This window comes from Bactrocera neohumeralis, unplaced genomic scaffold, assembly GCF_024586455.1.
Source record: "Bactrocera neohumeralis isolate Rockhampton unplaced genomic scaffold, APGP_CSIRO_Bneo_wtdbg2-racon-allhic-juicebox.fasta_v2 ctg695, whole genome shotgun sequence".
NCBI classification, from domain to species: Eukaryota; Metazoa; Arthropoda; class Insecta; order Diptera; family Tephritidae; genus Bactrocera; species Bactrocera neohumeralis.
In genome coordinates this window covers 7,177-77,249 of record NW_026093763.1, presented here as the reverse complement: position 1 = coordinate 77,249, position 70,073 = coordinate 7,177, and the positions used below count along the sequence as shown (strand labels likewise).

The following is a 70,073-nucleotide window of genomic DNA, read 5'->3' as shown; positions in this document are numbered from 1 at the left end:
ACAACTAATTTAATAAAATTTGGGGAAAACAAATATATTTTTCAATTAAGTAAAACATATACGTTTTTTATTAGTTTAATTTACTTTTTTTTTATTTTAAATTTTAAAAAAAAAGGAAAAGGGGTTTAATTTGTCCCCGCTTTTATACTTGTGAAAAGGATAACAAATTTCATTATCTTTCATTTAATATTTTTCAAATAGTTTTTGGAAGTTTTATTCCGTTAATATTGGTTCCAATGTATATTATACAGAAAGGCATCGAGGGAAATTTAAAAAAATTGGGTTTATTTAAAAGGGGGGTTTTCCCCCATATTTTGTCGTCACGTTTGGTATTAATCCGAATTTCAATTAAATCTATAGTATTCCTGAGATATGTTTTTTTAAAATGGGGACGCCACGCCCTTTTTAAATTTTTCCGGGGCAGCTTCCTTCCCACTTCATCCAAAAATTTAGGTTTTTGACGTTTTGTTATGGTTAAGACAAGTGTTTTTTCAACAAACCCCGAGGAGGGGGGGTTATTACCCCGATTTCTTCCTTTTTTGAACTGTTTTGGAAATGTCTGAAGGAAACTTAGGTCTTTGCATAGCAAATAGTTTCCCCAGATATGTAAAAAAAACTTAGAGGGGGGCCAAACTTTTTCCAAAAAAATTACGCCCAAATAGCCCTTCAATGCGACCCTTTTGGGCCCAAAATTTTCCCATTTTAATATCTTTTTTATGGCATTAATAATTTAAAGGTTTTTTTTTTCCCCCATTTTTGGGTGGCAGGGGTTTTTCCCATTCCGAAAACCTTTCTTATAGACCAAAACTGCCCTTTTCATCATGATATTAAATTTTTTCCCGGACATTTTAGGACGGAGGAGGCCCGACAGACGGGACGGACGGACGACAGACATCCGGATTTAATTTTCCTGTCCCCCTTACTTGGGTATCCAACCCCCATATCTGACTTTTTATTTTGGGGACTTTAAAACCCCCCAAAGAAAAAACATAATATTCCTTAGAACTTTTTGAAGTATAAAAATTCAATTTCATTTTGTTAGTGAAAAGAAACTCTTTTCAAAAAAGATGAAAGGGCTTTATTAAACTAGCCCCAACCCTTGCCTGGTAAAATTATGGTTTAAAAAAAAAAAAGTTAAAATTATATTCTTAAAAATGATTTTTTTAGTTTTTTCACATTTTTTTGTAGGAACAAAAAATTTTATTTTTCTTTTCGTAAATAAAAGAGAAGAGGGGTTTCAATCAAAAACCAATATATCGGGCCGTGTAAAAATACTTTTCCCCGATTTTGTGCCCCCGTTGATTGTCAAAAAGGGAACCCCCCTAAATTTGAATATTTGAACTGAAATTGTCCTTTTTTCGATAACTCGCTTTCTTTTGGGTTTCCCATTAAAGTTTCGGGAAAAATTTGAAAATAATGAAAATCCCAACTTAAGACGCAAATGAGGGGGGGGGCATTGGATGGAAAAAATTCCCCTGGAAAATTTTTTTCGTTTTTTTCAAACGACGATGATTTTTTGGGGCAAACCTCCGGAACTTGACTTTGAATTTTCCCGTAAATCACTAAATGGGTTTTTTTCAGCAAAATTGTGGGCACTGTATCGATTTCGTAACGGTGTTCCGGATAAACAGGGTTGATTCATCTTCCGGAAGTGAATTGAAAAAGCATAAAGTTGAATCAAACCACAAATACAAGAATTTCCCATTTAATTTTTGCAAATAAATGTAAAAAGCCGGCTGTCTTTTTTTCGACCCCTAATCAAACCCAATTTTTAAAAGGGCGATTTCAAAAGATCTTGGGAAAAAGATAAAAATGGGGCCCGGTTACGCATTGCCCTTTCGCCTGTTTCAGTGATTATCACTTTCCCAAAATGCTCCCGCTGGCACCCTTAAAAAATGTTGCCCCACTGTCCATTCAAAACGCGATGACAAATAAGGAACCCCGGGCGCCAGTGGGGAAAAATTTTTGAAAGAAAAAATAAAAACTAAAGGCTTTTTGAGTTCCCTATCGACCCCCTTTTATACCTTGATCCCACGTTCGGGCCCAAAAACCCATTTTTCCCGGACGTATTCAAACGTATTTGATCGATTAAACCCAAATTGCAATATTCAACTTTCATGGTTTTTTGTTTAAAAAAAAAAAATATGGTAGCCCATGTGTTTCAACTTGATGTGTTGTTAAGTCGATATTCACGCCTCTAAAAGCAAAAGTTTTGATTGTCTTGGGTGAGTGACCGAAAAGAAATCCCCTTTCCCCCCCCGTTTCGGGGCACATTAGTAGGTTTTGATTTTTTGTCAAACAACAAACCAAAGTGGGGTTTAAGGTTCCCAAATCCATGAATCATATTGGCACACTTGAAACTGGACTATTCTAATAGGGAAATTTTCCAGAAATATTTTATCAATTTGATGGGGTAATACCATCCCAAAACCAAAAAAAAAAAGTGGGGGGGAAAAAACCCCTTTTTTCCTAACAGAACACATTCGCTCTCGATCATATAACATAGTTGCTTTCAAAAAAGACCCAAACATGGCATTTTTTAAAAATGTGCGGGTATCGAGATCGTAGCTGATTAACCGCGATCCAAATTCCCCCGTATGTCATCGCATTTTTGGGGGGCTTGCCTTTTTTTCCCTGTGATGGCAAAAAAGCCACCAATATTAGCGCCACCTCTTCGTGGCTTCGTAACAAATTTCAATCTGTAATTGATCACATCGTCTCAAATATACATAAAGTTTTCACTGAATAATTTTCAATAATTTTTCCTTTGGATAGCCGGAATAAAAAAGTAAGCGACCGCAATTGAATGATTCAAATAATTTACAAATCAAAATATTGCAAAACAAAACAAACAAAAATTGAAAAAATGTGTATGGAAAATGTTACTTTTTGGAATTGTCCAATTTTCCGACTTCTCCTCATGAAAAGTATAAGGTATTTTGTTTCTAAACCTTTCCCGATCCACAACAAACAACCTTTAAAAATTTCATTAAGATTGGTTCAACCGTTCTCTTAGTGTTACTAACAAACAAACATTCATATTTATTGTAACGTTTGTATGGGGAAAGAAAAGGGCTGTTTTTAGGGTTTTCCGCGAAACTATTCGAATTTTCTCGCCGTAAAAACCATCCTTGAACTTCAACAAACATTTAAGAAAAAGAATTGGCCAAATTGGTCCAGGCGTTATTGAGTTATGCGCGTACATACATTTTTGGTATTCATTTTTATTTATATAGATATCGCCACCTAAAATGCACATATAACCATCAAAAATTCAAAATTGAGGTTTTTTTATTGATTACGAATCATCACGTCAGATTACATAAGTATATGTCACAAATTTTAAGCTTCTGGGCTCAGAAATACCCAAGTTATTTTGAAAATTCCAAAAAACGTAGCATTAAGTACTTGATTTCGTTAAACAAAATAACGTATCATCACTCATGTAAAAATAACAGAGTTTTTTTTTTTAATCACGAAGTTATTCTTGATTTATTGTTTATACGAGGGTTGCTATATATATTTTGGCCTAGGGCAACACTAAGTGTTGCCAGGTGCAATCTGACATTTCCATTGGAAAGTTTGACATTTTTTAGCATAACATCACTCAGAACGTTTTGTCATTTAATCGTGAATTGTTTTATTTACAGGGAATTAAAAAATTCATCTCGGCCAAAAAATGGAATTAACTCGTGAACATTTTCGCGCACATGAGTTTTGAATGTGAATTAAACAAAAGGGGCGAATATGGTACGACCCATGTGTTGTCAACTTCGATGTGTTGTTAACGTCGATATTCACGCCTCTAAATGCTAAATGTTCTGCCATTGTCGTCTGGTGAGTGACGCCGATACAGTTAATATCCATCATTTCCCATTCCCGTTTCCGAAAGAAAAGCACATGAGTAGTGTTTCGTGCATTTATTGTCAAACATACAAACCAAAGTGGGATTGTAAGTTTCGCAAGGTCCATGAATCATATTGGTTTTCACCACTTCGTATAATTCTGGATCTATCTCTGAATCAGGAATTTCCGCAGAAATGATTTCATCAATTTGATCTGGTGTAATCACCATCCGCATCCAAAGAAGAATGTGTGCGTGCGGCAAACCTCTTTTGCTACTCAACAGAACACATTCAGCATCTAACAGCATCATATATACCATAGGTTGCTTCAAGATAAAGACCCTCAAACATCGCAGCTATTGTTTAAAAAGTCGTGCTGTGATATCGTTACGATCGCTAGCTGATTGACCGCGATCCATAATTCCGCACGTATGTCATCGCATTTTGGGAGTACTTCTTGCCTTTCTTTGGGCTTCCATACGTTGATGGCAAAAAGAACGCCGACCAATATTAGCGCCACCTCTTCGTGGCTTCGTAACAAATTTCAATCTGTAATTGATCACATCGTCTCAAACATACATAAAGTTTTAACTGAATAATTTTCAATAATTTTTCCTTTGGATAGCCGGAATAAAAAAGTAAGCGACCGCAATTGAGCGATTCAAATAATTTACAAATCAAAATATTGAAAAACAAAACAAACAAAAATTGAAAAAAATGTGTATGGAAAATGTTACTTTTTGGAATTGTCCAATTTTCCGACTTCTCCTCATGAAAAGTATAAGGTATTTTGTTTCTAAACCTTTCCCGATCCACAACAAACAACCTTTAAAAATTTCATTAAGATTGGTTCAACCGTTCTCTTAGTGTTACTAACAAACAAACATTGATATTTATTGTAACGTTTGTATGGGGAAAAGAAAAGGGCTGTTTTTAGGGGTTTTCCGGAAACTATTCGAATTTTTCTCGCCGTAAAAACCATCCTTGAACTTCAACAAACATTTAAGAAAAAGAATTGGCCAAATTGGTCCAGGCGTTATTGAGTTATGCGCGTACATACATTTTTGGTATTCATTTTTATTTATATAGATATCGCCACCTAAAATGCAACATAACCATCAAAAAATTCAAAATTGAGTTTTTTTTATTGATTACGAATCATCACGTCAGATTACATAAGTATATGTCACAAATTTTAAGCTTCTGGGCTCAGAAATACCCAAGTTATTTTGAAAATTCCAAAAAACGTATCATTAAGTACTTGATTTCGTTAAACAAAATAACGTATCATCACTCATGTAAAAATAACAGAGTTTTTTTTTTTAATCACGAAGTTATTCTTGATTTATTGTTTATACGAGGGTTGCTATATATATTTTGGCCTAGGGCAACACTAAGTGTTGCCAGGTGCAATCTGACATTTCCATTGGAAAGTTTGACATTTTTTAGCATAACATCACTCAGAACGTTTTGTCATTTAATCGTGAATTGTTTTATTTACAGGGAATTAAAAAATTCATCTCGGCCAAAAAATGGAATTAACTCGTGAACATTTTCGCGCACATGAGTTTTGAATGTGAATTAAACAAAAGGGGCGAATATGGTACGACCCATGTGTTGTCAACTTCGATGTGTTGTTAACGTCGATATTCACGCCTCTAAATGCTAAATGTTCTGCCATTGTCGTCTGGTGAGTGACGCCGATACAGTTAATATCCATCATTTCCCATTCCCGTTTCCGAAAGAAAAGCACATGAGTAGTGTTTCGTGCATTTATTGTCAAACATACAAACCAAAGTGGGATTGTAAGGTTCGCAAGGTCCATGAATCATATTGGTTTTCACCACTTCGTATAATTCTGGATCTATCTCTGAATCAGGAATTTCCGCAGAAATGATTTCATCAATTTGATCTGGTGTAATCACCATCCGCATCCAAAGAAGAATGTGTGCGTGCGGCAAACCTCTTTTGCTACTCAACAGAACACATTCAGCATCTAACAGCATCATATATACCATAGGTTGCTTCAAGATAAAGACCCTCAAACATCGCAGCTATTGTTTAAAAAGTCGTGCTGTGATATCGTTACGATCGCTAGCTGATTGACCGCGATCCATAATTCCGCACGTATGTCATCGCATTTTGGGAGTACTTCTTGCCTTTCTTTGGGCTTCCATACGTTGATGGCAAAAAGAACGCCGACCAATATTAGCGCCACCTCTTCGTGGCTTCGTAACAAATTTCAATCTGTAATTGATCACATCGTCTCAAACATACATAAAGTTTTAACTGAATAATTTTCAATAATTTTTCCTTTGGATAGCCGGAATAAAAAAGTAAGCGACCGCAATTGAGCGATTCAAATAATTTACAAATCAAAATATTGAAAAACAAAACAAACAAAAATTGAAAAAATGTGTATGGAAAATGTTACTTTTTGGAATTGTCCAATTTTCCGACTTCTCCTCATGAAAAGTATAAGGTATTTTGTTTCTAAACCTTTCCCGATCCACAACAAACAACCTTTAAAAATTTCATTAAGATTGGTTCAACCGTTCTCTTAGTGTTACTAACAAACAAACATTGATATTTATTGTAACGTTTGTATGGGGAAAAGAAAAGGGCTGTTTTTAGGGGTTTTCCGGAAACTATTCGAATTTTTCTCACCGTAAAAACCATCCTTGAACTTCAACAAACATTTAAGAAAAAGAATTGGCCAAATTGGTCCAGGCGTTATTGAGTTATGCGCGTACATACATTTTTGGTATTCATTTTTATTTATATAGATATCGTCACCTAAAATGCAACATAACCATCAAAAAATTCAAAATTGAGTTTTTTTTATTGATTACGAATCATCACGTCAGATTACATAAGTATGTGTCACAAATTTTAAGCTTCTGTGCTCAGAAATACCCAAGTTATTTTGAAAATTCAAAAAAACGTATCATTAAGTACTTGATTTCGTTAAACAAAATAACGTATCATCACTCATGTAAAAATAACAGAGTTTTTTTTTTTAATCACGAAGTTATTCTTGATTTATTGTTTATACGAGGGTTGCTATATATATTTTGGCCTAGGGCAACACTAAGTGTTGCCAGGTGCAATCTGACATTTCCATTGGAAAGTTTGACATTTTTATACTCTCGCAACAATGTTGCTAACGAGAGTATTATAGTTTTGTTCACATAACGGTTGTTTGTAAGTCCTAAAACTAAAAGAGTCAGATATAGGGTTATATATACCAAAGTGATCAGGGCGACGAGTAGAGTCGAAATCCGGATGTCTGTCTGTCCGTCCGTCTGTCCGTCTGTCCGTCCGTCCGTGCAAGCTGTAACTTGAGTAAAAATTGAGATATCATGATGAAACTTGGTACACGTATTCCTTGGCTCCATAAGAAGGTTAAGTTCGAAGATGGGCCAAATCGACCCACTGCCACGCCCACAAAATGGCGGAAACCGAAAACCTATAAAGTGTCATAACTAAGCCATAAATAAAGATATTAAAGTGAAATTTGGCACAAAGGATCGCATTAGGGAGGGGCATATTTGGACCCAATTGTTTTGGAAAAGTGGGCGTGGCCCCGCCCCCTACTAAGTTTTTTGTACATATCTCGGAAACTACTATAGCTATGTCAACCAAACTCTACAGAGCCGTTTTTTTAAGGCATTTCCATATACAGTTCAAAAATGGAAGAAATCGGATAATAACCACGCCCACCTCCCATACAAAGGTTATGTTGAAAATCACTAAAAGTGCGTTAACCGACTAACAAAAAACGTCAGAAACACTAAATTTTACGGAAGAAGTGGCAGAAGGAAGCTGCATCCAGGCTTTTTTAAAAATTGAAAATGGGCGTGGCGCCGCCCACTTATGGACCAAGAACCATATCTCAGGAACTACTAGACCGATTTCAATGAAATTCGGTATACAATGTTTTCTTAACACCCTGATGACATGTACGAAATATGGGTGAAATCGGTTCACAACCACACCTTCTTCTAATATAACGCTATTTTGAATTCCATCTGATGCCTTCTCTGTATAATACGAGTATAAACATTAGGAACCAATGATGATAGCGGAATAAAACTTTACAAAAATACGGTATTTGAAAAATATTTAAATGACGAATAATGAAATCTCGATTATCACTTTACCATGCGAGAGTATAAAATGTTCGGTGACACCCGAACTTAGCCCTTCCTTACTTGTTTAGCATAACATCACTCAGAACGTTTTGTCATTTAATCGTGAATTGTTTTATTTACAGGGAATTAAAAAAATCATCTCGGCCAAAAAATGGAATTAACTCGTGAACATTTTCGCGATAACTGGTACAACGAAGTCAATCGTGGCCGACGTTTGCTCAAAGACGAATTCCGTGAACGTCGTCCAAAAACAGCCGTTGTGCCAGAAAACATCGATGCCGTACGTGAACTGATAATGCAAGACCGTCATGTAACATACCTTCAGATAGAGGCATGCCTATGCATTTCTCCCATCAGCATACATTCGATATTGCATGAACACCTGGCCGTAAAAAAGGTTTGTTCTCGTTGGATCCCGCACAATTTGACAATCGCTCAAAAAAAGGCTCGTGTGGATTGGTGTAAAGAAATGCTGAAAAAATACGATCGCGGTGCTTCAAAAGACGTTTATAAGATCGTCACAGGTGATGAATCATGGATCTATGCGTATGAGCCCGAAACAAAACAGCAATCGACAAAAAAAAAAAAAAAAAATTAAAAAAAAACATTTTCGTTGATAAATATGCCTATTTACAATAGTAGGCCAGAAATATACATATATAGCAACCTACGTATTGCAGCGGGAGGGGATTACTTTGAAGGAGATGAAATGGACAAAATTTACTTTCAATTTGATGACTACTGCATTAATTTTTTACTTTTCATTTAATTTCTTTGTTTAATTTTAGTGTTTTTTTGTTTGTTTGTTTTTCAGTTTATAGTGTGATGATGCGATAAATTTATTTACTGACATACAGATGACGCTAAATCATAGTCGCACAGGTAGATTTCCAGCATATTAGCTTCGAATTTCTTCGGCGACGAGACCAACAAGTAAATTTTTTGTATAGCGAAAATTTTCTAAGCCTATTCGTAATAGATAAGTGAGATAATTTACTCAGCAGCCTAAATATCCTGATTAATTTTCGGGACATGGTTTAAGCTTCTATACCTTAACTTTTTGAAGCTACTATCACAAATCAAATAACTTTTTCGTTTTGGCTAATTTCTTGTTTTCAGTGTGGATTTCGCGAGGTGAAATTTACTTTAACAAACATGCTTGAATTTATGAATCAAGTATCAGTTTTATAGAAAATAAGCACAGCGGCGTTTTATACATTGGTTTTAGCAAAGCTTTCGATTAAAGGTGTCTGTTGCATACATATTAAAAAAAATTCATTAGTCGTGTGATAAAAATAATATGGCACTGAAACTAGTTCTAGTATATGTAGATATATGTGCACTAACATACATATGTAATAAAAAGCTTTTGTCTAAAATAAGTATTTAATTTTGTTTATTTTGGATTTACTGTGAGCCCTAATTTTAGTTTTATCATTCCTGTAAGCCCCATAGGTTTAGAACCTAAATGTGTCTTAGTTTTGTTAAACGTTAGCCTAAAGAGTTTAGATATCACTAATTAAGGGATCGTCTCTGTGTGAAATTAAAAAAAATAATCGATTTTTTTGTTATATTATCGGATAGTATACACTATAATAAATATTCTCTCAAATTTTTAAATCGAATTTCAAATTATAACGGTCGCTACAGCATTTCTTGTAGAAAGGGAACAGAGTGGAGAATGGAGTGTGACAATCTTTAAACGTGTTTTTCTCAGAATGGTGTTTCTCAAAACAGTTTCCACCCTCAAAGGAAGAATTTTGAATATATCTAGATCCAGTTTGGAGAGAACATTTTTAACGTCATTCTCTATGGCGCTATGGAAGCTTTTTTTTGAAATCTTTCAATTTTTTCTACGAAAACCTGTCGAAAAAGGGCCAAATTCGATATTGTTTGTTCAAATCGCCATCATTTTGTCAAATTTCAAATAAAAAACCTCTCCATAGCGCTATAGGGATTTTCTTACAGATTAATAATATTTTTGAAATTTTTGTTTTAGATCAAAATTGCGGCCTCAATCGTGGTCATCATACATGACCTTTTTTATATGTGTCATTTATAAGCAAAACCGGACCAATTACATTTGTGATGGGATTCTATGTTAACCCATTTACAACCAAGAAGTCAAAAAATAAGTTAATTTAAAATTTTCAGTTTTTTATTGATGTATACCATCGCAGAGATGAAAAAAAAAATTTTTTTTTGTTTTTTTTTTCTTACATATACGAAAATTTTGCTGTACCCACACGAATACAATGGTCAAAAGTGTATAAAATATTTATGAGTGGGCTATTTTAAAACAGTCGCGTTCCACGCACAAAGCAGTACCACATAGCTCGCAAATCCACCTGATTATTTTATAGCAGACTCTACATCTAAGAGGCTTGAGGATTCTCTTTGGAAAATGTGCTCCTCCAGCTGTAGAAAGCTGTCGTAGGTAGTATCGTGTAATGTCACGTTGAAACTCAAGCAAATCTTTGGTACTATTATTCACGTCTTTGTACAGCTTCCAAGCGTTTAGCGTTGTGGAGCACATCATCGAAGAAAACAGCGGCCACCACCATTTTTTGCCACGAATCCCAATTTTGTATACATTTGCGGCCTGAACATGTAGATCAACACCGCCCATACCGTGGTTGTAATTTGAAAGTAAATTTGGCTGAAGTATACTTATCTTTTTTGTTCCAGTTTTGACCAACGCTTTACGTATTTCAACGGTTCAACCGTATCAAAATTAGTTCCCATAGTTACGACATTATTGTCATTCCACTTGACAAACAATATTTTATTATTGTGATCGTATTTGATCTCGAAGTATCCACTTGCTTGTTTTTGGAAATATTTTTTTGGATTCAAAGGACATTTTTTAGTTCTTTTTTCTCTCGTTGTTCCTACGGCTTTGACGTTTTTCTCACGCAACATACGCAGAAGTTCATGACTTGTGAAAAAATTGTCAAAATAGATAATATGATCGCAGTAAGTATCAAATTGGTACAAGTACCCACAGCTACTTGTGAGCATCCAATTTTTAAATCCGAATCTTACGGGCTTTCCTTTGATGAATTGTTTCGCTGAATGATGGCCAAAATATTTTACCATTGCCTCGTCAATTGAAAGCTTTTCGTGCATAAAACCCCACCTTTGAAACTTTTCGCATAATAGATTCGACAGTGGTCCAAAAATCTGTTTTTATACTCTCGCAGCAAAGTTCCTAAGGAGAGTATTATAGTTTTGTTCACATAGCGGTTGTTTGTAAGTCCTAAAACTAAAAGAGTCAGATATAGGGTTATATATACCAAAGTGATCAGGGTGACGAGTAGAGTTGAAATCCGGATGTCTGTCTGTCCGTCCGTCTGTCCGTCCGTCCGTCCGTGCAAGCTGTAACTTGAGTAAAAATTGAGATATCATGATGAAACTTGGTACACGTATTTCTTGGCTCCACAAGAAGGTTAAGTTCAAAGATGGGCAAAATCGGCCAACTGCCACGCCCACAAAATGGCGAAAACCGAAAACCTTTAAAGTGTCATAACTAAGCCATAAATAAAGATATTAAAGTGAAATTTGGCACAAAGGATCGCATTGGGGAGGGGCATATTTGGACGTAATTTATTTGGAAATGTGGGAGTGGCCCCGCCCCCTACTAAGTTTTTTGTACATATCTCGGAAACTATTATAGCTATGTCAAAAAAACTCTATAGAGTCGTTTCCTTCAGACATTTCCATATACAGTTCAGAAATGGAAGAAATCGGATAATAGCAACGCCCACCTCCCATACAAAGGTTATGTTGAAAATCACTAAAAGTGCGTTAACCGACTAACAAAAAACGTCAGAAACACTAAATTTTACGGAAGAAGTAGCAGAATGAAGCTGCACCCAGGCTTTTTTTAAAAATTGAAAATGGGCGTGGCGTCGCCCACTTATGGACCAATAACCATATCTCAGGGACTGCTAATCTAATTAATTTTACAGCAAAATAAAAAATATGTAAATGACGGATAATGAAATCTCAATTATCACTTTATCATGCGAGAGTATAAAATGTTCGGTGACACTCGAAATTAGCCCTTCCTTACTTGTTTTTTATTGGTTATGTTCAATATGCCTTGGTTAGGTTAGGTTAAATGGCTGATGGCTGATGGCTGAACTCCTGTGTTCGAACCATAAATTAGCAAAACGTTTTATTTCCTTTTTCAATAGCTCGATGGGGTCTGAAGATATGCGCTCCCAATGTTTAAGTTTTGACCTCCCAAACGCGGAAAGTTAAGAAGGAAGTGTTGAGTTGTGTCGACCTCATATTCTCCTATTCAGCTTCTGTAGATAACGTCTGGTCGGACTTCCACCTTACTGCGGGAACGCCAATAGGGCAATGGTCTGTTAAAAGCCCCAAAAATAGGGAGGGGCTAGCTTTACTGAGGCAAAGAGGTCACCTTGCGATCGATCTTGGGCCAAAAGTCTTGTGCGATAGCGCATGTAAAAATAGTGGTCCAGCGCTGACCAAGCTTGCGCGAGGCCCAGCTATTTAGTAGCAGTATGAAGGAACACCGATCCGCTCCCATTCTACCTATGGCGGTTCTAGGGTGCCTTTTCTTGTGAGCCCATTAGCTTTATGGTTTACTGCGATTACGCTGTGGCCTGGCAATCATAGTTTTATCACACTCGATGCTATTGATAGCGAAGTTATTCACTCTTTGACTAGCCCTGAACGCACTGCTAATGAGTTCAAGGCTAGTACGCGGCTCTGCTATCTGACCATCTATCACTTCTCTGAAGGAGGCCGCACTCCGAAGTAGTAATTCCACAGCTACCTTAATGGCTACAACCTTGGCCTGGAAGACACTGCCATAGTCAGGAAGTCTGAAACTGGAGTTGATAGAGAGCTCCTGACAGTAGACCTCTCCACCAACCTTCCCCCGTCTGTGAAGTAGCTCACTGGTTTCTCCTCCAACGGCTTCATACCACCCATAACTCCTTCACCGGTATATTGGTAGAGAAGTAGCCACCAGAGTTCGGTTTAGCGACCCCACGATTCAAGTCATCCGATATGAGTGAGGATTTCCGAGTGTTTAGACCCGTGTTCTTTTAGGAATTCAGCAGTCTAATCTTTTTCACCCGCAAAGTTTAACGATAACCAAGAAGAAATGGCAACATCTGAATCTGCAGGACCTAAAAGCTTTTATTCCAGCAGACTTTCATTACTTTTATCATAATATATCTTTTGAATAATAATTTTTGTAATAAATAATAATTAAACATTATCTTCAATTTATGGATTGAAATAATTTAATTTTTTTTATACTTATGTACACATTAATAATAAAAATAACATCAAATATTAAAGACTTGCAACTGCTTTTATTTAAAAAAAAAATTTAGTATTAAAACTTTTAATTTTTATACAAATTTAAATTGATCATATGTTATTTTGTTTCAGAAATGAAAATTCAAAATAACGTAAGACAATTACTATAAAATTTTCTTATTTTTTATCTAAAATATACTTACTTATGTATGGTTTCATGTTGATTCAGATTTGTAAACTTTATTTTAATATCTCAAGTGGTTTTCTTTTTATACGGGTTTTTGTTTCTCCTGTAAACCTACGAAATGTGATGTTACGTTGTTTTGCATTTCAGGTGACGATATACAAGTACATACTAAATAATATTTTGGCTTTAATATACATACATACAATTAATATTACGTATGATAACCTTTAGCATTGATAACACATTGCAGTCTTTTTTTTTTAATGGAATGAATTAAATTTTCCATATCGTAGTTGCTGGGTATATTCTTGTAATATTATGCCACTCCTCCAGAAGTGCGGTGTAAGTGTTGTCATGTTCTTTGGTTGCCTTTTAACGACTTGTTTCTTCAAATACGCCCACAAGTTTTCTATGGAGTTTAAGTCCAGTCTCTGAACAGGTACTCTACCGTAGTTATATATTGTCAATATCTTCACATTATACTCCTTGTGTTTAGGATCGTTATCTTAACAAAATTGAAATTTGGCTTGTTGTCTGTTACACAACAATGAGCGAAGTGGTACAGTATACTCTCGAAAAGTAAATCGATTGGTATTTTGGGTAATTCACTTTTTCGAATAATTTACTTTTCCAAATATATACATAAATTATCTGTTTTTATAATATTAAATGCATTTTTAAACTTAAAAAATTCATTCATTTAGTTGCTTCAATAAAACATATGGATTTACATGAAAAACATATTTACATTTACATACATACATATGTATTTACTATGAAGAGAAAAAATCTTGAATATTATTTTGTTTTTTTCTTTTGCAATTAATTTTCTGACCATTATTGTACGACAATTCAAAAAGTCTGACACCTGATTTGCATCGTTTTCATTTTTAAACCAGTGGATCAAGTTGTTTACGCTTTGACTGACTTCTTCTCCATATGAAATGTCTGACAAAATTTCTATTTCATCGGCAGTTTCTTTGTCGTCATTCCAGTTTTCAATGTCCTCACTATCAATTACAGTGTTATTACCCACCCTCTCCAACAATAATAACACTTCCTGGAGTAATTGAGCGTATTCGTCATTCACACTCGTTTCAATAAGTTGAGCCAATGGAATATTATCTTCCTCATCGTACTCATTACCATCCCACTTTCTTATTTTGTTCCAAGCGCTGATCAACACGGTTTGTGGCAATTCGTCCCAAGCCGACTTTAGCAACATTATTGCATCACGAATGGAATGTTGCTTTAATGTTAATGTAATGGTCAAATGTTCCTGTGCAATAATGTTGCATAAAAGTTTTCTTCTGTAGCCCAATTTAACTAGCCTTATCGGATTTTGATCCATTGGCTGTATTACCGCTGTCACATTCGGTGGTAGAAGCATTGTTACAATGTTACCGTCATCAGACTTTAGCCGTTCAATTGGCTTATGAGCTGTACAATTGTCAACTAGCAACAATGCCTTATGTCGTAAATTATTTTCAGAGCAAAAAGTACGAACCTGCAATATTGTTAACATATAGTATTTTAGAAAATTAACAAAGCAAAGTACAATTTATAATTATTATTTACCTGTTTAGTAAACGAATTGTGAAACCATTCAGAAAACAGTTGGGAGTTCATCCACGCTTTTTTAGAATTTACGTATTCCAATGGATTGTTGAATCCGTAAAAACAACGTGGATTTGCAGATTTACCAATCACCAAGGGTTTCAATTTGTGGGTTATCCTTCCTTTTAGTATTTTTCGGCCAGGTGCAGTCTTTTCAGTTGCTGCTACGAATGTGCGATCTGGCAGCATACGGTAAAGGAGACCAGACTCATCCGCATTGTATAACTGTGCCTCGGTTATCCCCATTTCATCCATTGTGGCCCGTAACTTGTGAATAAAAGGAGTTATTTCTGTTGTGTCGCTCGAAAGTATTTCACCACAAATTTTAAGATTGCGAATCCCATATCGTTTCTTAAAGTTTGTCAGCCATCCATCACTTGTAGAGATTGATTTTAACATTGCGCCATTAACATTACAATTGCGTTGCCTTTGCGTCAAAAACCAATCATAAATTTTTTGTTCCAGTTCAATAAATTCTGGTTTATGCAGTGTTTTCCTGTGTAAATCACCATATGAATTTGAAACTGCTTCTAAAATTTCAAATCTCTTCTTCTTAATTTTTGTTATTATTGCTTCACAAACACCATAATCAAATGCCAACCGTTTACCACTTACACCTTTGTCAATTTTTGCAATGATCTCTGTTTTTTAACTAAGCTCAATCTTGTTTGTTTTATATTTTGCTTTTTTGACATTTTTGAAGACTTAAAATTTGCGTAATAACTATTCTTGTCAAGTGATGCATCAATAATAACTACAGCATGTAAAACAAGCGACGCGATACTCAATAAAAAGTGCAAATACAATATTATTTACCGTTACCTACATTCTCAGTAAAAAATGCAAAGAAAAGGAATTTTAACGAAGCATCGTTACATATTGAAATATGTAGGTATGTACATATGTAAGGCAATAGCAAAACAAAAAAATTATAGCACAAACAAATGAGGAACTAAAATGGTAAGTACATATGTACATATCTTGTGTTTTTGCAACATCGTAAAAAACGCTGCTTGCTTCGTTTCGAATTTTTTATCACACTCTCTGAAAAGTAAATTAAAAAATTTTGTAAAATTAAAAAATTTATTTTTCCTTTTACTTTTCGAGAGTATACTGTATATACACCCAACCAAACATTAAAAATTGTTATGCATCAATGATGCAAATTCCGCGCTTTTTAAAAGGCCCTTACCTCGTGTTACAGACATCGTCACTCAAACGGTGTTGCAAAAGTAGACATTCTGCGAACGTCTACAGGCATCATGCGTCGAGCTGTCAACAAACTGTGCGTTCTACCTGCCAATAATTCTTTTGAAAGTCAGCGGATTCAACGGATGGAGGAGGTTCGGATCAGCTTTTCTCCACTTAAATCTTAGAATTATATGTAACATTGATCTTAAATCATAAGTTATACTTGATTAAACTAAATGTATAATGGTTTTTTAATTTTCATTTTTTGCAAATAATATTATTAACATTATATTGAAGCAAAAATTCTGAGAACATCAGTTAGCTATAGCTTAAGCAACACGTGTGCAAAATATTGTTAAAATTGTTTGCATAGAAACTAAGATAACGGCATATTTTCCGTTAGGCTTGAACGAAACGAGCAGATTTAGTTTATTTTAACGTGGGACTGTAATAAGACGCTGCTTTATTGATTATTTATTTACAGAGTTAAAAATTCGTAAGCTGTAAGTAACAATTTGTGGTCTTGCAACAGGTTTGTTTTAAAATAATTTATTTTAGTAACAATGAACGAAAAACGAAAAGAAATTGGAGTGGATGAAAGAAAAATTATTACAAAATTAAGAGAAATGATTAAAACTTTTCGCGAAATTAGAGTAATAGTTGGTAGAGCTGAGTCTTCAATTAGATACGTTATCAAAGCCTTTAACACAACTGGAATCATTACTTCAAAACCTCGTTCCGGTCGCCCAAAAATATTAACAGACCGGGAAACAAGGAAAGTTATATCTTTGGTAAAAGAAATCCCCGCCTTACGTCTGCGCAGATAGCGGAAGATGTTAAAGAACGATTTCAAAAACAAATTTGTAGTGATACGGCTAGAAGAATTTTGAAAAGGGCTGGTTTTAAAGCTAGAGTAGCACGTAAAAAGCCGTTTGTATCCCTAAAAAATCGTATGAAGCGTTTAGCGTTCGCCAACGAGCAAATAAATAAGCCTCTATCATTTTGGGAATCAGTTTTGTGGTCCGATGAAACAAAATATTGCATTTTTGGAATAAAAGGAAGGCAATTGGTATGGAGAAATCTGGCACGGCGTTGGATGTCCACAATCTCTCATCGACGGTGAAACACGGTGGCGGAGGAGTTTTGCTGTGGGGGTGTATGTCGGCAAGTGGAGTAGGGGAAATAGAATTCATTGATTGCATAATGAATAAGTTTGTTTACTTAAATATCTTGAAGCAAAAAATGAAAGAAAGTGCTGTGAAATTGGGGTTACCAGGGGTGTTTTACTTTCAGCAGGACAATGACACAAAGCACACTGCTGACATTGTGCGCCTTTGGCTCCTATATAATGCTCCAAAGTTGTTACATACACCTCCACAATCTCCTGACCTCAACCCCATAGAGCATTTGTGGGCTCTATTGGAACGCAGAATCCCCACTCATACCATCACCAGCAAGGACATGCTGAAAAATGTCATCCTGGAAGAATGGTCCAAAATATCCGCGGAAGAAACAACGAAACTTGTGCATTCGATGCCCAAAAGACTGGCTGAAGTTCTAAAACGACGGGGCTATCCTACCAGTTACTTATTACATTTATTTGTATTGATTTAAAAATTGCTTATTATATGAGCGAAGACTTTTTCTGATACTTATTTTTAGAATTCACAGGAAAATGTGTCTTATTTTATTTTCTAACAAACGAAATACTCATTAAAAATGTTTGTGTTATTTTTAAAGTCAATGTTTAAATACATACAAAAAAAAATAATTTGAAACAGCTGTTTGGATTTTATTAAGTTTCAAAAGCATTTGTTTATTGTTTCTGGCTAGTGTAGCATGGTTGAGCAATGGAACGTTTGCTCCGTCGTCATCGATTGGGGAATTGCGTTCGCCTTCTCCTATCGTTATGCTTTCACTGCCATTCAGCAGGCTGGAGAAGTGTTCCCTCCATAATTTTAGTAAGCTCTTGGTTCTACAAGAGTATGCTCCGGTCTTAAAACCTTCTGTATGTCGCCGCATCTTTTTTTTTAGAATTTTCGAGCATTACCCTAATCGGCCAGCTTTTCCGGCTCTTCAAACTCATGCCTTTCGGCCTCTTTCGTTTTTTGTCGCTACCCTCTTCAACTCTTGGTATCTATCCCATCCGACACTCCTCATCGTACCAGTTGTTCTTTTGAATTTTCCCAAGTACAGTTCTGGTTGCAGCTGTACGTAAGGAGCTTGAAGTGCCGTTCCACAGCTCCCTTATACCGAGTTCTTGTCGAGTGCTCTCAAAGAGGAGGAGTGCAATTCGGGTAGAAAAATTGTTCGGCTGTCTGTTGTGATTGCAGCTTCTCGACGTCGAACATTCCTTGTGTTTGTTGGCATGCGTTTTTTGCTGCACAGAGGCAGACAGCCAGTAGCTTGTGGAATTTTTCTTTGCTGAAATCTAGTACTACAGATGATCATAGTCGATCAATCCCAACTTATTTGGGGATGTTTCTTGTGGAAGCTGAATTTGGCGTTACCGACTGCTGTGCTAAAGATAACTTCCTCGTTCGCCCTGGCGTTATAGTCGCCAAACACGATTTTGAAATCGTTGCGGGGCACTACTCATGGGTGCGTTTACAGCGCTCATAGAGGGCATCTTTGGTCACATCGTCCTTTCCTTCCATCGGGTAGCGATAGAAGGGGAGTTCGGTAGGATGATCGCCGCTAGTTTGTATTGTAAATACAGCGAGCCCCTAGAGCCCTACCTGGGCTACATGGATAAGCTGCTACTACTTGCGAGTAGCAGTCCATTTATCCTAGGGCTGGATGCGAATGCCTCGTCCTCGATGTGGTTTAGTAAGGTATCCCGGCATTCGTCTGGATACCAAAGCCACAGTCGAGGCGAGGCATTAAGCGAATGGGTGGTGGCTAAAGGCCTCCACATTTTGAATGAGCCAAGTGAATGGTATACGTTTGATGGGCCTGGGGGCGTAAGTGACTTTGACGTGACGCTTATGAATGAGGCAGCAAGTAGGGCTTTTAGCTTTAGATGGGAGGTAAAGGGAGGGTGGGGATTGAGTGACCATAATTTGATTCAAATTATGGTTACCCCTCAATCCCCTCCCTTGCCTTATGAGAGTCCATTGCGGCGATGGCGTACCGCTGGTATTGACTGGAACCAATATGGACTCTCGGTTAGGGAAGCGGTATTGGCGTACCGGCGATGGCGTACCGCTGGTACTGACTGGAACCAATATGGACTCTCGGTTAGGGAAGCGGTATTTGAAATACCGCTTAGTGAATTTGTTGAGTTGGGAGTTGACGAGCAGATTGCTCGTCTCTATGAGGTTGTTTGGGGGGTTAATGATAGGGTTTTTCGTAGGTATGACTGTTCTAAGGTTAGTAAAATCAAATGGTGGACGCGTGAGCTAACCTTGAAGAGGAGGACTGTCAGGCGATTGAGGCGAAAGTTTCAACGCGCCCGGCGGTCCAATTCTGATAGGCTGTCCCAGCTTAGGTATGAATTTAGTTGTGCGGATAGGGAGTATAAAGAGATGCTAGTTAAAGTTAAAGAGGAAGAGTGGAGGAGCTTTGTTAGGGAAAATAGGAACGACCCCTGGGGTCAGGTCTATAGGATCTGCCGGGGTCGTAGGAGGGAGGATGTCACCTCTCTTCGCGTCGGTGACACCTTGTTATCGTCGTGGAGAGAGTGTGCGGGGGTTCTGTTAGGTGCGTTCTTTCCCAGGTCGGAGGTGCAGGTACCTCAAGCACAAGAGGTGCCTGTCCCTCCATTAGATGATGGGGAGTTGGGGTACGCCTTTGGCCTGGTTAGGTCTAAACGGTCCCCAGGTTTTGATGGTTTGAACGGAGAGATGTGTAAAAGCTTATGGAAGTTCATTCCGGAATACCTGGAGGCCATTTATGATAAGTGCGTCTGGGAGGGATACTTTCCACGCGAGTGGAAAAGTGCTAGGGTTGTTCCTCTCCTGAAGTCCCCTGATAAGGTCAGGAGCGATCCTCGATCTTATCGGGGCATCAGTCTCCTTCCAGTACTTGGAAAAGTGCTGGAAAGAGTCATGGTGGAACGGCTTCAGGAGCTAACGCGGGGTATGTGGTCGGATAGGCAGTTTGGAAAGGACGCAGTATAGAGGATGCATGGTTCTACGTTCAGAGTGTCGTTAGGGAGAATGTCAACAAATATGTCCTCGGCATATTTGTTGACTTCAAGGGGGCGTTTGATTACCTAAGCTGGGATCGAGTGGTGCAACGGCTGGAGGAGCTTGGCTGTCCGGAAATTTCTCTTTGGCGGAGTTATTTTTCGGACAGAAAGGCCTCTCTTGTCGGCATGAATGGGAGTGTAGAGATCGGAGTTGTTCGAGGCTGCCCGCAGGGTTCCATCTGTAGTCCATATATTTGGAACCTTATGATGGACACTCTGCTTGGGCAGCTCGAGCCACTCTGTAAATGTTGTGCGTATGCGGACGACCTTCTTCTTATGGTCGAAGGTCGCTCGAGGTCTGAGCTAGAACGGGCGGGAGGAGATCTCTTAGAGATCGTAAATTCTTGGGGTTTAGGTGTGGGGGTCGACATATCGATGGACAAAACGGTGGCAATGCTGCTGAAAGGTAGATTGTCATCGGGTCGTCCACCGATTGTCCGTGTGAACGGGGTCAGCATCAGATATGTGACGCACGTCAAATATCTGGGACTGACCATGAGTGAAAGGATGTGTTTTACTCCACACTTGGCGAGTGTAAAGGAGCGACTGCAGGCAACTGTAGGCAAAATACGACGGATTTTGAGGAGCGATTGGGGTCTCGGACGTCGTGCTGTCCGCACCATATATCGTGGCTTGTTTGTGGCCTGTGCCACTTATGGAGCCCCTGTATGGTGGGAGACAGCCACGACTGTCTGGGGGTCTCAAAAACTCCTCTCAATCCAGCGTTGCATGATGCTTGCATGTTTGCCTGTATGTCGCACCGTCTCTACGGATGCGATGCAGGTCTTGTTAGGTGCACCCCCTCTTGACCTGATTGTCATACAGCGTGCTGTTGCATTCAGGTTAAGAATGGGCTTGAGTGTGTCATTGCTGCGGAATGACTGGATTTCTGACGATGATGTGGAGAGGGAGGGATATCTAGGGAGCAAGAGGCTCCTAGATGATAGGGTTAGGTGTAGGTGGCAAGAACGTTGGGACAATAGTCCTAACGGCCGAGTGACGTACGAGTACATTCGGGACGTGGGGTTCGTTGTGGATAACCCAGACTTCAGATTTTGTCTGAGTCTGGGTTTCCTGCTTACGGGGCATGGGCCTCTGAATGCATTTTTGCATCAGAGGCACCTTTCGGATACGTCGGGGTGTTTTTGTGGGGCGGGGTTAGAAAATTGGTCGCATTTGATTGCGGAGTGCCCGATGTACTCGGACATTAGGGATTTGGGTGGTATGGGGATTAGCTGGACTGATGGACAATTAGATGTTAGTGGTGTGATCTCCACTAGTCGGAATACCGAACAGTTAGGGTCGTTTGCGCGTGAACTGTTTAAGCGGCGAAGGCGGTTAGCTGGAAGTTAGGGTTAGTTTCTGTATGATTGGTGTGTGTAAGTGATGTGTGTATGGGGTCCAACCCCTGGCCATCAGTCCAGAGCCGTATGGAAGCTCAACTGGTAGTAGTTTCGGCTACGAGGTCTGACCGGAGACTTAATTCTGGTACCACGGGGAGCAGGAGCCCTTGGAGTTCGCTCCAACCTGCTCGTGCGGACTGGCTCCTCGGGGAGTATCGTGGTGGTTGTGGTTAAAACCCAAATCGCGGGAAGAACTGACTTTGTCAGTTGAATGTGGAGTTGCATTGCAACCGGGTGCCGGACCCAAAGCACGGCAGAGGTTTTAGATGGGCCTCGAACCCTACCAAGGTGGTTAGTGTGTCCATTCCACACCGCCAATTGGTACTGAAAATGCTTTGCATTCTCAGGGCGCTGATCAACGCATTGATTTGATCCGCTGTGCTTTTGAGCGCCGTGGAGTAAGGCTGTCGTCAGCAGGTGCCCACGTAAAACACACCGGACGTTTCCTTCCATCGGGGCGTGCGCGCAAATCAGCGATATGTTGAAGAACTTCGTTTTGATGAGGATTGTGGCTAGACATTCTTTCACCGGGTTGAATGAGAATTCCACATCCAATTTGCACTCCTTTATATGGCCACTGTAGTATATGCCAAAAGGACATACTCGTCTCAGTCCTTGTGTTGTCCATCGCATTTCGTAGAAGCGGTTATGTCAGCCTTCACCCTAACGAGAACATCAGCCAGCTGGGCAGCGGCACCTTCCCAATTTAGGGACCGGACATTCCAGGTGCATAACTTTAAATCGTAATCCTTATTTCGTTTGCAGTGGTCGTCAAAAGGAGGTCTCTCATCCGAGGCTGGTTTGGTTGATGGTTTATACATCAATATATTACATTTAATGTAGCCGCTATTGTCGACATATCATACGTGTCCGTATTTGAAGATGTTTCGAAAATGGAAGCCAAGACGAGTTGAAATCCGGGTCACTATCTGTCTGTCCGTCGTCCGCCCGTGCATGCTGTAACTAGAGTAAAAATTGGGATATCTTACAGAAATTGGTATGCGCGTTTATTTGTAACAAGAAAGTAAGCAGAAGCAATAACCGAAGCCGCTCAATATTCCCAAACGACATTGCTTCGCTCTATAGGCTCTTAATGGGTATGTAAAGAGCAACCTGAAAAGATTGAAGAGCTGCCATTTCATGCAGAAAAAACAACGGATTCTTGTAGTTTGTGGGCCAATGTCATCATGGGACCATATTTCTTCAAAAATGATAGCGGTGAGAACTTAACTGTCAATGGCGACCATTATCGCGCCATGATAACCGACTATTTGATGCCCGAAATTAAAGCTTCTGATCCCGGGGACATTTGGTTTCAAAAAGACGGCGCCACTTCTTACACATCGCATCAAGGGATTTTTTGTGAGAACACTTCGATGAACAGACAATTTCACGTTTTGGGCCGGTCGATTGGCCACTAAGATTATTGTGATATCACACCTTTCATTTATATATAGATAACCTTATTTCTATCTCGATTACTTTTAGGTGATACTTACAACTGTTAGATGAACAAAGCTAATATAATCTTTAGCAACATGTTGCAAGAGTAATTCCAGTTATTTAAGATTAGATTTAATTACTACAATTACATTTATTTTGGAAAGATGCGTAGTCTTATGACTGCTATTCTTTCCCAGTTTTTACTTTATCGTTTATTTAACTTATCGGTAGCATAGATTGTAGCAATCTGTTGCCAGGGTAAAAATTAATATACCTACCACAAGATATGATACTACAGGTACGAGGAATGCTGTTTTTACTACATAGATGCACTGAAAAATTAGAATGTCAGTCAACATAGTTTGGATGCCATAAAATAATAATTTTTTTTAAGTATTAACAGCAAGTCTCAAAGCGAAGATGAGGTTAGTGCAGAATAAACTAGTTCAAAATATCAAAATAAATTATTGAAATAAATATTGATCTTAATTGTTTTTATCATGCGGTAGATTATGAATCATTGTATTTACTTTCATATTCTGTATTTAATGCCCAGAGTAATATACAAATTGGTAGTTGAATATCTTGTCTACTCTTGTTATTTCCCATTTTATTTATTAAGTTAATACCAGCGATTTTAAACCCACAAAACGAATAAATAACACTAACTAACATATACATTTTATTAAAACTAATAGTTTTGAATAACGATGCATTTCTTAGTAATACATATTTTAAACTCATGTTTGTGAAGTTAACGGAAAATTAGATTAAAAGTGGTTCTCTAATATAGAGCAATAATATAGAAATAATTCAATCTATTTTTTCCATAAGCAAGCAGGCACTATCTCGAAATTTTGGTTACATACGCAATATTTCGGCCGGCTGAAATCTGCGTCCAACCGATTCAATTTATTAAGTTTTATATCTGTAATGAAAGACAGTTGTTCAGCAAACTCTCCCGCGAGAGACAAAAAAAATATATAAACGATCAGCGTACTATTTGAGTCTATTTAGCCGTCCCTCTGCCTGCGTGTATATACGCGATTTAATCGCTCAGTTTTTGAGATATCAATTTGAAATTTTTGCACGTATTCCTTTTTCCAAAAAACTGCTATTTTGTCGGAATCGCCGCTGTAGGACCACTATATTTAAAAATATATCGTCACGAAAATTGGATTATTTTCCAAGGCAATGGAACAATCTCCGAACAAAGTTTTTAAATCATTCAAACTGATCGATAAAAATTAAGTTTTATGCAAAATTTTTATATGTATATTTTCGCGAAATTTGGCATGTACTATTGTTTAAGTTAACTCTTTCAAAAAAAAAAATTGTTTCAAATTAATTAGTGGACAATTTCTTTAGATTCATTTTTAGGCGGTTCGCTACTCGATATTTGAACTCACATTTTATGAAACATGGTCATTCGGTACTTAACCACTTTGGTACGGGCGTCAACTATAGTCGACGGCTACAGATAACCCCACACAGCCGAGCGTCGACCAGAGTCGAGGGACATGACATGTGCGCGCACGGCCAAGCGTCGACTATAGTCAGCAGCCAGGAATTTTATCTTATCTCTATAGTTGCGCAGTATTCGCTCGCATAATTTTAGTTTCGTTAAATTCATTGAGCAACACGGTTCTGTACGTTTTTATTATCTCATCAAAGATCTGTCGACGAACGAGACAGCTCGCGGACGGAGAATCCCGCCGTGGGCAACGTTTTGTGGCCGATAGGCGCCGTACCGAAATAGTTATATTAGTGCAAAGTTTTTGTTATATGCACCATATTTATTGGTATAAATATAAAAAAATAAGTTTAAGTTTGGTTAGAAATACGAAAAGACTTTTTCGACTATCCAATATTATTACCAATATTTTTGGGAATATTTAAATTAAAAAATCCACCTGCAGGTAGACCTAACGTAAAGCGAATAAATATGAATAACTTTTGTCGTTTATTTCCCTAGAAAACAAATCGGTAAATAACCATCATTTGAAACCTTAAAAAATGTTACATACTATATTCAAAATTCGACAAATCATTATTTTATACATGTGTTATTATATGCATATTATAGTTTTGCACTATTGCTAGTGTTTGGTTTGGACCAAAAAAAACTTTATTACTATTGTTTCCTTAGTTACCATGAAAATATCTTCCAAAAAGATCACAAAAATCCTTATTCTTGTTGACATTTTAAAGATCTATAAAAAGATGAAAAATTTTGGTTATTTTTATGAGATTTTTACCTTTTAGTACGATTGAAAAAAAGCGATAAAAAGACATTATATAATCACAAAATTGGAAGTATTAGAAATATTAGGAATTTTATTCGGTTGTAATAACAGAACCATGCTAAACGAAAAAATTATGATTTTATCGAATAAAAGCATGAAAACTCGTAATGAAAATCTGTTTTATGATTTTGAGTTATGATTACTTAGAATTAATGTGAAAAGTTTTCTTTTACAATTTAAGGTTGGATTTTGACCTTAAATAACTTTTGAACGGGTCGACGTAGTTACATTTTAATAATAAGTTTTTACTTTCAAATGCATCAAACATTCCGAAAAGGCAAGAAAATATTCCTGTGATATTAATATACGCAATCACAAATTATAATGCACCATCTATTACTATCAATATTAAGAGCTCAAATTGCATGTTTATAGTCGTTTCAGGCGATATTTTCACGGTAAATATCAAATGAAAAGAAATAAAGGTTTTTTTGGGACCATTTTAATAAGTATATGTACAAGTATAGGTATGTACACATGTACGTACTTTTGTCTTTTAAGCTTCATTAAACACGAGAGTAGAAAAACTATCTTTATATCATTTTGATTTATACAAGCTAATACCATATATCTATAAAACTGATGTTTATTTGCATAAATATGCTAGTTGCGTAACATTTACAAAAAATCATTAATTTATCAGTGTTAAATGCGACTGCGATAAAATTTACATTCATCCTAATGTGAATTTAGTAGACACCTCTTTTATATGCGGAATTTATTTATATATTTCTTTTTTGTTCGTGAACTATTTATTGATTTACTTAATTTTTTTCACTTTTACCACGCTCTACCTTGGAGAGGTAAGTAACCCGTACACTGCTGCTGATGCCCGTTTGAAATAAAATTATTTTGATTGCGATATGCCATGGCTAAACTGTTTGACATTATAGAATTATTGCATGATTGCTGTTGAATTTGATTGTGGCTTCCAATCGTTCCATTATAGCTCGCAATAAGGGAGTTTGATGTATCTGGAGAATGGGAGTTAGTAGTTTCACCCGTTATAAGATTTAAACCACTAGTTATGCTGTTATTCACTTCCGTGGTACTGATATTCTCATTTATGTTAGTGTTGTTATTACTGGTATTACTTGTATTACTAGCTGTACCAGCTTGTTGAGATAGTGGTGTACTGCTATTACCCGAACATGGCTTACCATCCTTTACGAGAACTGGTACTGCTACACGTCTCGGTGAACTGGAAGTCTGTAAATAAAGTATATTTATAATTTAATCTTTCTATTAAAAGCTGTATTGAAATTATAAATTGGATTATTTTTTTTAAATATGAACATTAGTGAGCAGAAACTGTGAAAAAAATCCAGAAATACTTTCAGGTGTTGGCAAAATATATTAAAACGAGTATATACTATATTCTAAAGAATTATAAATGGATTAAAAAATATTTAGATCAAACCATGTCATGAAAATTTCGCAAAATCATCGACTTAGCAGTTCATTAGGAAAGGGATTAGACGCATACATTGTGATATAAATATTTCATCAAAATTCTATTTTTTGTTAAAGTTTTTGAAGGTTGAAATTTAGAGCGCGATAAAATTTTAAAATTATTTTCTCATAAACTATTGGAGATAAGTCGATGATATTTTGCAAAGTCAAAGTCGGGGTCCACTTGTTTAAATAATAATGTCATATCGCAGCAGAGAGAAAACTGACTGCTAACCTCGCAAAGGTAATATCGACCACAACATGAGTGGGGTGGGATAAAAAGTTGAAGAAGAAAGCGAGACGCATACGACGACAGGGGTAATGCTCGAAAATTTTACGAAAAGATGAGGCGACTAACAGGAGGTTTCAAGACCGGAGCCTACTCTTTTAAGACTCAAAGTGCTGATGTAGTGATCCTGCGGTGAAACCCAATCTATTGCGATGGAATAGATGATTCATTGAGATTGAATATCAGTTAACCGCCTGAGGAACAACAAAGTGGCAGTGGCCGATGGAATACCGGCCGAACTATTCAAATACGGTGGCAAAAAACTGATAAGGTGCGTGCATCAACTTCTTTGGAAAATATTAGGTTGTCAAAAAATCCTTGGGGTATTTTCGATTGTCGTTTCTTTTAAGTCGTTCGTGAGTTATAGCGTCGCAAACATGGAGCAAAATAAAGAGAAAATACGGCATATTTTACAGTACTACTACGATAAAGGCAAAAATGCATCTCAAGCCGCCAATAAAATTTGTGCAGTTTATGGACACGATACAGTTTCCATTTCTACCACACAACGATGGTTTCAACGTTTTCGTTCTGGTCTAGAGGTGGTCGAAGATGCGCCACGCTCCGGAAGGCCTGTCGTCAAAAATTGCGATAAAATCGCTGAATTGGTCGAAAGAGACCGGCATAGTAGCAGCCGTAGCATCGGTCAAGAGCTGGGCATGAGTCATCAAAAATTCATTTCAATTTCAATAATAAAAAAAAATTCAATAAAAATAACGCAAGACTTTTTTGACAACCCAATATTTGTCTGAGTTATTTATCCAAAAAATGTTCCGCATCAGCGCAAGTTATGTCCGATTTCTGTCATTAATGCACCTACCATTTCCGAAGCAGACGTCTTATATTAGTTAAATATGTTAGAAGAATCATACAATTATGGCCCAGGTATGATTCCCTCATTCTTTCTTTAGAAATGTGCCAAATATATATACCAACCCCTAACAAAACTATTTAATTCATCTCTTATGCAAGGCTTATTTCCATCCATATGGAAAAAGTCTTTTATAATTTCTTTACATAAGAGTGGATTTAGGTCATCTATTGAAAACTATAGGGGAATAGGAAAGTTGTCTACAATACCTAAACTTTTTGAAGCAATTATAACAGACGACATAACCTTCCGGATCTCTCCACTAATTTCTTGTTCTCAGCACGGTTTTCGCAAAGGGAAATCTACAATAACTAATTTGCTTGAATTTGTATCACATGTATCAACGGGCTTTAGGGAGAGTAAGAATACTGGGTGGGGTGCAATAACGTCACTGGTAATAACGTCACTGTGACTTTATTTCCAATTGGAATGGAAATAAAGGCACTGGACATTATTTCCAATTGAAATGGAAATAAGAACACATTAAAATGGACTGTAAATGAGAAATAAAGACACATTCCACATATTGCAAATGCGAAATAAAGTCACTTTTTAATTTCGTACTCTGGTAACGCTACCTTCTGTTATTTGAAACTTCAAATTCGATTACACCATCCCGATGTGTCAATAGGATTGACATTTGTTAAATATTAGTTGTCCACGTGCTGTTGCAAAAAGTAAATGTTGTAAAAATGGAAACTTATGCAATCTTAGAATAGGAGTTAATACCTGGTTTTAGGCAAACCTCCAAATTACTATTAGTTAGAAGTAAAGAACAAATTTATAGAAAAAAATACAACCGAAATGGAATAATATATTATCAATGTTATAACCGCTTTTGTAAAGCAAGTGCTATAGTGGAATTTAATAGCAGCAGATATTGCAACCGAAAAAGAAATTCCACCAATGTCCACAATCACGATTCACAAAAAGATTTAATAAAAAAACTAGAATTATTAAATTCTATAAAAAAATGAGCGAGATCTATGATGAGGAATGCAAAAAATTCAAAGATTCGGCACATTTAGTAGAATTTGGTACTATAAGAAGACAGCTGTTAAATCTAAGGCAAAAAGAATATCCTAAAGCACCAATGTGCTTTGAGGATGTTATCGCAGTATTCCAAAATGAAAGTGTATCAAAGGAATTTGGCATGTCAAAACATGTTGAAGATAAAAAATTTTATATAGATACGATAATAACAGAACAGTTTTCATATAGTGTATTCGCTTCACCAACAATTGTAAATGTTATAAAAGACATGCAAGTTTTAGAATCACGAAATTATATTGCTGATAGCACATTTAACATTGTGCCTGTCTCAAATGAATTTAAAAATTGATGATTATTCACATTCAACATTCAGATCATGTAAGAATTGATTTTAAATTGATTTGACTTTACATACATATGTATTTTTATTATAACTAATTGAATTTCGTATTTTAGGCTTTTCCTTTTATATACTTATTAATGTCAAATAAATCGGAAAGAGCATATACACATGCTCTTCAGTATATTAATGCAAATGTGCTCAATTTGAATCCAACATCTGTGGTTACAGATTTCGAATTTAGTTTGCGTAACGCCATCAAACATGTCTTTCCTGCTGTTCAATTGAAAAGTTGCTGGTTCCACTGTACGAATGCTTTGCGACGAAAAGCTTCGAAAATTCCTAACTTCATTCGCAATCTAAATAAAGACAAACAAGCCAAATCTATATTTCACAAATTTCTAATCTTACCACTACTGAAACCGACTGATATCAAAAAAGCATCTAAAATTTTAGAAAAAGATGCTATTAATTTGAAAGATACTACGAAAGAACATATGGATAGAAGTTCTCTTCTTAATGAATTCTTGAATTATTACAGACGTCAGTGGATGAAAAAGGTAAAACAAAGTATTTGAAATTATTTTAAGGCATTAAGGTGTAGGCATTTTGTAAAAGGAAGAATTATTAGTTTTTCAAATTACAAAAGAAAAAACAAGTAATGATTTTTCCTTTTACAGAATGTTTACAAGGAGATGTATGCACTTTGTAAAAGGACAATTTTTTAGATTTAAATGATAAACATTGTTTTCAACGCTAATGCATTGCGTAAATTATTGTGTTTTGTTATTTCCGGAACGCCCTGAAAATTTTTCAATTTTAAAGGAACCCATTACTACCAGCAGATCTGCAGAATCATTTCACAGTCAATTAAGAGCGAAATTGCCAAAAAAAGGAAGTTTGAAGACAAAGGAAGAAGGAAGAAGAACGAAATCAATCGATTTTTTGAAATCAATTGGTGGATGTACTAGTTTATATAAAACTAAACAAAAAAAGTTTAAAACTCGTTCAAATTTTGGTCGTGAACGCCTCCATCTATTGCATCAAAAAATTACATTAACATTATTACATTACATTCTCAATCAGCTTTCATTAAAAGAAAACTGCATATTCGCAGAAGATTTTGTTAATGAAATTCCAAGTGATGATGATTATGATGATGACGATGAAGAGGATTATGTTAATAATGAACATGTTGATAAACGCAATGAACAAAAAGATTCCCTTTGATTAACATGCTATGATAAAGATCGCGAAGTTTTGTGTTTACCATGTAAACATTGCAAAATTTGTCGCGATTGCTTCAAAAAAATAGAAGAATCATCGCAAAATAAAGGAATAAAAGTATTGTGTCCATTTTGCCGTTCCATTGTTAAGAATAGTATGATAATTTATAATTAAATGTTAACGTTTATTAGGGTTTCATTGCCTTTAAATAATTTTTTTCCAAATGAAATCGCAAAGTTGAGGAATAAACATTGTGTAAACGCATTTAAAAATAATAAACTTTAATCTAATTCTTAATTTTGGCTGTTGAAATTTTTGTTTCTTACCACAAAAATTTTTTCTACATCTCTGGTGAGGCCTATATTAGAGTATGCTTCTGTGGTTTGGAACCCTAGTTACCAAGTCCATTCGGATAAGTTAGAGTCCGTTCAAAAACAATTTTTACTTTTTGCCCTAAATCATTTGCATTGGGATTCCAGTTTAAATCAAGGGGGAAGACAAACCGTTTAAAACTTATAAGTCTCCCGACACTCGCTAGTCGTAGGGAGGTGCTTGGTATAATATTTCTTGTAAAACTCGTGAATGGGGCAGTCTGTAGCCCATCTCTCTTATCTGATATTAATTTTAACGTTCCCGCTCGCTCTACCAGACAGTTTAGACCCTTACTTTTAAATATTTCTAGAACTAATTTTGAGTTAAACGAACCATTCCGCCGTATATGTCATGATTTCAATTCTCATTCCAGCACATTTGATCTAACATACTCACTCTTTACCATTAAAAAAATTATTTTATCTACTCTTAACAAGTAACATTTAAAAATAATAAACTTTAATCTAATTCTTAATTTTGGCTGTTGAAATTTTTGTTTCTGTTGCTGGGCAGCTTAAGATCGCAACGCTTAAAACTCTCTTGTCTTTTATGACTCAGCTAATTCCGCTCGTTCGCGGATTGCGCCCCTCGCGTCGGTTGGGCGGGAGGAGAGTAATCGTTGGGTATTATTATTATATCATTGATCATAAAAACGCTTTCTCCAGAATGGATAAGAAAGCGAAGTGGGTCTGGTTGTGAACGAGGACAATACGAAATATCGCCTGCCATTAAACAGTCACGATTTGGCTCGCACGTCACTGTTGATAGTTATAACTTTGAAGTAGTGAATAAGTTCGTCTATCGTGGAACTAACATCGACACCAACAACAATATTAGCTTTGAGATCCAACGCAGAATCACTCTTGCCAACGGATGCTACTTTGGACTGAGTAAACAATTGAAAAGTAAAGTTTTCTCTCGACGTACAAAGACCAAATTCTAAAAGTCTCTCGTCATTCCAGTCCTACTCTATGGTGCGGAGGCATGAACAATGACATCATCTGATGAGTCGGCAATATGAGTGCTCGAGAGAAAGTTTTTGTGCATTGTCAATGGCGAATACCGCAGTCGATGTAAGGATGAGCTTAACGAGAAAAATGGCGACATTGACATATTTAAGCGAATCAAGAAACAGCGGCTGTGCTGGCTAAGTCATGTTGTCTGGATAGAAGAGTACTCGCCAATGCAAAAGAAGAGTAAGACGTTTACTCCGTTCAAGAGGTCAAGTGAAAAACGACATAGCTCTACTTGGTATTTCGAATTGGCGCAAAATATCAAAAAGAAGATACGACTAGCACTCTCAGCTAAACCCGCGTAAGCCGTGTCTACGCCAATGAATATGAAAATATTATATTTATAATTTTTGTAACTCCATGTCAAATCAGTTACCGAAGGCAAACTCTTCTTCTTTGTTTCAGGATACGATACACCTTCACAGTCATTAAACATTTACAGATAAAGAAAGCGCCTTAGACTGACCAATGACTTTCGTCTAATCAAAATTAAAATTCAAAGGGCATGTATCAATCGCAGCATTACCAATGCTTCAACCAGTAGCGACTTTTTTCGTTTTGGCGAGTGAAGTACTTAGTTGGGGAAGATTTTTTTATTGACCACAGCACTGCGTAAAATTTAAGGAAACGTAGACAAGGAAATGGAAACGAAACTTTGTTCACGTTTCATTAAGTTTTGACCAGTCCGACTATCTCAGTGCACAGAATACTTTGTTGTAAAACGTAAACTTCCAGGAAGTAGGTTTGTGGACTAAATTTTGGTGAAGAACTGTAACTAACTATAAAAAAAATAACAGATATAAGGAAGGTACATATTTTGGTCTTCAAACTGCGAATGAACATACATATTTTTCAACAAAAAAGGATGCCACAGTCTCATTTCAATGATAGTAGTAGCATATATGTATGTATGTATGTACATATGGAACACACTCATTTATAAATATACGCGTTTTTATATTTAGGTGTGTATACCACGAACTAACGAATATGTGTGTATATATTTTTTGTGATCAAGAGCATCGAGTTTTAGCATTAGATTCACAATATGGTGGAGCTGAGGAAATTTGGAGGAAGCATGAAATCAAAATAACAGGAAATTCTGGATATCCTTTAGAGCCATGGTATTTGAAACTATTTAGAAACCCTGAAGATGATTTGCGTCAAACGCAAGTTAATGAATTCCATGCAAAAACACGCTATATTATTCAACCAACCATTGGAATACTGAAGGGCCGATGAAAAATTCTCAGTCCTCTAAAGATGGCAAAATCGACAATCATGTGCAGCCTTGCATAACAGCTGCATACGAGTACAATATAGCTCAACATACTTGTATTTCAGATATTTTGAAAATGAAAACAATGATACAGAAATATATACGGGAAATGAGACCCAATTAACTAAATTTAGTCATAAAATTGAAAATCATATTATGTTGTCTTTAGATAATAATAGAATGAAATGTTCCAACGACATTTGAATTCATATTTGCTTTTAATTAATATTGTGCAGTCGAAAAAATCTTTTCGTATTTCTAATCAAACTTCAACTTATTTTGTTTATATTTAAACTAATAAATAAATAAACAAACATGTATCATTTTGGTCGACTACTTTTTTCCATTTTTCTGCTAGAACGGAAGCGAGCGAACCATTGTTGTGCGACACGAACTGGCACAACACCGTCTCCATAAACTTCACAAACTTCGTTGGTAGCTTGCGTAGCGTTCTTCCCTTTTACAAAAATTTCAAAATATAACGAATTTCTTCATTATTTCCACTTATTTTTGAACCACTGTAAATATTAATAAACTTCCTTCTTCTTAATAGGCGTAGACACCGCTTACGCGATTATAGCCGAGTTAACAACAGCCCGCCAGTCGTTTCTTCTTTTCGCTACGTGGCGCCAATAGAATATTCCAAGCGTAGACAGGTCCTTCTCCACCTGGACCTTCCAACGGAGTGGAGGTCTTCCTCTTCCTCTGCTTCCCCCGGCAGGTACTGTGTCGAATACTTTCAGAGCTTGAGTGTTTTCGTCCATTCGGACAACATGACCTAGCCAGCGTAGCCGCTGTCCTTTAATTCGCTGAACTATGTCAATGTCGTCGTATATCTCGTACAGCTCATCGTTCCATCGAATGCGATATTCGCCGTGGCCAATGCGCAAAAAACAATAAATCTTTCGCAGAACTTTTCTCTCGAAAACTCCCAACGTTGACTCATCAGTTGTTGTCATCGTCCAGGCCTCTGCACCATATAGCAGGACGGGAATTATGAGTGACTTATATAGTTTGGTTTTTGTTCGTCGAGAGAGGACTTTGCTTCTCAATTGCCTACTCAGTCCGATGTAGAACCTGTAAGCAAGAGTTATCCTGCGTTGGATTTCCAGGCTGCCATTGTTGGTGGTGTTTACGCTGGTTCCCAGATAGACGAAATTATCTACAACTTCAAAGTTGTGACTATCAACAGTGACGTGAGAGCCAATCAATCAATATCAATATCATCGGCATACGCCAGCACCTGTACACTCTTATAAAAGATTGTACCTGCTCGATTAAGTTCTGCAGCTCGAACTATTTTCTCCAGCAGCAGGTTGAAGAAGTCGCACGATAGGGAGTCGCCTTGTCTGAAACCTCGTTTGGTATCGAACAGCTCGGAGAGGTCCTTTCCGATCCTAACGGAGCTTTTGGTGTTGCTCAACGTCAGTTTACACAGCCGTGTTAGTTTGGCGGGGATACCAAATTCAGACATCGCGGCATAAAGGTAGCTCCTTTTCGTGCTGTCGAAAGCAGCTTTGAAATCGACGAAGAGGTGGTGTGTGTCGATTCTCCTTTCACGAGCCTTTTCCAATATTTGGCGTATGGTGAATATCTGGTCGGTTGTTGATTTGCCTGGTCTGTCGAAAGCAGCTTTGAAATCGACGAAGAGGTGGTGTGTGTCGATTCTCCTTTCACGAGCCTTTTCCAATATTTGGCGTATGGTGAATATCTGGTCGGTTGTTGATTTGCCAGGTCTAAAGCCACACTGATAAGGTCCAATCAGTTTGTTGACGGTACGCTTTAATCTTTCACACAATCGATAGAACCTTATATGCGGTGTTGAGGAGGCTTATCCCACGGTAGTTGGCGCAGATTGTGGGGTCTCCCTTTTTATGGATTGGGAATAGCACACTTAAATTCCAATCGTTGGGCATGCTTTCCTCCGAACATATTTTACAAACAAGCTGATGCATGCTCCTTATCATTTCTTCGCCGCCGTGTTTGAATTGCTCGGCTGGCAATCCGTCGGCCCCTGCCACTTTGTTATTCTACAGGCGGGCAATTGCTATTCGAACTTCTTCATGGTCGGGTAATGGAACGTCTGCTCCAACGTCATCGATTGGGAAATCGGGTTTGCCTTCTCCTGCTGTTGCGCGTTCACTGCCATTCAGCAGGCTGGAGAAGTGTTCCCTCCATAATTTAAGTATGCTCTGGACATCGGTGACTAGATCACCTTTGGGGGTTCTACAAGAGTATGCTCCGGTTTTGAAACCTTTTGTAAGCCGACGCATTTGTTCGTAGAATTTTCGAGCATTACCCCTGTGGGAAAAATCGCTACGGAATAATCTCTGGTGAACAAAGAAATGCTTTTGAAAAACTACTGGCTCAAAAAAAGTGTAAGTGGTTATGTTAAAATCGTACACTTGAATATCATAATTCCTTCTTCTTTAGACACATCTAACGCAGTTAAAGCCGAGTTTACAATAGCGCCCCAGTCGTTCTTCCTTTTCGCGATTCAGTCCTGGAGTGTTTCCATTCATTCGGACGACATAACCTAGCCTTTGTCTGTTGATTCGCTTAACTATGTCAATCTCGTGGTATATTTCGTACAGCTCAGCGTTCCATCGCCTGCGACATTCGTCGTTGCCAACGCGCAAAGGACCATACATCTTCCGCAGAACCTTTCGCTAGAAAACGTGTAACGCCAACTCATAAGATGTTATCATCGTCCATGCCTCTGCACCATTTAGCAGGATGGGGATGATGAATGACTTTTAGTATTTTGTCTTTGTTTGTCTTAAGAGGACTTTACTTCTCAATTGCCTAGTCAGTCCGAAGAAGCACCTATTAGCAAGAGTTATCTTTTGTTGAATTTCGAGGCTGACGTTGTTGTTGGTGTTAATAATGAGTACAAGATAGATGAAATTATCTTCGACTTCGAAAGTATGACTGTCAACAGTGACGTGGAAGCCAAGTCGGGACTGTTTGCCCTCTTTCACTACCAGACCCATTTGCTTCGCTTCTTTGTCCAACCTTAAGAAAGCAGAACTAACGACGCGGTTGTTAGGCTCAGACATTCAACAGGGAGTAACTTATAACTGCTTCAAAAACTCAAAAAAACATATGCCTGATTAAACCACTACTGCACTTACTACTAATAAGTAAATAGAAACGAGAAATTAAATCAATACGACAAAGTCATAAGCGGAGTATTTTGGAACTCGACCAGATGACAAAAGTATAACATCATTAGGCGGAGAAAGGAACGCATATTACACCGGTCAACACGATTTTTGGGTCTGACATCTACATGTTAAATTTAAGTTTCTGCTATGAAAAAAATGAGGAAAAAAAAATTTTCCGGTTAAAGTTTGCTTTCGTAGAATTTAGAGCACTTTTTCGATTTTCAAGCCGAAATTACTGATTTTTATATTTTTTCTACAATTTCACTATAGATTATAATTAGAAAACCTTTTTTTAGATACAAGAGTCGTTTTTATTCAAAATGTGTGATAAACAATAATACATATATAAATGTAAAATAAAATAAATAACAAGAAATTACTGTCTAAAAGTGAATATTTTTTGTATTTCTTTTATGCTCATATGAGCTCTCTCGTTAAAATAGGCTTCATAGGCTTCGCAAAGTTTCAAATTTGTTGATAAAGCAAATTTTTTACTTCTAACTTTAATAAATTCACTGCAAATAAAACAGAATAAATCAACATCATTTTTACACTGACTTGATGCCATTTTATATCTGCAATACCGCTGTAACTAAACTAGTATAATCAAAAAACTTTTTTATTATTTTTATTAAGTTTTACTATTAAAATAACTTACAAAAAAGTAAAAAAATATTTAAAAATGCACACTTTTACTTTTTCTTTTATGTTCATAGGTACTATCTCTTAATAAACCCCAAATATTACTATAATTTTTACAAAGGAAACTTTATAAGAAAAAAAGGTATTTTCTTATCGTTTTTATTCATAATTAATAAGAAAATCATAAAATAAACTTAAGGACAAAGAACGAAAATTTTTTTTTAGAGTCGTGTTATTCATTGACCCAGATCTAACTGCGAAAAAAATTAAATGCACATTCATAACATTAAATTTTCTAACATGTGCACTTTATAGCAAGGTAGTGCTGGATAAATTTTGTAGTAAAGAAAAATGGAAGTTTGTGCATTCTTATTTAGGATTAGACATATGTATTTCCCTAATAACAATTGTTATCGGCTAAATTACTTGACTCGGCTGGTTAACTCAAGGTAGTAGTAGTTTTTTAGATAATAATGTGAAGTGATTCTAAAAATAGATAAATACAAAGTTAAGCCACAATATTGCTCATGCTTGCATGTTTTTTTTATTATTGATGCCCTGGGATGTGAACACGGTGGATATACAAAGTAGGACCCGCTGCAAAAGTGTCTAAAAATTACCTTACGATTTAGATAAACGAGGTGAGATGGACTAGGACAAAATCACATTAGAAAATTAAAATCTTGATAATTTTTAACAAGTTTAAGTTTCCTCTACATTGACAGTTTTGTGGGTGGATTAATTAGAGGAATTAACTTTCAATAACATAAGAAACTTTACGCACCTGATTTTGTTGGCTTTGTTCTGCCATCGCCTTTTCCTTTGCTTGACGCTTGCATTTATACCTGTGATTTTGAAACCATATTTTAACCTGTTAAATGAGAAAATATGTCATAACTTCATACTATTTCGAATACAAGTACGAAATATATGTATTTACAATATATATAAGTATATATATTAGACCTTTGTTAAAATAGCCAAGAATAATCACCAATAAAGGCACAAAACTGCAATTTCAAAAAAGTATCAAAAGTGAAATGCTATCTATACGAGTAATATAAAGCTTTTTATAAAACGTGGGTGTGAAACAGTATAAGTACTAATAAGTTTTATGAATATGGCTCACAAAAGCTATTCTATCGGGTGATTTTTTAAGAGCTTGATAACTTTTTTTTTAAAAAAAAACGCATAAAATTTGCAAAATCTCATCGGTTCTTTATTTGAAACGTTAGATTGGTTCATGACATTTACTTTTTGAAGATAATTTCATTTAAGGTGGTCCATTCGGAAAGTCCAATTTTGGGCAACTTTTTCGAGCATTTCGGCCGGAATAGCCCGAATTTCTTCGGAAATGTTGTCTTCCAAAGCTGGAATAGTTGCTGGCTTATTTCTGTAGACTTTAGACTTGACGTAGCCCCACAAAAAATAGTCTAAAGGCGTTAAATCGCATCGTCCATTTCTTGAGATGAATTGTTCTCCGAAGTTTTCCCTCAAAATGGCCATAGAATCGCGAGCTGTGCCATCGCCATCTTGTTGAAACCACATGTCAACCAAGTTCAGTTCTTCCATTTTTGGCAACAAAAAGTTTGTTAGCATCGAACGATAGCGATCGCCATTCACCGTAACGTTGCGTCCAACAGCATCTTTGAAAAAATACGGTCCAATGATTCCACCAGCGTACAAACCACACCAAACAGTGCATTTTTCGGGATGCATGGGCAGTTCTTGAACGGCTTCTGGTTGCTCTTCACCCCAAATGCGGCAATTTTGCTTATTTACGTAGCCATTCAACCAGAAATGAGCCTCATCGCTGAACAAAATTTGTCGATAAAAAAACGGATTTTCTGCCAACTTTTCTAGGGCCCATTCACTGAAAATTCGACGTAGTGGCAGATCGTTCGGCTTCAGTTCTTGCCCGAGCTGTATTTTATACGGTTTTACACCAAGATCTTTGCGTAAAATCTTCCATGTGGTCGAATAACACAAACCCAATTGCTGCGAACGGCGACGAATCGACATTTCACGGTCTTCAGCCACACTCTCAGAAACAGACGCAATATTCTCTTCTGTACGCGCTGTACGCATTCGTGTGGTTGGTTTAATGTCCAATAAAGTAAACTGAGTGCGAAACTTGGTCACAATCGCATTAATTGTTTGCTCACTTGGTCGATTATGTAGACCATAAATCGGACGTAAAGCGCGAAACACATTTCGAACCTAACACTGATTTTGGTAATAAAATTCAATGATTTGCAAGCGTTGCTCGTTAGTAAGTCTATTCATGATGAAATGTCAAAGCATACTGAGCATCTTTCTCTTTGACACCATGTCTGAAATCCCACGTGATCAAATACTAATGCATGAAAATCCTAACCTCAAAAAAATCACCCGATACAAGGTGCGTTCCAAAGTAAACAGAACTTAAAAAAACAGAACAAATGGTTTTTTCGGCAAAATTAATTTATTTTATTCACAATAGTCACCTTCTGCTTCAATACAGCTTTTTGCACGGTCCAAAAGCATGTCGAACGAGTGTTTTAGCTCGTTGGCCGGTATAGCCGCCATTATGACGGTGCAAGCCTTCTGAATGGCCTCTACGTCTGCATAACTCTTTCCTTTCATAGGCAAATGCATTTTTCCAAAAAGGAAGAAGTCGCACGGTGCCATATCAGGTGAATACGGGGAGTGGTTAATGGTTAAAATGTGATTTTTGGTAACAGAACCCCCCTCCCTACTTGACCGTTATCGCCATCTGTCATTTTAAGCTGGTATTTTATCATGAACGAGTTTTTGTGCTAATACATAAACAAACAGTCAGATTGCTTATGGCAGCTGCAGACGTTGTGTTGACAATAGATAGTTTTCTCATTGTGTGTAAAGTGCTATTCAGCTAACTAAATTTTTGCCAAAATTGTATGTAAGTGTTATGAATATTCGTTGAGTGTTTTGATTTTATTTTTCGATCCAATATTGGTTCATATTGTATTGAGATATACTTATAATAGTATATCTTTTTGCTAAGAATAGACACAATTCTGGGAAACCTTGACCTATCCCCCATATAACTATGTTCCATATGATTGGTGATTGTATGTTAAGTACCTCATTGAAACCTAGGAAACATTTTTCGAGTATGTGGCATATAAGTGGTATGTTGGATAAGCAAAAACAGATAAAATCGGGTCGATACTACCTCAACTCCCACATACTGACTATAATGGTTTTCGTTTTTCTAACAAACCTTATCTCGAATATTTCGGTTAGTGTATGAGTTATATAGAGTTTATGTATATAAAAATTGCTTGAATTCCGATCCTGTGGTTGACGTTTTACACTTTAAGGTGATCACCTGGTGATTCCTCCAAGTTGCAAGAGTATAAGATGTTGGATTACACCGAACTTAGCCCTTCCTTACTTCTTTTCATATTAATATGTCACGGTAGGGAAATTGACCAAATCGGACTACAACCCCGCCTACTTCCCATATTGCACAATTTTAAATTCAACTAGTAATAACCCCCGATAATCGGGGGACTCCGTTATTTAAAATGAAAAAAGTAAAAAAAAAAATTTTTTTATAAAAACTCAATTTATTCAAGTACTTCATGGAAAACTACATTCGTAGTGGTTTTATTTTGGTCGTAAGTCTTAACTTTGATATCTTGAGAAGATCGTACTCGACTCAATGCGACATACAGCTGGTCATGCGTAAAACAATCCTCCTTGAGGAAAAACCAACTCTTGCTAGAGTCTACCCTTGAGATTTGTTTATTGTTATTACGAATGCTACAATTATTGGAAATTGGCGACGCTTTAAAATAAAAGGAAGTGTTGATTCGCTGGGCTGTAAATTTATACGGGGCAATAAAATTTGTTTCCCTTGTGATTCACCGGTTAAAATTTCGACCTCGAAACAATTACAATGTAGTGCTTTTACTATCAAGCGAGTCCAATTGACCAACCCTTCATATGTATTAAGATTGCAGATTAACATCACAACTGTTCCAACCTTAAGCCTTAACTCATGAGGCGCTACTCCACTGAAATTAAGGGAGTTTAGAAATTCTGTAGGGAATCCGACATGCTATTGAGGATCTTCAGAAACGACAGTATCCACGCTATAATATACCCGTTCTTCACCGGGCAACATATTTACTATTTCGCTATTTATTATCGTACAGTGATCATTTTTTGGACACAAAATTGCCCGATCCTTCAAATGGTTTTGACTAATAACACCAGACTGAGGCTGAAATACCCAATCCACTAAATTTTCATTTAGCAAAATTATCTCTTCTGGTATATTGATTTTCGACTCTGGAGAGAGCTCTCGACCTTCTCCAACACGCAAAAGAAAACTGTTGTATAAGGATTCTTTAGAACGCATATTCGTTGAGAGTTTGAGACATCTAAAAAATTTCCAAAGTGAGCACCGTTTCAAACAATTACCAACTATAGCGGCGCGTGAGCTATTGGGCACCACAGGAAGAACTTGCCTGAAATCACCACCTAATAAAATAACCTTTCCACCAAAAGGTATTACATTTTGGTGAATATCACGTAATAATCGATCTAAGCAGAAGTAGCATGCTAATTCGGCGAGCATTGCGATTTTCTTCTCTGGCCCTCTGTTCCTCTTCGCGTTCAACCTGCGCCATATGCTTATACTCATTTGCCAAGGGGTTAATATTTGAAAGAATTTCGTGGATTTCTCTCAGCAAATACCTATCGCAGTTTGAATTATGTTGTGCCCTTATATCAGTTGCTTGATCCGTGTCAAGAATAAACAGCTGGGCGTAGGAGGATTCTGAAGGATGATCTGCATGCAATGGACCTACCCTAAGATATATTGATCCATGTATTCGGAAGCAATGTGGTCCGCGCCCTGTAGGCTCTGCAATTTTCGCTTCGAATGATGCAAAAGCAAATGAACTATTTAGCTGCCGAATATTCTCCAAATAGTGTCCCCGCCAAGAGCTCAAATCATTTTCTAACACAGCTTTCAAAAACTCAGGTACACGTAATTCTTGAAGTTTAACTTTTCCGCCATGACAACATGTCGTAAAGCCATTTCTTACCTAGTAACAATTTCAACCAAATATTAAGACAATAAGTATGTATGTATATACATATATTACGAATATAAAACAATGAAAAGTACAGGTACCTTTTCACTTCCGAAATGTTTTGCTTTACAATGTAAACATATGTACTATTAGTCAAACCCCCAAGCGAACTATACTCCGGAAACAGGTCAATTCATATACATACATTAACAATTAAAAATTCCTTTTTATCTAAAACATTCACCTCTTCTCTTCGACCTGTTAAACTCCTTTTTCGTCTAATTCGCCTTGGTTTGGCATTTTATTTTTAATAATTAATCTGAATCTGAACTGAAATTCGATGTAGTATGTATGTATTCGCTGGTAATAGCCGCCTTGACTTTTGGAAGAAAACTGAACTGACTCAAAGCTTACCTAACGCAATAACACTTCTAATCAAAATAACGCCGACAACAATATTTCTGTTAGCACTGTTTTGCACTTGCGTCTTCGCTCATACATATGTATATACATACATATGTTTGTAAGTATGTATGTGTGAATATAAAACAAAGTAGAGTGCGCATGTCAAAGCGCAGTGTTCCTTAGCTCGTACATACATATTCGTGCAACATAGAAGAGAGCGCATGTCAAATCGTAGATAGCGCCTTAGCGCATGCATATGTATGTATGTACCAGTGCACATGCCAAAGCAAACATTTGTAATTTGTAATATTCGTCATTTTCTTATTGTCATAGATAACTTGATTAGAATCTCTTTTCTTGCTCTCTCGCTTGCAGCTGATCTGTTTTCTGAGCTGGCAACAAAACACAATCAGGGTGCCGTCAACCAGCAGTTAGTGAAAAAGGCGGGATGCCAGAAAAGCAGCGCTATAATTACTTAACGAAATTAGCGTGAAATGAAACTGTGCGAACATATTTTGGCAAAATAAATGTTTATGTAAATTAATTAATGATTTTGCATTTTAGCATTTACATATATATGTATGTATGCATTTTCAAAGTGTTTAATTTAGTGTTTTGTATAATTTATTAAATACCCAAGTTAATATTTTTCAGCAGTGGCATCATTGGCAAATGTTATAAAAAATGCGAGTTTTGACAGCTCTCTCTCGAACCAAAGAGTCTCGTATCAAGTTATCTATGCTTATTGTCATTTTGCTACCGAGCAGACAACATTGTTGTTGTTAGATTTCGCACTTGCGCCTTCGCGTATGTGGGTATGTGTGTAACGAAAGCAAATGACAGAAACATTTTTAATTATTCATTCTCTTACATATATGCTCTTTTCTGTAGAAGCGCTGCTTATATTAGCTTAATGTAAAAATTGAAGAACTTTAAACGCAAATATATCAAAAGTGGTTCAATGAATTTAAAATCTGTAAAATTTGTGCAAAGTTTCAGATCGCACACTTTAATTTGATGTATTATTTGTCTCTGTACGTTTTGTAGATCTCTGGAAATAAGCGCCTTGTCTTAGAATAATATATAGATTAATTCTTTCGCTTTCCAGTACAAAAATCATGTAGAAGTTAATAGTAGTTAGTGTATGTACTTTATGACCACAAATTGTTCAAATCCGACAAAAACTGTTCAAGCCCAAATATCTTGTACCCCAGTACCTTTAGTTGCCAATGCGTGAGGTACATAATGGAAATTCAGAAATAATCCTTCTCTGTCAATGATATATTTGTATGTCAAAAATGGGTTGAATCGGGGCAATAATTTTCTTAGTGACTTTGAACCGTATATATCGGCCAATATTTGAGTTATCTCAATGAAAATGAGAGAGCGTGGTTTACTCATAACAATGTACCTTTGTGCCCAAAATATATAAATTTTAGCAAAAACTTGACCTTGCCCGTATATAACTAAATCAGGATTTTCGCACATCCGGCTGACTTTAATCCATGTGATTTGTGATTGTATGTGAATTATCTTAATGAAACCCAGGGAATATTTTTTTAGTATGTGGCATGATAATAATTAATACATAAAATCGGGTCGAAGCTGCCCCAACTCATATATACCTCACATAATAATTTTCGTTTCTGTAACAAACCTTATATGTCTGTTAGTGTATGAGTTATATATAGTATATGTATATATAAAATTTGATGGATTATTTGGTTGACTTTAAGGTATTTCTATGGCCTTGATTCCTGCAAGTTCCAAGCTTCCTTGCTGCGCATAAAATTGTATAAAAAGGCATTATTCGTCCAAAGTTTTAAGACGTTTTTAATATTTCACTCTTGATTCGTGTACCAGAAATTGAAAGAATAAAATGAAATTTTATATTGTGCTATATGGGAAGTAGTCGAGGTTGTAGACCGATTTCGCTCATTTTCACACCTTAGAATAAAAATTTTCAAATAGTCTAAAGGGATCTGTTAACGGTACCTTTTTGTGAAAAAATTCAGCTTTATCAGAACGAGTCAACCAAGAACATGTTTCGTACCCAAAATATACACCAAACTCATTCGAACGGATTCGCGATAGATATAGAGCACTCTAGCCATCTTTCTAACGCTTGCTTGATAATTTTCAAGCACCCTATCCTTCACTCTTACTTTCATCAGCTGAAGAGGACGAAAGTCGTCCAGAATGAATAATGAACGATTTTTCACAAATTAAGTAAAGACAGGAGGTTGGAGCCATGTGTAGAAGTTCACGCAAATGAGGAAAGTTCTCTGAGCATCATTCACTTGGGAGTGGCCAGAAACGATTCTTTTACATATGGCTAAAGCAGTTCACAACTTCCGGTCTTAGACCAAGTAACCTCTATCGAACTAAAATGAGAAGGCGAATTATACCTTCCACGGATTTTGCACTGGGTTTGGGACCCGCCACGTAATAAACCACCCTCTGTAAAAAGATCAGAAAAGCCTCGAACGAGAAACTTTCGACCACCACCACCAAAGTGAAGTTCTTCAACATATCGCTGATTTGCGCCCACGCTCCGATGGAAGAGAAGGGCGATGCGACCAAAGATGCTTTCCATGAGCGCTTGGAGCGCACCTGTGAAAGCTGAAAGCTTGGCGACTTTAACGCCAGGGTGTGCAAGGAAGGTATCTTTGGCACAATAGTCGGTAACGGTAAATTCAACCTCCTCGAAGAAACATCACCAAATGGGTTGCGGCTGATAGGGGCCCGACTATGGTCATTTGTATTACTAGATTCCAGAAAAATTCATCAAGCTACCTGGCTGTCTCCGGATCGAAAATCCACCAACCAGATCGATCATGTTGTGATAGACGGAAGACACGTCTCCAGTGATTTAGACGCTCCGTGGTCATAGCGAGTCAATGCCACATTACCTTTTTGAAGCAAATACACGCATCCGCCTCTGTGCAGCAAAAAAAGGCACATCAACAAACACAAAGAATGTTCGACGTCGAGCTGCAATTACAAGAGAGAGAGGCCGAAATGCGTGAGTAACGTATAGCGTGACATACTGGCCGCCACGGGTAATGCTCGTAAATTCTACGAAAAGACGCGGCGATTAACAGAAGGCTTAGAGCAGACGTTCCATTTACCAACCATGAGGAAGTTCGAGTAGCTATTACTAACAATGTGGCGGGGTCCAATATATTGTCGGCCCAGCTATACAAATAAGGTGGCGAAGAGCTGACAATAAGCATGCATCACCTTCTTTGTAAAATATGGTCGGACGAAGGCATGCTCAACGGTTGGAATCTAAGTGTGCTCTGCACAATCCACATAAAGGGAGACCCCACAATCTTCGCCAACTACCGTGGTATAAGTCTCCTCAATATCGCGTATACGGTTCTATCGAGCGTATTGTGTGGATGATTAATGCCCATGGTCAACTAACTGATTGGACCTTATCATTGTGGCTTTAAACCCGGAAAATAAACAACCGACCAGATATTCACCATCCACCAAATTTGGGAAAAAACCCGTCAAAAGAGAATCGACACACACCACCTTTTCGTCGATTTCAAAGCTGCTTTCGACAGCACGAAAAGGAGTCGACTTTATGCCGCGATGTCTGAATTTGGTATCCGCGCAAAACTAAAACGGCTGTGTAAACTGACGTTGAGCAATACGAAAAACTCCGTCAGGATCGGGGAGTACCTCTCCGAGCCGTTGGATATCAAACGAGGTTTCAGATAAGGCAACTCCTTATTGTGCGACTTCTTCAATCTTCTGCTGGAGAAAATCATTCGAGCTGCAGAACTTAATAGAGTAGGTACAATCTACTATAAGGCGTACGCTGATGATATTGATATTATTGGCCTCATCACCATCCCGTTAGTTGTGCTTTCTCTAGACTAGAAAAAGAAGCAAAGCAAATGGATCTGACAGTGAACGAGAAACCAGCATCAACACCAACACCAATGTTAGACTCGAAATCCAACGCAGAATAACTTTTGCCAACAGGTGCTAGTTTGGACTGAGTAAGCAATTGAGAACTAAAGTCCTCTCTGTACGAACAAAAACTAAATTCTATACGTTTTCGAGAGAAAGGTTCTGCGAAAAATGCATGGTTCTTATCGTACGTATGGACGAAAATATTCCAGCTCAGAAAATATTCGACGCAGCACCTACCGGGTGAAGCAGAGGAAGGAGAATACGTCCACTCGTTTGGAAAGATCAGGTGGAGAAGGACCTGACTTCGCTTGGAATATCCAATTGGCGCCACGGAGCGGAAAGAGAAACGACTGGCGCGCTGTTGTTAATTCGGCTATAATCGCGTAAGAACTGTCTCCGCCAGTAAAGAAGAAGAAGAACAGCGTCTGAACCATAGGTTGCGGATTATATATTAAGCAATATGTAAGATATTAAACAAAACTGAATGAGTATATAAATTTGTATGTTATATCGTCTATGGTCTATGTAATAAGTTAATGACATACTAAAAAGTAATAGTATAATGAATTCTTTTGCAGCAATTTTATAATATCACAACGTGTTGCTGCAGAGTATAAAAATTTTGTCCATTTGATTTACTTTATAGCACCTACAGTAAATATTTCTATTTCAGGCTCAAACAAGTTATTAATAAGAGCTCTATAATATTCTCTATTGACTGTAACATTATGGCCCGATTCATTTTTGATGAAATATGAACCAATGATTCCCTTACCATAAAGGGCACCAAACATTGATTTTTGAGGATGTATTGGAATTGTTATCACTTCAAATATGATTATTTGGTTTATAAAAGTACGCGTTTAGCCAAAAGTTAACTACATCGCAAAACACAATTTTCTTGTGAAAATCGAGATCAGTGGTAATCTCGTTTTAGGCCTATTAGTGAACGTTCGACGTTCTTGTTCGTTTCAATATCTGCACCAGTCGGATTTTGTAAGCCCGCACCTCAAAAGTCCGGAAAATCTTAAATAAAATGGATGGGAACGCCTCTGACACCGGCTTATACAGGTTTTCTTCGATACTTTGCTCCAACGCAGAAATAGCGTCATCGGTGCGCATCGTACACCGTTAGCAACACATATGAAGAATAACAGTTAATATAAATAAAATAATAATCACAATTCCTTACACTCACTGAGGGAGAGTTCGAATACCCTCCGTCGTGAAGGCCATCAGAGCATTGTTCGATTCAGCTTTTACTATATCTTCAAATGAGTCAAAACGGTGTCCTTGGAGTAGTCATGTGAACATGCTGAGTAGCCCGAAGCTACACGAAGGTAAATCAGGCGAATGCGGTGGTTGCGGCCCGATATTGATTGAAAATGTGGCGAAATGATCACGAATTACCAATGCAGTATGAAATGGTGTACTAACGCACTTCTTTGTTCAATAAATTCAGACATAGTAAAAATTGAAGAATACTCTTTTAGAGCCTCACGAAACAACGCGTATTTCAAATACTAATGGATATTTTGATGTGAAATTTAGCATAGATGTCACTAACAGTACTACCAACTTACAGAAAAAAAAGCATCAAACTTCATAACAACATTAGTTGCAACACTGAACACGCGAATAATGCATGCTGATCATCTCTTTAATGAAATTTTTTCAAATGCTACACAGAGGTTAAAAATTAGATGTTGAAGTGGAAAAACCTGGAACATGTGGTCGTAAGAGTCATCGAAAGAATTACCCATCTCAAAGTCGTGAAGACTTTTACAGGGTTTCTGCGTGCAAGATTTAAAAACGCCGTTTTCCGATGAAGTTCTTGAAAGTTTCAATTTGAGTCAGCTGTTAACCAAAATTTAACCTAAATTTGTAAAAAAAAGTATTTAACTGTACTCATTAAATGCCTAATTAGACGTTTTGTGAAAATCTTGCCCGGAAACAAAGAACTGCAAAAAATGAAGCTTAAAGCAGAAGTAGCGCTATTTCAACAACCATGGAAAATGAAAATGACTACGAGAACACAAGAGCTTTTTTCCTTAGAAAGCCTCAGCACTTTGCCAGCCATAAATGCTAGCGCTGAACGATCTTTTCCTTCTTTGCGTCGAATTAAGACTTGGCTCAGAACAACGATGCTCGCGAAAAGATTGAACGGCTTAGCACTGCTCAACATAAACTACGAAATTGCTGTGGAACCAGAATAAATAATACAAAGATTTAATGAAATGAGCAAATTCCGTATTGATTTTATGCTGTTAATTAAATGTTGAAATATGTACAAAAATTAAATTATAGTTTAAAGTTAAACATTTCTTAAATCAGTTACAAAATCATTAAGTTAACTCATACAACAACCGATTGTGGGGTTTCCCTGTTTGTGGATTGGGCGAAGCACACTTAAATTCCTATCGTTTGGCATGGTTTCGTCCGACCATATTTTTCAAAGAAGCTGATGCGTGCTTCTTATCAGTTCTTCGCCGCCATGTTTGAATAGCTCGGCCGGCAATCCATCTTTGGAGTCATGTGGAGAATTTCACGGAACTTTCATCGTTCTCTGATCGTCATTCACTTTAGAGTGGCAGCGCACGACTTGCGATCCTTGACCAAGTATTCTCTGGGTAGCTTAAGAACACGCGTTTGAAGTCAAGCTAAAGTGAGGAGGCAGAACATCCCCTTCAAAGGGTTTTGCGCTGGGTTTGGGACCCGGCACGTAAAAGACGTCCCCAGTGAAAAAGTTTAAACAGCCTCGGACAGACATACAGTCACCCGGATTTCAACTTTTCTCGTCGTCCTTATCATGTATATAATATATATTGATAACCCTATATCTATATTTATAAAAAAAATATGTACGGTGAGATATTAACCGAAGGAGGATGTTGGGTTGATGTTGAAAATAGCAATCAGAGGACAAGATTTAGAGGAAGGTCTAGACATATTCCTCTAAAATTCAGTTTTAACAAAATTATTTTTAAGAAAACCTGTGCACTTACTTTTGTTAATATCACACATTCACAAATTCAAATAAATTCGGAAGTCATAATATCTGGTATTAATAAGCTATAGCATTGGCTTTGCGCAAATTATACTCAAAAGCATACATATTTCCACCCATAAACCGTGAATTTTCGTAATAAAGTTTACCGATTTGTTAACTTTGTTCAAGCATAAGTCTTTCAATTTCTTAATTTTTCATAACTCATACCTCGCTTTCACTTGAAAATATATTTCGGTTTATATATTTTGTAGGAAATTTAATGTTTTACAAAATGGTCTCTTTTGGTTTTTTAGTAAACCTAACCGATATTAGCGGTTGAAGTTTAACTATTTTATTTCCCATGTCCATATATGCGGTATGATGTCAAAAGATGTTCGAAAATCTTTATATATGGTATATATATTTTATTTTTTTACAAAAATATTGAAAAATAACGGACCTATGTGGTGTCTTCGGAGGTGTAAAAAAAAAAAATTCCCCAACTGCTGATATGATTCCGGCCGAATGAGTAGCTGAAACAAAAAAATTCAAAAAACTTATTAAAGTTGAAAGTATTTTCCATGCAATGATCTACGATTTTTGAAAAATTCCAAAAATTAATTGGGGTAGTTCTAAAAAAGAAGTTTTTAAGAAGTTTCATGTAAAAACTTGTAATTTTTTAATGCCTAATTTACTATTTTCAACCAAACAGAAAGATCTTAGTTCATTCTATAATAAAGAATACTCAGTTTCAGATCGATCGGTCAATTTCTCATTGAGTTATGATGGAAAACGTTTTAAGTTTCAACTACCTGCGAGCGGACGCTCTTTAGAACGCTGCCATTCCAAAACTATTCAAGATATCACCTTACCGATTTCACAGGATATTTTTGAAAAAATCAAACTATCGAAAAAGCAAAATCGGTTTTTTGAAAGTGCCACACTGGTCTCTCACTCTTTAAGATGCCATATTTTAAATACAGTTTGTCAGGCTTTACTTCGTTAAGGTCATTAACTTTCGCTGTGAAGCGAAATTTTTTAATGAGAGTATTAGACTTGGTTGTTGTCCGATTCCTCCCATTTTCACAATATAACACGCTAATGTCAAAATATTTTTCGTATCGGCAATCACCAGATAAAAAATTAGATGCCTAAACTTTAACAGCATTTTCGTCAAACACATAAATCCAAGTAAATGGAAGAGGCTCCAAAAACACATCTAAAAAAATTTTTAAGATACCAAGCGTAAAAACAGATCAACTCATTCATAAAACTATAATTGTATAATAGGCAAAGATCTTCAGTGGAATTTCGTGACAAAATAAAAGGATGGCGCCAGAATCGCGATTCAAAAAAAAAAACATAATAACTTCTTTCTATGTGAGTAATCGACATACTCTTCTATTTGATAAGCTACTACTTAAATTTTTCTAAATTAATGCTTGGAATACCGAAAAGAGGGCTTGAATAGTTTAGCGATGTCATGTTTTGCAGTCGTCATTTCCGTCGAAAGGGATTTTGGCGGCACTCCCCTGGTAGAAAGACCATAAGGTTGCTAAACATGTTTGCCGAATGTGGAAGTATCACCAGAAGACCGTACCGTCGAGACCCGCATATTTGTGTTCAAGAAGCAATCGCGGCTGTTGCATCGTCAATTCATCCAAACGCAAGAGTTTCGACGGATCTTAGCTTTAACAGATGGTCATTACAAAATTATTGAAATCGCCCAAAAAAACAAAAACTTTATAAATTGCCTGTTTCAGTCTGATGAGGCCCATTTTGAAATGTAAACAAGCACACTTGTCGTAAGTGGAGTGAATCAAATCCAGAAATAAGAGACGGAACTTCACCAAGAACGACTCACTGTTGGGTGCGCAGTTTCATCAACCTGAATTGTCGGGCCATACCTCTTGGTCGGTGAACAGTAACTATCAATGGGCAGCTCTAAATAAATATGTATGTTGAATGAGTTTCTTACTCAGAACTGCGCCGAAAACGTGTCCCTTTCAATAGCATTTGATTCCAGTAAGATGGAGCAACTGCACACATATGTAGCTATCGATTATTGCGAAGATCCTACGAAAATTACAAAACAAATTAATATCAACAAACTCCACTTTCCCCTGGCCAACAAAGTCACCAGACTTAACCACACCAAACTTTTATATTGGGTTATGTCAAGCAAGAGGTGTACAAAACAAAATCCAGAAATCTGACTAAATTGAAGTATACCATTATAACGATAAGGGAGGCAATCCTGACTTTAACCCTTCAGGCCGCAATGTTTAATTTTTTGATTAGAAGTCGCATATGGGTGGCTGAGAACGAGCGTCATTTACGTACTATAACTTTTAAAATAATTAATGAATACATAATATAAAACAAAGTCGCTTTTTCTGCGTTGTCGCGACTTGTGCGCCACTCTGTAGATAGTGAAATAAATTGTGACAAAAAAGCACCCGAAAATTGTAATTACATAAGTTCTCCGATTAAATGATATTTCAAATGAATGTATTTTGCTAAGCTGTATTTAGTTACTATATCAAGTAACAGCGCGATCTTTCAACCAGTTTATTTACAAAAGCTGCTTATGTCGGTACACCTCGGTAGTGCGCTGCGATGTTTACACAGGTTAAAAATATCGAACAAAAATTTGTCTTACATTTTATATTTCTAATCAAGATTCGTGAGGGGAATCGTTACGAATGTCTGAAGAGGCTTACGGCGATTCAGTTTTATCAAAAACACAATACTATAGCCATCAAAGATGGTCGAGCGATTGTTGAACACATGCCTCGCTTTGGACGACCTTCGACCTCGTATATCTCCAGCGCTACTAATCACATTGTGTCATACCATCTAGAGCTGGAAAGGTGAGATTTTAAGCTTCGTGGAAGTTGAAAAAGAAGCCATGACATCGCTAAGGAATGTAACATTCATCATCAAATGGTTTTAAGCCATTTAAAAAAAAAAGCTCGATGTTTGGGTACCAAATGATTTGTCTCTGAAAAATATAATTGACCGAATTGAAGCGAATGGTAACAGGAGACGAAAAATGAATCAAATACGACAACAATGTGCAAACAAGATCATGCTCCAAGCGAACGATTATTTCTACATTTTACTGTCAACAACTGATGAGACTCAAACAAGCAATCGAAAAAATACAATGCCGAACTCCCTTTATGAAGTAAAGTGGGCTTCAAGAGAATTTGTTGAATATTTTGGGTATTAAACGCGTTATTGCCCGACTCGTCCTGATAAAGTTGAATTGAGCCACGATTATGACCAAATTTAAAGCCAAAAAATGAGTGAATACCATCGATCCACCACCATATTCACTAGATTTGGTTCCATGTGTTTTTTATTGTTCCCCAGACAGAAAGTGCCGCTCCGTGGAATCCATTTTCAATCGATCAGGTGTTAAGGAAAAGTGTTTCGAAGACTGAGAAAATCGTTGACATGGGTGTATTTCATCTGATTGGGATTTCTATGAAGTCGGCAAAATAAATATTGATTAATAAATTAAATATTTTTCGTTTTATTTACAATTTCCGGGTACTTTGTCACAAAGTCTGTTCTTGTGTACCATATGCAAATGTATACTTGTATGTACAATGAAATAAGTATGATAATGATATCCCCGTATTTAATTCATTAATAAACAGTTGTAGCTAGCTAAAAGGGGCTAATGAACTCAATATTTTTTCACTAATCAGCTGTGTGGGCAGCGAATTATTTCTGCGGAAAATATATTTAAATTCATAATTGGTCTTGGTTGATTGGTTGGTTAGTTGGTTGCAAAGGGAGGCGCGGGAGCAGCCTACCAGAGGCGGCCACACTTAGGTCCGTTGTCCTCCCGGGTTGAATGTGAATTTGGTAAAAATATTATGTCTCTTAAGTTGAAGCTTTGAAAGGCGTGGAGGATATCCTGCCTCAACCTACTAAAGGGAGGGCAATCACAATGCTTATGTTCTAGGGCCTCATTATCCTCTTTACTGTCCACCACCAACGGTACACTGGTATGCCTTATTCCTCGTGGTTCGTTGATTCATGCAACCCTTGAAAGAGCTGAACGGTTTGAGGTAACTTTGGATAATTTCGTTCCCAGCAACTCCCACGTGGGCCAACTCGTCTAACTAAACTACTTATTACCTGCTACCTTCTGTGTATGGATTACTACAGGAAAACTCCAATTCTGATCCTATTTCGCCCTTTGAGCCGTAGTATAATGCGTAGATATTGCCGTTGAAAATGGCCTTCATGGTACCATTGGTTCATTTCTCTCTAAAGAGGAATGAAAACGTGGCTTTAAAATTTCACGGATCTTCTTTTCTCTGTCGCATTACCACTTTAGTCTGAATTCATTAACAAGGTCGAATATAAGAGTTTAAGTGAAATCGTATGCCGATTTCAACCCTTATTCTCACATTTCTTTATTATAATTTGACAATGAGCGAAATCGGGCTACAATCACACCTACTTCCGTTATAACAAAATTTTAGATATATTATTGAAATTCTTAGATAAGCCTTTTCTGATCATATTATGTCTGTGTGTTAAAAAATTATAGAATTGGGTCAGTATTAGTAATTATAAAGGTATAGAAGATTTTTTCAAGTGATATGATGACTGGAAAATTCGTTGCATAAGTGTACGAGGGCTGCTATGTATATTCTGGCCTAGGGCAACACTAAGTGTTGCCAGGTGCAATCTGACATTTCCATTGGAAAGTTTGACATTTTTTAGCATAACATCACTCAGAACGTTTTGTCATTTAATCGTGAATTGTTTTATTTACAGGGAATTAAAAAATTCATCTCGGCCAAAAAATGGAATTAACTCGTGAACATTTTCGTGCGATCATTTTTCAAAACTTTCCACGTGGATTATCACGACAAAAGTGCATCGATGAAATAAAATCTTTATATGGCTATGAAGCACCATCCTATAGCACTGCGAAAAACTGGTACAACGAATTCAATCGTGGCCGACGTTCGCTCAAAGACGAATTCCGTGAAGGTCGTCCAAAACAGCCGTTGTGACGGAAAACATCGATGCCGTAGGTGAACTGATAATGCAAGACCATCATGCAACATACCTTCAGATAAGGGCATGCCTATGCATTTCTCCCACCAGCATACATTCGATATTGCATGAACACCTGGCCGTAAAAAAGGTTTGTTCTCGTTGGATCCCGCACAATTTGACAATCGCTCAAAAAAAGGCTCGTGTGGATTGGTGTAAATAAATGCTGAAAAAATACGATCGCGGTGCTTCAAAAGACGTTTATAAGATCGTCACAGGTGACGAATCATGGATCTATGCGCATGAGCCCGAAACAGAACAGCAATCGACAAAAAAAAAATAAATAAATGAAAAAAAAAACAGTTTCGTTGATAAATATGCCTATTTACATTATTAGGCCAGAAATATATATAGCAACCTACGTATTGCAGCGGGAGGGGATTACTTTGAAGGAGATGAAATGGACAAAATTTACTTTCAATTTGATGACTACTGCATTAATTTCTTACTTTTCATTTAATTTCTTTGTTTAATTTTAGTGTTTTTTTGTTTGTTTGTTTTTCAGTTTATAGTGTGATGATGCGATAAATTTATTTACTGACATACAGATGACGCTAAATCATAGTCGCACAGGTAGATTTCCAGCATATTAGCTTCGAATTTCTTCGGCGACGAGACCAACAAGTAAATTTTTTGTATAGCGAAAATTTTCTAAGCCTATTCGTAATAGATAAGTGAGATAATTTACTCAGCAGCCTAAATATCCTGATTAATTTTCGGGACATGGTTTAAGCTTCTATACCTTAACTTTTTGAAGCTACTATCACAAATCAAATAACTTTTTCGTTTTGGCTAATTTCTTGTTTTCAGTGTGGATTTCGCGAGGTGAAATTTACTTTAACAAACATGCTTGAATTTATGAATCAAGTATCAGTTTTATAGAAAATAAGCACAGCGGCGTTTTATACATTGGTTTTAGCAAAGCTTTCGATTAAAGGTGTCTGTTGCATACATATTAAAAAAAATTCATTAGTCGTGTGATAAAAATAATATGGCACTGAAACTAGTTCTAGTATATGTAGATATATGTGCACTAACATACATATGTAATAAAAAGCTTTTGTCTAAAATAAGTATTTAATTTTGTTTATTTTGGATTTACTGTGAGCCCTAATTTTAGTTTTATCATTCCTGTAAGCCCCATAGGTTTAGAACCTAAATGTGTCTTAGTTTTGTTAAACGTTAGCCTAAAGAGTTTAGATATCACTAATTAAGGGATCGTCTCTGTGTGAAATTAAAAAAAATAATCGATTTTTTTGTTATATTATCGGATAGTATACACTATAATAAATATTCTCTCAAATTTTTAAATCGAATTTCAAATTATAACGGTCGCTACAGCATTTCTTGTAGAAAGGGAACAGAGTGGAGAATGGAGTGTGACAATCTTTAAACGTGTTTTTCTCAGAATGGTGTTTCTCAAAACAGTTTCCACCCTCAAAGGAAGAATTTTGAATATATCTAGATCCAGTTTGGAGAGAACATTTTTAACGTCATTCTCTATGGCGCTATGGAAGCTTTTTTTTGAAATCTTTCAATTTTTTCTACGAAAACCTGTCGAAAAAGGGCCAAATTCGATATTTTTTGTTCAAATCGCCATCATTTTGTCAAATTTCAAATAAAAAACCTCTCCATAGCGCTATAGGGATTTTCTTACAGATTAATAATATTTTTGAAATTTTTGTTTTAGATCAAAATTGCGGCCGCAATCGTGGTCATCATACATGACCTTTTTTATATGTGTCATTTATAAGCAAAACCGGACCAATTACATTTGTGATGGGATTCTATGTTAACCCATTTACAACCAAGAAGTCAAAAAATAAGTTAATTTAAAATTTTCAGTTTTTTATTGATGTATACCATCGCAGAGATGAAAAAAAAAAATTTTTTTTGTTTTTTTTTTCTTACATATACGAAAATTTTGCTGTACCCACACGAATACAATGGTCAAAAGTGTATAAAATATTTATGAGTGGGCTATTTTAAAACAGTCGCGTTCCACGCACAAAGCAGTACCACATAGCTCGCAAATCCACCTGATTATTTTATAGCAGACTCTACATCTAAGAGGCTTGAGGATTCTCATTGGAAAATGTGCTCCTCCAGCTGTAGAAAGCTGTCGTAGGTAGTATCGTGTAATGTCACGTTGAAACTCAAGCAAATCTTTGGTACTATTATTCACGTCTTTGTACAGCTTCCAAGCGTTTAGCGTTGTGGAGCACATCATCGAAGAAAACAGCGGCCACCACCATTTTTTGCCACGAATCCCAATTTTGTATACATTTGCGGCCTGAACATGTAGATCAACACCGCCCATACCGTGGTTGTAATTTGAAAGTAAATTTGGCTGAAGTATACTTATCTTTTTTTGTTCCAGTTTTGACCAACGCTTTACGTATTTCAACGGTTCAACCGTATCAAAATTAGTTCCCATAGTTACGACATTATTGTCATTCCACTTGACAAACAATATTTTATTATTGTGATCGTATTTGATCTCGAAGTATCCACTTGCTTGTTTTTGGAAATATTTTTTTGGATTCAAAGGACATTTTTTAGTTCTTTTTTCTCTCGTTGTTCCTACGGCTTTGACGTTTTTCTCACGCAACATACGCAGAAGTTCATGACTTGTGAAAAAATTGTCAAAATAGATAATATGATCGCAGTAAGTATCAAATTGGTACAAGTACCCACAGCTACTTGTGAGCATCCAATTTTTAAATCCGAATCTTACGGGCTTTCCTTTGATGAATTGTTTCGCTGAATGATGGCCAAAATATTTTACCATTGCCTCGTCAATTGAAAGCTTTTCGTGCATAAAACCCCACCTTTGAAACTTTTCGCATAATAGATTCGACAGTGGTCCAAAAATCTGTTTTTATACTCTCGCAGCAAAGTTCCTATATAGTATTATAGTTTTGTTCACATAGCGGTTGTTTGTAAGTCCTAAAACTAAAAGAGTCAGATATAGGGTTATATATACCAAAGTGATCAGGGTGACGAGTAGAGTTGAAATCCGGATGTCTGTCTGTCCGTCCGTCTGTCCGTCCGTCCGTCCGTGCAAGCTGTAACTTGAGTAAAAATTGAGATATCATGATGAAACTTGGTACACGTATTTCTTGGCTCCATAAGAAGGTTAAGTTCAAAGATGGGCAAAATCGGCGCACTGCCACGCCCACAAAATAGCGAAAACCGAAAACCTATAAAGTGTCATAACTAAGCCATAAATAAAGATATTAAAGTGAAATTTGGCACAAAGGATCGCATTAGGGAGGGGTATATTTGGACGTAATTTTTTTGGAAAAGTGGGTGCGGCCCCACTCCCTACTAAGTTTTTTGTATATATCTCGGAAACTACTACAGCTATGTCAACCAAACTCTACAGAATAGTTTCCTTCAGGCATTTTCATATACAGTTCAAAAATGGAAGTAATCGGATAATAGCTACGCCCACCTCCCATAGAAAGGTTATATTGAAAATTACTAAAAGTGCGTTAACCGACTAACAAAAAACGTCAGAAACACTAAATTTTACGGAAGAAATGGCAGAAGGAAGCTGCACCCTGACGCTTTTTAAAAATTGGAAATGGGCGTGGCGTCGCCCACTTATGGACCAAAAACCATATCTCAGGAACTACTATACCGATTTCAATGAAATTCGGTATAAAATATTTTTTTAACACCCTGATGACATGTTCGAAATATGGGTGAAATCGGTTTACAACCACGCCTTCTTCCAATATAACGCTATTTTGAATTCCATCTGATGCCTTCTCTGTATAATATATACATTAGGAAATGAAAATACAATTCAATACTCAAAGTACGCAAATTGATCTAATCTAATTAATTTTACAGCAAAATAAAAAAATATCTAAATGACGAATAATGAAATCTCGATTATCACTTTATCATGCGAGAGTATAAAATGTTCGGTGACACCCGAACTTAGCCCTTCTTTACTTGTTAGAAATGTTATTGCTTACAAGAGGTGATAACGTGTCTTCATCCAATTGCCAGTACATAGATTCTCTTGGCATTGAATGGTAACCAGAGTAAAATAAAATGCCTAAAAAGGCTTTTAGATCAACTTCGTCGAATATAAATGTATACGAATTTGTTTGAGAAGCATACAAATGAGTTTGTTCTATGATCAGTTGTACAACATCTTTATTAAACAGTGTCTCAAATACCTCAACGGGACTTCTACCATCCAAATTCATTTTCATTTTCATCTTATTTTCTATATATGTATATAGTAATCGAATCCATTGTCAAGTTGCATGCTTCGTTGTTCCAAATAGGGCTTACAGAACGTATTTTTCAGCACCCATTCTTTGTAGCTGGGCAAGAGTTATTTCATCTTCGCTGTCAAAGTTTATGCTGTTATTGAATACTTCAACGCATCCAGCAACGTCGCCAGGCAAGTTTATTTCATTTATGTTATCTTCATCACCTTCCCCTTCGTCAGTATTGACATCGACATCAGGAGGAATCATAACGATATCGACGTCATCTGCCTCATTATCATCCGCGATGTCAACTAAAGCCTGTTAAAGTTCTTTATATCTCTTTCCATAAAAACATGAAGTGGAAATAGCCATCCTAACCAAAAGATACAATTTTTTATTTCACCTACACATTTTGCCATTGTACCTAAGCGGGTACACAACTTTTAAAAGGCAAATACCTCAAATAAGAATAGGTTTTTCAAATGGTTTTTTTTGTAAAATTGATCTCTTTAGTCTTATCTCACACAACACACAATTTTAAAACTAACAACTGATCTCATCAACAGCAAAATAATGACTAAGGACATAAAATCACTCAATATGAAAAAACCGCACAGAAGTTGACCCCACAAAAAGTGCCGTTATGAATTCGCGTGAAACGAATGTATTTTTTTTTTTTTGTTGTTTCTAGGAATAAAACTACGCATATGATCAAAAATTTGTGTGCAAATACTTAGCATTGAGTTACGTCACATGCCTAAACTTGACTGATTTTCTGTACACAAGCGACTACAATGGTTGTAAATGAGTTAAGTCTTCTGAACAATACCAAAGGACTTCGCCGTTCGATACCAAACGCGGTTCCAGACAAGGCGACTTCCTATCGTGCGACAATATACTGCTGAGCTGAAGAAAATAATTCGAGCTGCAGAACTTAATCGAGCAGGCACAATCTCCTGTAAGAGTCAACAAATCCAACGCGGAATAACTCTTGCAAACAGGTGCTACTTCGGGCTGAGTAGGCAATTTTCGAAAGAAAAAATCTGCGGAAGATTTATGGTATTTTGAGCTTTGGCAACGGCGAATATCGCATTCGATAGAGCGATGAGCTGTACGAGATACTTGTATACGACGACATTAACCTAGTTAATCGAATTAAGAGACAGCGGCTGCGCTGGCTAGGTCATGTTTTAAAAAGAGAAGAAATTAAATTTAATATCTATAATAGAATCACTAAGATCACATTAAATCAAACTAAGCCAACCTTTCCGACGAATTTTTCAGTACTAAAAATACTATAGTATTACTTTCTTTTATTTAATTTAATTTATATTTATAAATAAAATCTTCCAAATTAATTATAATGTAATTTTTGGTTTTTGCTCTTGAAATTGTTGTCCCTATGTCTGAGAGGTTTTAATCTCGCTTAAAGAACACTCTTGTCTTTCATGACTCGGACAATACCCTTACTTACTACATGTATGTCGATCGCGTCTAGAGTTGATTGGACAGTAAGGGGTAAAAATTTAGTACTATTAGAATTTAATGCAGCTATTATCGCTTTATATAATCCTCTGCTTTTATCTATAAATAATACATATTTAAATAATAAGTATGCATTAGATGGAAGAAACTAGTATAATTCTTTAGATAAATTAAATTAATTTGTAATATAAAATATAAACTGAAACTTGAAATATTACGAAAACTGACATCCCCAAAATATTAAGCATTAAAAAGAATGACAGCATGAGCCTGAGTATGTTCAAGATATTAAAATATGCTTAAATCATAACCTATCACGTTCCTTGAATTGTTTTTTCTTTTCATTGTTCCGAAGAACAAAGAATAACTCAATTGTTGTTGTTATGGGAAAATAAATTCATACCTACCCTAAAATATCAGTTGTCTATTGTAATGTCATGTCTCATTTAAGGGATGCTTTAAAGTACCCTTATGTTAGGTACTTCAATACAAATAATTGTGGTTTGGTCCACATACGTACATCATAAATACAATTTCCTTCAATGTGTGTATAATTTTTATAGTTAAAATAAAAAATTGTGTTAAGTGCGATTTTTCGCTTCATTGACAAAGTTTAGTAATTTTGTTATAATGTACAGTTTTTTTATACACGCACAAATTACATATTGTTCCTTTGCTTAGAATGTAAAGACGAAGTTATTATGCTATATTCTTTGTGAGTGTGGCGATCTTTTCAGTGGATAACAAGCGAAAGTTAAGACATTGTATTGAACATTTTTCCCAAATTAAACTAAACTAACTGCACAGACATATGTATATACGAACAGTATCCACTTAGTTCTGCGATATAACAAGGTAGCGTCTTTGTTTTTTAAATTTAACTTATGTAATTAAGGATGCATATTAGGGTGGATCAAAAGAATCAAACGTTTTCCTCCATTTCGTACTCTGGAAAATTGGTTGATAGACACCTCTACAAAAGACTCTCCAAGTATCTCGCTTCACAATAAAGAGACCATACTGGGAAAGCCTTCTTAGCAAGCGCATACAAAATATTCTTTTTTTTACTCACCCTAAAACATATATTGGGTAGTCGAAAGAGTCTTTTCTTTTCTAAAACATATATTGGGTAGTCGAAAAAGTCTTTTCGTATTTCTTATCAAACCTTAACTTATTTTTTTATATCAATAATAAAATTTAATGAACCAAATATGTACCGTTTTGGTCAATCACTTTTCGCCCTTTTTACGCTAGAGACATTATTATCAGTGTAAAACTTTTCTGGTTTCTCGGTGAAAAACTGCGACAGGGTATTTTCACAGGTTTTTCTTGAAACCCACTTTACTTCATAAAGGGAGTTCGGCATTGACCGAAACAAATGGTAGTAGTATCGTGGATGCATCAACATTTCTCAGCCAAGCTTTCGCAGTTTTTGCCGAGTTATCAAAGATGTGTGTGGTTTAGCGTTGTCCTGATGGAAGACGAAGCATTTTCCGTTGATCAGTTCTGGCCGTATTTTTTCTATTACTTGTTTGAATCTCATCAGTTGTTGACAGTAAACTGGTGAATCAATCGTTCGACCATGCTGGGGCAGCTCATTATGGATGATTTCTTTCCAATCGCTCAAATACTCAGCATAACTTTTCAATCCTGGCTTTGCAACCATTTGTTGAGCTGCACCACGCTCGGAGCATTATCTGTTTTGCAAATTATTGTCGTATTTGATCCTCTTTTCGTCTCCTTTCACTATTCGGTCCATTAAATTTTTCACAGACAAATCATGTGGTACCCAAACATCGAGCTTCCTTTTGTAGCCAGCCTTTTTTAAATGGTTTAAAACCATTTGATGATGAATGTTAAGTTCCTCAGCGATGTCATGGCTGCTTATGTGACGATCCTTATCAATCTTTTCCATAATTTCGTCTACTTTTTTGAACGATAGGTCGACCAGAGCGAGCTGTATCTTTTACATCGTAATTTCCAGACCGGAAGCCAGCGAACCATTGTTGTGCTACACAAAGTGATACAGCATCATCTCCGTAAACTTTACAAAGTCATTGATGGCTTGCATGGCATTCTTCCCTATTTAATACAAAAATTTCAAAATATAACAAATTAATTCATTATTTTCACTCATTTTTAACAGCTGTAACTTTTTTTCAACTTCCCCGAATTTATTCATTTTTGGTTGGTGAAGTCTAAAATTTTACTTTTCCAACACTACTTATATGTCTATATTATAAATTATGTTCCGTATACTTAATGTATTAAAAAAACTGATATCTTAATCTGCGCCAAATAAAAGAAATATAAATTATACATTACTCTAATTCTGTATGTTCACACATTCTTTTATATTTACATAATAATTGACAATAATTTATTTAACAAGTAATCTAGTAGAGCTATTGATTATTTTCCTATATCATTTCATGCTTATCGTCTTTTTTTGCGGCTCAGATGTCGGAAGCTTACGTAGTGCACTGCGCATCGATGAATGTGCCGCACATTTTAAGAGCGGAAGGGGGATTTTCAGATTATTAAAGGTGAACGGTTTTCGCGTTGTGTCACATACTTTTCAGTTTTTTTAGCGATAAACATACATTAACAATTTCAATTGCTTAACTAAAAATTATGTACAATATTATTATTTAAACAAGTGGACCCCGAAAAAATATTTAAAATTTCATATATTTAACTTCAGTAGTTTATGAGAACATAATTTTATAATTCTATCATCATCTAAATTTCAACCTTCAATAACTTTAACAAAAAAATTAATTTCGACGAAATATTTATATCACAATGTATGTATGGTCCCTCACCTAATGAACTGCTAATTTTCAAAATCGGTGATTTTGCGAAATTTCCATAGACCACTTTTTCCTAATGAAAGAACTCTGGACGCACTTTAGAATGACCCGTGATCCACGATATACATATTAGCAGTAGATAAGCCTTGGCTTTAGTTAGAAACAATTTGTTCAACAAAATGAAGTTTAAGTTAATGGCAAAGGAGTTTTATTAATAATTGCCCCAACCGTTTAAAAACACCAAAATTTGTTTAAAAATTGTAGTAACTTTAGAATTTTAGTACACCAAAACTTTCACATGTTCATATGTATTTCTTCTAACGATTTTAAAAAAACTAGTGTTTCTTTTTTTACCTTTAAAGACGTTACTTGAACATTTTATCTCTAATATAATGTACATAAATAACATAAAACGATTATGGCAATTATTGTCACTTTTTTATTTTAATATTATAAACAGGGTATACCATATTAAGTTTGCGATGTTTCCAACACCCAAAAAAGGAAACGTCCGAGACCCTTTAAGTATATATACATGACGAGCTGAATTGATTTATCTTAATCAAGTTTGGCATAGGTTATTGCTTAAGACTATGTGCATTCTCTAAAGAAATTATTCAGATCGGATTACTATAGCATATAATTCCCATTCACACTGAACGATCGGAATCAGAGAAAACGGATCTTGTTTAAGATAACTGTGCAATTTTTTTTTTCGATTTGTTTGAAACCTAAGCTGATAGACGTAGTATTCTGCACATCAAGTGCTATGCCGATATGTACTAATCACTCTCCAGTCATGCGTGGTTGGAGAAATTTTACAGTATCGCCACAACTCTTCAATTTCCAAAGGGGAAGGGGTTCAACTGGGAAGCAAACACGACTTCGATGGCGTAACGATAGATCCGGTTTAGACACCGCCTCTAGTCTATTCCCTAAAAACACTGATTGGGATCTTTAATGCTGAGAAATTCAATCCGATCTTCAGGTCGCGGAAGGCTGCGACGTGGTGCTAACTGATTGAGACGACGAGACGAGATTGACTCAGAAAGACAATGGGAAACCATTTTGGTAGACATCGGAGCTCTCGGAGAACAGTTCTTTAAGTAAAAGGCTACTGAACAAAATACAAAGTGATTATAGTGATTGACAGCTGTATAAAACTGGACTTGCTAAATTATTCTTCTTTACTGGCGTAGACACCGCTTACGCGATTATAGCCGAGTTAACAACAGCGCGCCAGTCGTTTCTTCTTTTCGCTACGTGGCCCCAATAGGATATTCCAAGCGTAGCCAGGTCCTTCCCCACCTGGTCCTTTAAACGGAGTGGAGGTCTTCCTCTTACTCTGCTTCCCCCGGCAGGTACCGCGTTGAATACCTTCAGAGTTGTAGTGTTTTTGTCCATTCGGACAACATAACCTAGCCAGCGTAACCGCTGTCTTTTAATTCGCTGAACTATGTATGTCAATGTCGTCATACATAGTCGTACAGCTCATCGTTCCATCGAATGCGATATTCGCCGTGGCCAACGCGCAAAGGACCATAAATCTTTCGCAGAACTTTTCTCTCGAAAACTCGCAACGTCAACTTATCAGTTGTTGTCATCGTCCAAGCCTCTGCACCATATAGCAGGACGGGAATTATGAATGACTTATAGAGTTTGGTTTTTGTTCGTCGAGAGAGGACTTTGCTTTTCAATTGCCTACTCAGACCGAAGTAGCACCTGTCGGCAAGAGTTGTCCTGCGTTGGATTTCCAGGCTGACATTGTTGGGGGTGTAAACAGTGACGTGAGAGCCAAATCGCGAGTGCGACGACTGTTTGTTTGATGACAGGAGATATTTCGTCTTGCCATCGTTCATTGCCAGACCCATTTGCTTTGCTTCCTTGTCCAGTCTGGAAAAAGCAGATCTAACGGCGCGGATGTTGAGGCCGATGATATCAATATCATCGACCATATTTTTCAAAGAAGCTGATGCATTCTCCTTGTTTGAATATTTCGGCCGGCAATCCATCGGCCCCGCCGCTTTGTTGTTCTTCAGGCTGGTAATTGCTATTCGAACTTCTTCATGGTTGGGCATTGGCACGTCTGCTCCATCGTCATCGATTGTCCCTCCATAATTTAAGTATGCTCTGGGCATCGGTGACTAGATCACCTTTGGGGTTTCTATAAGAGTATGCTCCGGTCTTGAAACCTTCTGTAAGCCGCCTCATTTTTTCGTCGAATTTTCGGCCCCTGTCGGCCAGCTTATCGAGCTCTTCATACTCACGCATTTCGGCCTCTTTCTTTTTCTGTCTGCAAATGCGTCTCGCTTCTCTCTTCAACTCTCGGTATCTATCCCATCCCGCTCGTGTTGTGGTCGATCGTAACGTTGCGAGGTAGGCAGCCTGTTTTCTCTCCGCTGCGACACGGCACTCCACGTCGTACCAGCTGTTCTTTTGCGTTTTCGTCTAAAACACTTTAGACGTGTCTTCCGTCTATCACAACATGATCGATCTGGTTGGTGGCTTTTCGATCCGGGGACAGCCAGGCAGCTTGAAGAATTTTCTTCTGCTGGAATCTAGCACTACAGGTAACCATATTTCGGGCCCCGGCGAAGATGATCAGCCTCAATCCATTTGGGGATGTTTCGTCGTGGAGGCAGAATTTACCAGCCGTAGTGCCAAAGATACCTTCTTAGCCCACCCTGGCGTTAAGGTCGCCAAGCACGATTTTGACATCGTGGCGGGGGCATCTCTCATAGGTGCGCTCCAAGCGCTCAGCGAAGGCATCTTTGGTCACGTCGTCCTTCTCTTCCATCGGGGCGTGGGCGTAGATCAGCGATATCTTGAAAAACCTACTCGTCTTGATCCTTGGCACTTTCCCAATTAATGTCCCCGGACATTCCAGGTGCATGCTCTCAATTCGTAGTCCTTATTTCATTTGCCATGGTCGTCATCAAAAAGGGAGTTTCTCATCCGAGGCTGGTTGTTAGTTTTCATTGGGTTGTTTTTCTTACATGGCAGGTCCCAAACTCAGCGCACAACTCTATGTAGGGGATGCTTCGCCTTCTCACTTTAGCTCGCCTTCAAACGGATGTTCTTAGGCTACCCAGAGGATACTGGGTCAAAGACCGAAAGAATCTTTTCTGGCTACTCCCAAGTGAATGGCGATCAGAGAACTTTCCTCACTTGCGTGAACTTTTACACATGACTCCATCCTCCACTTGCTAAATACAAATCAGAAATAATGAAGGCAGAGAGTGTTTTATGGAGGTCCTTCTGTGAAAGCGTAGAAAAGTGTCACGAATCCTCTAACTTTAGGTACATTCAGTTCAGCGTTGAAAGAACGTGAAGGATGAGCTGTCGGTTAATAATCTATGCACATGATATTGCTATTATGATTAAACAAAAATTCCTGGATACTCTTTATGAGTTAACAAAATGTTACCTCAGTGTGATATTTAGCTGGGCGGAAAGAAGCGATTTAACTGCCAATCCAAATAAAGCTGAACTGTTTTTTTTTTTACCAAGAGGTATAAATCCCGAATACACCCCTTTCTATCGATTCCACCCTGCCTGATTCTTAATAGAAACTTATCGTGGAAGTCCAATTTAAAAAAAAGGGTGAAGAAGACACTGGTTGCGCTATATTGCTGTAAAGGAGCCACTGATAAGCGGTGAAGACTCTCACCAAGAGTTGTGCTTTGACTTTATGAAACCATAGTTAAGCCAATGCTGTTCTTTGGCATATTTGTTTGGTTGAAGGCGCTTGGCCAGAACGAGTTCACCGAGCGGCTCTCATTCCTATTAGCGGTGCACTACAAATGCCTTTGCTGCCTATCAAACTCCGCGAAGCCGTACGTATTTTCTTATTATCAAATAGAATAATTCAAATCTCGCTTCCATCTACGTAAGAAACTATCTCATTTCATTTAATTTGGAGAAATTTTAATGTTCTACAAAAAGTGTCCTCAGGTTTTTTTTTGTAAACCGAACCGCTTCAGAGATATTAATGGTTAAAATTGGATTATTTTTTAGCTCAATGAAAAAATTCATTATAATTTAAAATTAAAAACTCATAGTTTTCACTGACTACAAACATATCATATCTTTCGATTAATTTAAGATTTTGCGAGATATTCACCATCAAACATCCACGCATATAATATATTTATATAAATAATAAATAATTACAGTCACAATAATTAAAGATTCCGGAATCAACACACTAAATTAAACATTTAATATTTCACGCGAATAAAACAATCGCACGCGTAGCCGGCTAATACTGCTATTTGCGCAAAAGTGCTGACTCTTGCGTCTTGTTTGTCTTCCTTAGTGAAAGTAAAAGCTAATGCTTCCGCCTTTGGCTGAATAATCAAATAAAGAAATACGAAGAAACGTGGCATTCTTTCCTTTTTTGTACAAAAGTTTTAAGGTATAGCGAATTTCTTTATTATTTTCACTCATTTTTGAACAGCTGTATTTTTATTATTTTACCTTTCCAATATGACATGACACAACGTGATTGGTAGCATTAGAGATATACGACTGCAACGACATCTATTGAAAAATACAAAAAGACTTTTTCGATTACCCATTATTTATATTATACTACTCTGTGCCAAATGTCACATCAAAATAATTATTAGTGTTTAGTCTGTCTTTCTGCCTTTGATACATTCGCAAGAGGACTCAATAGTGATTTTCCATTATTCTTAGGTATGAAAGAATCAAGAGACTTTTCAAGAGCTCTTGACTCATATCTGAAATAAGAAAATCAAAAATTCCGAAACAACCATGCTATGCATCAAAATGGATTTAGCCCTCATCAAACTATTTTATGTAATCACACCAAAACCCACAAGCACATAATAAACAAGTAAGGAAGGGCTAAGTTCGGGTGTCACCGAACATTTTATACTCTCGCATGGTAAAGTGATAATCGAGATTTCATTATTCGTCATTTAAATATTTTTCAAATACCGTATTTTTGTAAAGTTTTATTCCGCTATCATCATTGGTTCCTAATGTTTATACTCGTATTATACAGAGAAGGCATCAGATGGAATTCAAAATAGCTTTATATTAGAAGAAGGCGTGGTTGTGAACCGATTTCACCCATATTTCGTACATGTCATCAGGGTGTTAAGAAAACATTATATACCGAATTTCATTGAAATCCTGAGATATGGTTCTTGGTCCATAAGTGGGCGGCGCCACGCCCATTTTCAATTTTTAAAAAAAGCCTGGATGCAGCTTCCTTCTGCCACTTCTTCCGTAAAATTTAGTGTTTCTGACGTTTTTTATGAGTCGGTTAACGCACTTTTAGTGATTTTCAACATAACCTTTGTATGGGAGGTGGGCGTGGTTATTATCCGATTTCTTCCATTTTTGAACTGTATATGGAAATGCCTTAAAAAAACGGCTCTGTAGAGTTTGGTTGACATAGCTATAGTAGTTTCCGAGATATGTACAAAAAACTTAGTAGGGGGCGGGGCCACGCCCACTTTTCCAAAACAATTGGGTCCAAATATGCCCCTCCCTAATGCGATCCTTTGTGCCAAATTTCACTTTAATATCTTTATTTATGGCTTAGTTATGACACTTTATAGGTTTTCGGTTTCCGCCATTTTGTGGGCGTGGCAGTGGGTCGATTTGGCCCATCTTCGAACTTAACCTTCTTATGGAGCCAAGGAATACGTGTACCAAGTTTCATCATGATATCTCAATTTTTACTCAAGTTACAGCTTGCACGGACGGACGGACAGACGGACGGACAGACAGACATCCGGATTTCGACTCTACTCGTCGCCCTGATCACTTTGGTATATATAACCCTATATCTGACTCTTTTAGTTTTAGGACTTACAAACAACCGTTATGTGAACAAAACTATAATACTCTCGTTAGCAACATTGTTGCGAGAGTATAAAAATTTTATAGGCTCATCATTCATCCTCAACAAACAGCAACAGAGTCCGTGTTAACAACAATCACAATCAATATTGCTCTTCTGAAAATTTCGAATACCAAGCCAACGAACACGGTCATCAGTACATCTACGAAAATAACGACTTCTCAGACATTAATTTTTTAGGCTGAAAAACTTCTCTTTGCCTTATTTTAATTTTAGAACGGACAGAGTTGACATGATTAAAATCTTAGTGGATACAGGCTCCAAGAAGAACTACATACAGGCACATATTGCTAAAAAAAAAAAACAAAATGACACTAACTTGTTCGCAAATTCAGTAGGAGGAAGTTTAGAAATCACGCATCAAAGCACGCACAAAAGTTTGATATTTTCTCCGAGCACAATGAAAAGCTAACTTATAGTACGAAAGTCATCTCCAACATAAGAACCAGCCCGATGCTCCAGTTTATACAAATTATTACTGTTAATTAATGGCAAATACGAACTCACACGTTTACCATTCGACTAAAGAAGACTCCAGCAATATTCCAACTTGCTTTAGAAAACATTCTTAGAAAATATATTCGGCTATATTCAGCACAGAACCTCAACTCATAAGTACTTAAAATTTTTAAAACCTTAAGCTAATATGAAAGTACAAATGGATAAATACGAATTATTTAAAAATGAACAGAAATTTAAGAATTAAGGTTGATTTATAAAAGACTACGTTAGATTAAAAAACTCCTAACTACCGTTTTTAGAGAAGAAGACCGTAGAGCTAGACGACAAAGTTAGAAAAGCATTGCGAAAGAATTTCACTTCAATATGTTTGTTTCAAAACGAGTTATCTGAGCAGAACAGATAGGAAAGCCAACT

At 36.8% G+C, this 70,073-nt stretch overlaps 2 protein-coding genes across 3 annotated transcripts; both read right to left on the bottom strand.

The window, feature by feature from the left end:
* Positions 1-13,467: 13,467 nt before the first annotated feature.
* On the bottom strand, positions 13,468-23,722 carry LOC126767469 (jerky protein homolog-like). Its single transcript, XM_050484961.1, has 2 exons — positions 15,066-23,722; positions 13,468-14,994 (listed from the first exon to the last, which is right to left on the bottom strand). The coding sequence occupies exons 1-2, from the start codon at positions 15,501-15,503 to the stop codon at positions 14,215-14,217; spliced, it is 1,218 nt and encodes a 405-aa protein (XP_050340918.1). The 5' UTR covers positions 15,504-23,722; the 3' UTR covers positions 13,468-14,214.
* A 2,478-nt stretch (positions 23,723-26,200) lies between these two features.
* Positions 26,201-39,785, bottom strand: LOC126767470 (uncharacterized). 2 transcript variants are annotated; one of them, XR_007669102.1, is made up of 3 exons: positions 39,771-39,785; positions 38,069-38,294; positions 26,665-26,848 (listed from the first exon to the last, which is right to left on the bottom strand). XR_007669102.1 is itself a non-coding variant. In XM_050484962.1 (2 exons), exons 1-2 carry the CDS (start codon positions 38,093-38,095, stop codon positions 26,420-26,422), a joined length of 456 nt encoding a protein of 151 aa, XP_050340919.1. In that variant the 5' UTR covers positions 38,096-38,188; the 3' UTR covers positions 26,201-26,419. The 2 variants fall into 2 exon arrangements, 1 of the variants encoding a protein (XP_050340919.1); XM_050484962.1 differs by lacking the exon at positions 39,771-39,785 and having other exon boundaries at positions 26,201-26,848; positions 38,069-38,188.
* Positions 39,786-70,073: the final 30,288 nt, after the last annotated feature.

What these genes read in the sequence shown, in the direction of transcription:
- LOC126767469 (XM_050484961.1), bottom strand. Translation starts at nt 15,503, where the DNA reads ATGTTAAAATCAATCTCTACAAGTGATGGATGGCTGACAAACTTTAAG. An exon ending in ACAATTCGTTTACTAAACAG is followed by an intron (nt 14,995 to 15,065) that starts GTAAATAATAAT and finishes ACAATATTGCAG; the next exon opens with GTTCGTACTTTTTGCTCTGA.
- LOC126767470 (XM_050484962.1), bottom strand. Translation starts at nt 38,095, where the DNA reads ATGGCAGAACAAAGCCAACAAAATCAG. An exon ending in AACAAAGCCAACAAAATCAG is followed by an intron (nt 26,849 to 38,068) that starts GTGCGTAAAGTT and finishes CTTTATTTACAG; the next exon opens with ACTTCCAGTTCACCGAGACG.